Source organism: Triticum aestivum, chromosome 3A (genome assembly GCF_018294505.1).
Source record: "Triticum aestivum cultivar Chinese Spring chromosome 3A, IWGSC CS RefSeq v2.1, whole genome shotgun sequence".
NCBI classification, from domain to species: domain Eukaryota; kingdom Viridiplantae; phylum Streptophyta; class Magnoliopsida; order Poales; family Poaceae; genus Triticum; species Triticum aestivum.
This window is the reverse complement of record NC_057800.1, coordinates 196,520,091-196,592,179: the sequence shown is the minus strand read 5'-3', so window position 1 is coordinate 196,592,179 and position 72,089 is coordinate 196,520,091.

The following is a 72,089-nucleotide window of genomic DNA, read 5'->3' as shown; positions in this document are numbered from 1 at the left end:
TAAGGTGCCCAATAACACCGCCGATTTGCAACCAGAGGCGTGGGTTGAAAGTTACGAGATGGCAATCGAGATGCTGGATGTGGATGAAGCAGTATGTGCTAAATACTTCACCATGATGTTGGAGGGAACATCTCATACTTGGTTAAAGAGCTTACCAGTTAATTCTGTCAGATCATGGGCCGAATTGAAGCACCGGTTTATCCAGAACTTCAAGGATACTTGTAAGCAGCCCATGTCAATCGTACATCTGGCCGCTTGTGTCCAAGAGGAGGGGGAGTCCTCGACCCATTGGGTAAAGCGGGTCTCAGCAATTTTGCATTCATCGGATCGCATCAATGCAGATACCGCAGTGCTAACATTGGAGGGCAATTACCGTTTTTTGCCGCTCAAATAGAAGTTAGGAAGGCTCAAACGTCACTACAATGATATGTCAACGCTCATGGCCGCTTTGGTTAAGTATGCCGATTCAGATAATACCAAGGACCCGGACTCAGAGGAGGACAAACCGGGGAAAGGGAAGAAGAACGGCAATGCCAAGGGTCAGCAGCATAATCCGGCAGGCCACGGGAACAGTGGTAAGCGCAAGGCCGATAGTAGCTTGGACTTTGTCGCTAACACCAATGCTTAGGAGAATGGCTAGCGCCGCAAGGGCAAGCAGCCCCAGATGGGCGGAGGTTCAGGCCCCAATTTGGAGCGCCTGTTAAATCAGCCCTGTCCAAAGCATGGATCAAAGGAGAAGCCGGCGTCGCATCTTTGGAAGGACTCCAATATGTTCTAGTATGATAATGACCCGCCCGGTGGTTCAGGAGGTGGTTTCCATAGGCCAAGTTACGGAGGTGGTGGTTCCGGTTTAGGATTTCAAGGCAACCAAACCGGACACATCAATCAAGGGCACCAAGGCAACCAGGGAGGTTACAACCATCAGGGGAACCAGCAGCAGTCGGGTTACCAGAGCAATCCCATGCAGCTAAATAGCGGGCAATATCATGTCTTCACTGCTAGTTTGTGCAAGCGTGATCAGAAGCTTCACAAGAGGGCAGTAAACTCTGTTGAACCGGCAGTGCCTCAGTATTTGCGCTGGTCTGAGCAACCCATTTTGTGGAGTAGAGAGGATCACCCACCCCGGGTTGACAATCCGGGTTACTTAGCCCTGGTGGTGGCCCCTCAAGTTTGGGGATACAAGTTCACTAAAGTGCTCATGGACGGGGGAAGTAGTATCTATTGGGGAACATTGTAGAGAACAAAAAAAATTCCTATGTTTCACCAAGCTCAATCTATGGAGTCAACTAGCAACGAGAGGAGAGTGCATCTACATACCCTTGTAGATCTCAAGCGGAAGCATTCAAGAGAACGGGGATGATGGAGTCGTACTCGCCGTGATCCAAATCACCAATGACCAAGTGCCGAACGGACGACACCTCCGTGTTCAACACACGTACGGAGTGGATGACGTCTCCTCCTTCTTGATCCAGCAGGGGGGAAGGAGAGGTTGATGAAGATCCAGCAGCACGACGGTGTGGTGGTGGATGCAGCAGTGATCGCAGCAGGGCTTCACCGAGCTTCTGCGAGAGGGAGAGGTGTAGCAGGGGAGAGGGAGGCGCCAAGACTTGAGGTGCATCTGCCCCTCCCTCCCCCCTTTATATAGGCCCCCTGGGGGGCGCCGGCCCTGGAGATGGGATCTCCCAAGGGGGGCGGCTGCCAAGGGGGGTGGAGTGCCCCCCAAGGCAAGTGGAGGCGCCCCCCACCCTAGGGTTTCCACCCCTAGGCGCAGGGGGGCCCAAGGGGGGGGCGCACCAGCCCACTATGGGCTGGTTCCCCTCCCCACTTCAGCCCATGGGGCCCTACGGGATGGGTGGCCCCACTCGGTGGACCCCCGGGACCCATCCGGTGGTCCCGGTACAATACCGGTGACCCCGAATCTTTCCCGATGGCTGAAACTACACTTCCTATATATAATTCTTCACCTCCGGACCATTCCGAAACTCCTCGTGACGTCCGGGATCTCATCCGGGACTCCGAACAACTTTCGGATTACTGCATACTCATATCTCTACAACCCCAGTGTCACTGAACCTGAAGTGTGTAGACCCTACGGGTTCGGGAGATATGTAGACATGACCGAGACGGCTCTCCGGCCAATAACCAACAGCGGGATTTGGATACCCATGTTGGCTCCCACATGCTCCTCGATGATCTCATTGGATGAACCACGATGTCAAGGACTTAATCAATCCCGTATTCAATTCTCTTTGTCAATCGATACGTTACCTGCCCGAGACTCGATCGTCGGTATCCCAATACCTTGTTTAGTCTCGTTACCGGCAAGTCACTTTACTTGTATCGTAATGCATGATCCTGTGATCAACCATGTAACACTCCAGATGTAACTTTCCCAATTTATACTCCAACTCTCGCCGTTTTCGGCATTAAGTTATTTATTTTTCTCGGGTTCGGGTCTTTGTCTCCGTGTGTTATTATCTTTGTCATGCATACCATATCATGTCATCATGTGCATCGCATTTGCATACGTGTTCATCTCATGCATTCGAGCATTTTCCCCGTTGTCCGTTTTGCATTCCGACGCTTCGTTCTCCTCCGGTGGTCATTTCTAGCTTTCTTTCGTGTGTGGGGATTAAACATTTCTGGATTGGACCGTGACTTGCCAAGCGGCCTTGGTTTACTACCGGTAGACCGCCTGTCAAGTTTCGTATCATTTGGACTTCGTTTGATACTCCAACGGTTAACCGAGGGACCGAAAAGGCCTCGTGTGTGTTGCATCCCAACACCCCTCCAATTTGGCCCAAAACACACCTAAGTCTTCTCCATCATCTAGATCATTCAATCACGATCGCGTGGCCGAAAACCGCACCTCATTTGGACTCTCCTAGCTCCCTCTATGCCTATAAATAGGTCCCCTCCGATTTCAGATCTCCTTCTTCCCCCGAAACCCTAAAAAAATCCCCTCGCGCGCACCGGACATGTCCGCCGCACCGGACATATTGCCCGTCGCCGCCCCCGGCCACTAGCACGCTGCCACGTGGCGACTCCTGCCCGCGCCGCCGCCGAGGCCCGCCGGCCCCTCCCCGCTCCAACCGGGCCGCGACCGCGCCCGCTAGCGCCGCCTCCTCCCTCGGCGCCGGTGCCCGACGCCGCCACGTCCTTCCGCCGCTCCTCCGCGTGCCGCTCGTCTGCCGGCCGGCCGGAGCCGTGCCGCGCTGCCTCGCCGTCTTCCGCCGCGGGAGCCGAGCTTCGCCGCCGCCTCCCTGGACGCCGCGCCAAGGCCCGGCCGCCGCCGCCCTCGACTCTCCTCGTTGGCAAGCCGCCGCCCGGCCTCCTCTTCTCGGCGGCGACCTCGGCTCTGTCGCGGTGAACAGTAGATCGCGCGGGTGAACAGTAAACCCTAGATCTCGGGGTGATTTTTTCTCTAAGTCCCGAAATTGCAGATCCAAGTGCTCCTGTTTATAGCTCCGTAACTTTGCATCCGCAGCTCCGATTCATGCATATAGTATATCAAAATGTTCATCTCAGAGAGTACATCATTTAATTCCATTGCATCATTTTCTTTTGAGTTCATCTTGATATCCGAAATGCTGTTAGAAGAGGGCTACTTGAGTTAATTGTCAGATCTGCTACTCCATTTAGCTTTTTGTCATTTTTTCCATGATTAATGTGTGCATGTTATGCCCTGATGCTCTACATGTGTTTTGTTAAGATTTTTGTCATCTTTCCAGAGGTTCAACCCCTGTATTTTTGTGATTTGTGTGGTGACTAGTGCAAGCTTGCAAAGTGGTGCACTTAGTAATTCTGTTTTCAGGGACTTAGCAATTCCACTAAGTCCTTGAGCTGTTTATCTCATGTTGTCATATGTTCATGTTGTTTCCTAGTGATCCGTGCCTCTTTTGAGGATGATCAGTAAGGATGTTTTGTTAATATTGTAGTGCTCTATACATCCATGTCTTTGTTTGCAATTATGGAGCACCCTAGCTTGAGTCAATCGAGCTCTACTTTTGCTACTTTGTGAATCTGGGCAGATTGTCAACTTGTTTGCAATTTTGCCGATGATGTTGTAGTTGATCCGTGCATGCTATGCTATTGTTCTTGCCATGTCTACCTTCCATTTTGTGCCTTCTTGATGGGTGTATGCTTAGATTATCATGACTTGCACCGTAGTGAGTGCATCGAGCTTGTAAACATGCCTACTTGAGTTATGTTTCAGCATGTGCCAGTTTTCACGAAGTCTGAAAACTGATTATGTTTTTGCTATGTTCACATGCTTACAATTGTATTTTCTGATCCCTTTTGGCTCAAGGTCACTAAGGGACTTTTGTTAAGCTCTTTGTGTAGCTCCATGCCATGCTTTACTTTACCATGTTCAGGTCCTGTAGCATGTTGTTTTGTTGCTCCGAAGAGAGCTACCTGATCTGAAATTCCAGACAAGTGTTAATTTCACTAAGTCTGAGATCTGTTTGCCATATGCAGTTTTGCCATGCTTGTTTGAACCTGTTAATGGATGAATTGGCCGTAGCTCAGTGCTAGACTTTTGTTAAGCATCTTGAATACATCCCTTCAATGTATTTTTTTTGTCATGTTTGGGTGCTTTAGCATGTTAATATCATTCAATTAGATGGCTACTTGCTGTAAATCGCAGACCGGTGTCATATTTGAATCGCTTGCCATTTCCAAACCGTAACTCCGATTCCGGTGTTCTTTATATCATTTTCAAGCAATTTCATCTCATCTTTCCAGTGGCACACTTGGAATTCTAAGTTGAGGCCAGGTTCTTGCATTTCCTGTCATATCTTGCATATGCATCCCGCATAGCATATCATCTTTGCATCATCTTGTTTGATCCTTGCACGTGGTTGAGTGTGTCCTTGTTGCTTGTTTGTCTTGTTTGGGTAGAGCCAGGAGACGAGTTCGCTAACGAGGAGCCCGTTGAGTTTGCTTTCGAGGATCCAGTCAACTCTGACAACTGTGCAGGCAAGATGATCATACCCTCGAAATCACTACTATCTTTGCTATGCTAGCTTGCTCGCTCTTTTGCTATGCCAATGCTACGATGCCTACCACTTGCTTTCAAGCCTCCCAAATTGCCATGTCGAACCTCTAACCTACCATGTCCTAGCAAACCGTTGATTGGCCATGTTACCGCTTTGCACAGCCCCTCTTATAGCGTTGCTAGTTGCAGGTGAAGATCGGAGGCCGTTCCTTGTTGGAACATTTATTTACTTGTTGGGATATCATTATATTGCCATGTTATCTTAATGCATCTATATACTTGGTAAAGGGTGGAAGGCTCGGCCTCTCGCCTAGTGTTTTGTTCCACTCTTGCCGCCCTAGTTTCCGTCATATCAATGTTATGTTCCCGGATTTTGCGTTCCTTACGCGGTTGGGTTATAATGGGAACCCCTTGACAGTTCACCTTGATTAAAGCTTTTCCAGCAATGCCCAACCTTGGTTTTACCATTTGCCACCTAGCCTTTTCTTTCCCTTTGGTTCTGCAGACTCAAGGGTCATCTTATTTTAACCCCCCCCCGGGCCAGTGCTCCTCTGAGTGTTGGTCCAAACTGTCAGCCGCCGGTGGCTACCAGGGGCAACTCTGGGCTGGCCTACCGGAAGTTTGGACAATCTGAGTGTGCCCTGAGAAAGAGATATGTGCAGCTCCTATCGGGATTTGTCGGCACATTCGGGCGGTGTTGCTGGTCTTGTTTTAACCTGTCGAAGTGTCTTGAATAACCGAGGTACCGAGTCTGATCGGAACGTCTTGGGAGGAGGTCTATTCATTCGTTGACCGTGAGAGCTTGTCATGGGCTAAGTTGGGACTCCCCTACAGGGATTTGAACTTTCGAAAGCCGTGCCCGCGGTTATGGGCAGATGGGAATTTGTTAATGTCCGGTTGTAGATAACTTGAACCTTAATTTAATTAAAATGAATCAACTGAGTGTGTTACCGTGATGGCCTCTTCTCGGCGGAGTCCGGGAAGTGGACACGGTGTTGGAGTAATGTTTGCGCAGGTTGCTCTCTAGTTTCTCGATCGTGCTTTGCCTCCTCTTCTCGCTCTCTTTTGCGTATAGTTTAGCCACCATATTTGCTAGTCGCTTGCTGCAGTTCCACTCATATTTACCTTGCCATACCTATAAGCTTAAATAGTCTTGATCGCGAGGGTGCGAGATTGCTGAGTCCCTGTGGCTCACACATTACTATTACACCAGATGCAGGGCCTGATGATTCCACTCCAGGAGACGCGCTTGAGCTCAAGTGGGAGTTCGACGAAGACTCTCAATGTTACTATGTTTCCTTTCCCGATGATCAGTAGTGGTGCAATGTTGGGGGTGATTGGGACCGTGTCGCATGTTGGGTTATCTTTTATTTTGGCGCCGTAGTCGGGCCATGAGTGTTTGGATGATGTAATGTTATTTATGTACTTGATTGACGTGGCGAGTGTAAGCCAACTATGTTATCTCCCCTTTTATTATCATATTACATGGGATGTTGTGAAGATTGCCTAACTTGCGACATATGCCTTCAATGCAATTATGCCTCTAAGTCATGCCTCGACACGTGGGAGCTATAGTCGCATCGAGGGTATTACAAGTTGGTAATCAGAGCCTTCCCCGACCTTAGGAGCCCCAGTGTCTAGAAAAATGTTTTGAGTAATTTAGGAATTATATATCAGAGAGTTTAGGAATTCTTTTTACTTCCCAGTCTCCTCATTGCTCCTGACGTAGAGTTTTGACTCTTCTCTTCTCAAATTTCACTAAAAAAATCTAGGATCACGCGGGTATCTTGGAATCGTTCCGATGGTTTTATGATGAGAACATTGTCTTGGTGCCTCCTGTTAGGGGTTTAGTGGAAGTGTCCTGGGGAGTTGAGCTCTGAGGTGTTGTCATCATAATTTTATCGTTGCAGTTCTGGAATACCTGAGTTTAGTACGCCGACATCGAAAATCTCTTTTATGCAGTTCGTTGGTGAGATAACCTCGACGCCACCCAGTACTGGGGCGGGAGTTTGGGAGTATCGCCATAACTTGTATAACGGATGCTTTTCGAAGGTTGATGTAGATGGTTTCCGAAGGTTTCTTGGTTATGTGTTGAAGGATGGATACAGCTGGATGTAGGATTTGCTAGTTTGGGTGAGATATTATGCTTCCCCTGTATCCCCAACACCTCATTGCATAACCGGAAAGGTTCGGGAGATTGATAGGTGGGAATTCTAGTAGCTCTAGTTCTTCTTCCACGGATATTGGTTTGAGATTGGGATTTCTTACCGATTATTCGTTCTTGATCCGTACATTGTTGATTTATTTCTCTACCTTAATTCTACGTGGCTTCTCAATTTATGGATATGTGACCATTTCAAGAGGAATGCATTCGTTCATTTTGTTCGGATGTGAAGACTATATGTTGCAATTTTCATTCTGTTGGATTCAGCTGCAATATTTGTCTGCCAATGTGCTAATGGTGGTCAACCTCTTCAGGATGGCTCCTCCAACGCGCACGACTCCGAATCCTGATCCGCCACCACCTCCACCTCCTCCGGAGGCATGGCAAGCTGTGATGGCCGCAGCCAATGCAAACACTCAGTTGATCATGCAAATTCTCCTACAGCGCAATCAAGGCAACCAAGGGAATCAAGGCAACAATCAGAATCACTTTGCTACACTCAACCAGTTCCTTGCTAACGGGCCAAAGACTTTCAGCAATTATGTTGAGGCAACCGATGCTGACGATTGGCTTGTGGATCTGTGTAAGCATTTCGAGTGCAGTAGCGTCAGGCCTGAGGACTTTGTTAAGTTCGCTTCCTTCCAACTCAAAGATCAAGCCGCAGAATGGTTCCAGCAGTACAAGGACTCCAGAGGTGGACGTGTTATCACTTGGGATGATTTCCGTCGAGATTTCCGAGCTCATCATATTCCGCAGAGCGTGGTTGAAAGCAAGCGTGAGGAATTCCGCAACCTAAAGCAAGGCTCTTTGTCTGTCTATGACTACAACAAGTTGTTCCAGAAGCTCGCCCGCTTTGCCAAGCAGGACGTCCCTGATGAGAAGAGCATGATATACCAGTTCAGGGGTGGTCTCAGAGAAGAAATCCAGCTTGCTCTTGTTCTCTTTGAGCCCTTGAGGTACGATGAGTTCTACAACATGGCACTGAAGCAAGAGGCTGCTCAGTTGAGGTGTGATGCTTCCAAGAAGCGAGTCAGAGATGCTACTCCTTCTTCCTCTACTCAAGTGGCCAAGCAGCAGAAGTATTGGCTTCCTCCTCCTCCGTTCCGTCAGCCGTATCAGCAGAAGAGCAAAGGTGGAAGTGGTTCTTCCCACCCACCCAACCCTGGCTTTCAGAGCAAGACTTCATCTCAAGCTCCAAGATCAAGTGCTCCGTATCACCGTCCGCTTTCAGAGGTCACGTGCAACAAGTGCCAATAGAAGGGTCACTATGCCAACAAGTGTCTCAACCAGAGGCGTCTTCCTCCTTATCCTCCTGTCAGATCGGCAAGTATAGTTGTGGTCAAGCATAACCCCAAGCACGCCAAGGTCAATTTGATGAATGCGGCTCAGGCAGAGGACTCGTCAGATGTGATCATGGGTAACCTTCGTGTTAACGATGTTCCTGCAAAAGTTATTTTTGACATGGGTGCATCTCATTGTTTCATCTCGAAGCCTTTTGCATCTAGGCATGAGTTGACTTCCCAAGTTATGCATAAACCGTTAGCAGTTGCGTCTCCTGGTAAATGTTTGCTCGCTAACCACGAGATTCCGGATATTTCTATCATGATGGGTGATTTCAAGTTTCTGGCTTCTCCAATGGTTCTTGGTAACTCGGATATTGATCTTATTCTCGGGATGGATTGGCTTTCTAAGCACAAGGCTCAGCCCGATTGTGCAGCCAGGCAGATTCAATTGACTCATTCGTCTGAGGATGTAATTGTCTTTGCCGCTAGGGTACTTCAGGATATTCTTGACCGCTGTCCAGTGTTCCATGCCGGGATTACTTTGGTACCTTCCTACCAAACTCACGGCAAGGTTTACATCAGGTCTGGTACATAGCATAGAATACATGATAGACCCTATGGCCGAGGCATAGGGGACGACACTCATCTTTTCTCTATCTTCTGCCGTGGTCGGGCATTGAGCCATGCTCAATCTCGTACCTTGCAATACAGGCAAGAACCCCTTCTTTGACTGATCCATTTTGAACTTCTTCAATATCTTGTCAAGGTACGTACTCTGTGAAATACCAATGAGGCGTCTCGATTTATCTCTATAGATCTTGATGCCTAATATATAAGCAGCTTCTCCAAGGTCCTTCATTGAAAAACACTTGTTCAAATAGGCCTTTATGCTTTCCAAGAATTCTATATGATTTCCCATCAACAGTATGTCATCCACATACAATATGAGAATTGCTATAGAGCTCCCACTCACTTTCTTGTAAATGCAGGCTTCTCCATAAGTCTGCATAAACCCAAACGCTTTGATCATCTCATCAAAGCGAATGTTCCAACTCCGAGATGCTTGCACCAGCCCATAAATCGAGCGTTGGAGCTTGCACACCTTGTCAGCATTCTTAGGATCAACAAAACATTCCGGCTGCATCATATACAATTCTTCCTTAAGGAAACCATTAAGGAATGTCGCTTTGACGTCCATTTGCCATATCTCATAATCATAGAATGCGGCAATTGCTAACATGATTCGGACGGACTTCAGCTTCGCTACGGGTGAGAAAGTCTCATCGTAGTCAACCCCTTGAACTTGTCGATAACCCTTAGCGACAAGCCGAGCTTTATAGATGGTCACATTACCATCCGCGTCTGTCTTCTTCTTAAAGAACCATTTATTTTCTATGGCTCGCCGATCAACGGGCAAGTCAGTCAAAGTCCATACTTCATTTTCATACATGGATCCTATCTCGGATTTCATGGCTTCCAGCCATTTGTCGGAATCTGGGCCCGCCATCGCTTCTTCATTGTTCGAAGGTTCACCGTTGTCTAACAACATGATTTCCAAGACAGGGTTGCCGTACCACTCTGGTGCGGAACATGTCCTTGTGGACCTACGAAGTTCAGTAGCAACTTGATCTGAAGTTTCATGATCATCATCATCACCTTCCTCTCTAGTCGGTGCAGGCACCTCAGGAACATTTTCTTGAGCTGCGCCACTTACCGGTTCAAGAGGTAATACTTCATCAAGTTCTACCTTCCTCCCACTTATTTCTTTTGAGAGAAACTCTTTCTCTAGAAAGGACCCATTCTTGGCAGCAAAGATTTTGCCTTCGGATCTGAGGTAGAAGGTATACCCAACAGTTTCTTTAGGGTATCCTATGAAGACGCATTTTTCCGACTTGGGTTCGAGCTTTTCAGGTTGAAGTTTCTTGACATAAGCATCACATCCCCAAACTTTTAGAAACGACAGCTTAGGTTTCTTTCCAAACCATAATTCATACGGTGTCGTCTCAACGGATTTCGACGGAGCCCTATTTAAAGTGAATGCGGCAGTCTCTAAAGCATAGCCCCAAAATGATAGTGGTAAATCGGTAAGAGACATCATAGATCGCACCATATCTAATAGAGTGCGATTACGACGTTCGGACACACCATTACGCTGAGGTGTTCCAGGCGGCGTGAGTTGTGAAACTATTCCACATTTTCTTAAGTGTGTGCCAAATTCGTGACTCAAGTATTCTCCCCCACGATCTGATCGCAAGAACTTGATTTTCCTGTCACATTGATTCTCAACCTCACTCTGAAATTCCTTGAACTTTTCAAAGGTCTCAGACTTGTGTTTCATTAAGTAGACATACCCATATCTACTCAAGTCATCAGTGAGGGTGAGAACATAACGATAGCCACGGCGAGCCTCAACACTCATTGGACGACACACATAAGTATATATGATTTCCAATAAGTTGGTTGCTCGCTCCATTGTTCCTGAGAACGGAGTCTTGGTCATTTTACCCATGAGGCATGGTTCGCACGTGTCAAATGATTCGTAATCAAGAGACTCTAAAAGTCCATCTGCATGGAGCTTCTTCATGCATTTGACACCTATGTGACCAAGGTGGCAGTGCCACAAGTATGTGGGACTATCATTATCAACCTTACATCTTTTGGTATTCACACTATGAATATGTGTAGCATTATGCTCGAGATTCATTAAGAATAAACCATTCACCATCGGAGCATGACCATAAAACATATCTCTCATATAAATAGAACAACCATTATTCTCGGATTTAAATGAGTAGCCATCTCGAATTAAACGAGATCCTGATACAATGTTCATGCTCAAAGCTGGCACTAAATAACAATTATTGAGGTTTAAAACTAATCCCGTAGGTAAATGTAGAGGTAGCGTGCCGACGGCGATCACATCGAACTTGGAACCATTCCCGACGCGCATCGTCGCCTCGTCTTTCACCAGTCTCCGCTTATTCTGCAGCTCCTGCTTTGAGTTACAAATGTGAGCAACCGCACCGGTATCAAATACCCAGGAGCTACTACGAGTACTGGTAAGGTACACATCAATTGCATGTATATCACATATACCTTTCGTGATGCCGGCCTTCTTGTCTGCTAAGAATTTGGGGCAGTTCCGCTTCCAGTGACCACTTCCCTTGCAATAAAAGCACTCAGTCTCGGGCTTGGGTCCATTCTTTGGCTTCTTCCCGGCAGCTAGCTTACCGGTCGCGGCAACTCCCTTGCTGTCCTTCTTGAAGTTCTTCTTACCCTTGCGCCTTTCTTGAACTTAGTGGTTTTATTTACCATCAACACTTGATGTTCCTTTTTGACTTCTACCTCTGCTGATTTCAGCATTGAATATACCTCAAGAATGTTCTTTTCCATCCCCTGCATATTGAAGTTCATCACAAAGCTCTTGTAGCTCGGTGGAAGCGACTGAAGGATTCTGTCAATGACCGCGTCATCCGGGAGATTAACTCCTAGCTGAGTCAAGCGGTTATGCAACCCAGACATTCTGAGTATGTGCTCACTAACAGAACTATTTCCCTCCATCTTACAGCTGAAGAATTTGTCGGAGACTTCATATCTCTCGTTCCGGGCATGACCTTGGAAAACCATTTTCAGCTCTTTGAACATCTCATATGCTCCATGTCGCTCAAAACGCTTTTGGAGCCCCGGTTCTAAGCTGTAAAGCATGCCGCACTGAACGAGGGAGTAATCATCATCACGTGTCTGCCAAGCGTTCATAACGTCTTGGTTCTGTGGGACGGGTGCGTCACCTAGCGGTGCTTCTAGGACACAATCTTTCTTGGCAGCTATGAGGATGATCCTCAGGTTCCGGACCCAGTCCGTATAGTTGCTTCCATCATCTTTCAGCTTGGTTTTCTCTAGGAACGCGTTGAAGTTGAGGACAACGTTGGCCATTTGATCTACAAGACATATTGTAAAGATTTTAGACTAAGTTCATGATAATTAAGTTCATCTAATCAAATTATTCAATGAACTCCCACTTAGATAGACATCCCTCCAGTCATCTAAGTATAACATGATCCGAGTTGACTAGGCCGTGTCTAATAATCACGTGAGATGGACTAGTCAACATTGGTGAACATCTTCATGTTGATCGTATCTTCTATACGACTCATGCTCGACCTTTCGGTCTTCTGTGTTCCGAGGCCATGTCTGTACATGCTAGGCTCGTCAAGTCAACCTAAGTGTATTGCGTGTGTAAATTTGTCTTACACCCGTTGTATGTGAATGTTGGAATCTATCACACCCGATCATCACGTGGTGCTTCGAAACAACGGACTGTCGCAACGGCGCACAGTTAGGGGGAACACTTTCTTGAAATTATTACGAGGGATCATCTTATTTACTACCATCGTTCTAAGTAAACAAGATGCAAAACATGATAAACATCACATGCAATCAAATAATAGTGACATGATATGGCCAATATCATATAGCTCCTTTGATCTCCATCTTGGGGCTCCATGATCATCTTGTCATCGGCATGACACCATGATCTCCATCATCATGATCTCCATCATCGTGTCTCCATGAAGTTGCTCGCCAACTATTACTTCTACTACTATGGCTAACACGTTTAGCAATAAAGTAAAGTAATTTACATGGCGTTTCTCAATGACACGCAGGTCATACAAAAATAAAGACAACTCCTATGGCTCCTGCCGGTTGTCATACTCATCGACATGCAAGTCGTGATTCCTATTACAAGAACATGATCAATCTCATACATCACATATATCATTCATCATTCATCACAACCTTTGGCCATATCACATCACGAAACACTTGCTGCAAAAACAAGTTAGACGTCCTCTAATTGTTGTTGCAAGTTTTTACGTGCCTTCTATAAGTTTCTAGCAAGAACGTCTCTTACCTATGCCAAAACCACAACATGAATTGCCAATTTCTATTTACCCTTCATAAGGACCCTATTCATCGAATCCGATCCGACTAAAGTGGGAGAGACAGACACCCGCCAGCCACCTTATGGAACTAGTGCATGTCAGTCGGTGGAACCGGTCTCACGTAAGCGTACGTGTAAGGTTGGTCCGGGCCGCTTCATCCCACGATGCCGCCGAATCAAGATAATACTAGTAACGGCAAGATAATTGACAATATCGACGCCCACAACTACTTTGTGTTCTACTCGTGCATAGTAACTACGCATAGACCTAGCTCATGATGCCACTGTTAGGGAACGTTGCAGAAAACAAAAAAAATTCCTAGGTTTCACCAAGATCAATCTATGGAGTCAACTAGCAACGAGAGGAGAGTGCATCTACATACCCTTGTAGATCGCGAGCGGAAGCGTTCAAGAGAACGGGGATGATGGAGTCGTACTCGCAGTGATCCAAATCACTGATGACTAAGTGCCGAACGGAAGGCACCTCCGCGTTCAACACACGTATGGAGCGGATGACGTCTCCTCCTTGATCCAGCAAGGGGGAGGAGAGGTTGATGAAGATCTAGCAGCACGACGGCGTGGTGGTGGATGCAGCAGTGATCGCAGCAGGGCTTCGCCGAGCTTCTGCGAGAGGGAGAGGTGTAGCGGGGGAGAGGGAGGCGCCAAGACTTGAGGTGCGGCTGCCCCTCCCTCCCCCCCCCCCTTTATATAGGCCCCCTGGGGGGGCGCTGGCCCTGGAGATGGGATCTCCCAAGGGGGGGCGGCGGCCAAGGGGGTGGAGTGCCCCCCAAGGCAAGTGGAGGCGCCCCCCACCCTAGGGTTTCCAACCCTAGGCGCAGGGGGCCCAAGGGGTGGCGCACCAGCCCACTATGGGCTGGTTCCCCTCCCCACTTCAGCCCATGGGGCCCTCCGGGATGGGTGGCCCCACCCGGTGGACCCCCAGGACCCATCCGGTGGTCCCGGTACAATACCGGTGACCCCGAATCTTTCCCGCTGGCCAAAACTACACTTCCTATATATAATTCTTCACCTCCGGACTATTCCGGAACTCCTCGTGACGTCCAGGATCTCATCCGGGACTCCGAACAACTTCCGGATTACTGCATACTCATATCTCTACAACCCTAGCGTCACCGAACCTTAAGTGTGTAGACCCTACGGGTTCGGGAGACACGTAGACATGACCGAGACGGCTCTCCGGCCAATAACCAACAGCGGGATCTGGATACCCATGTTGGCTCCCACATGCTCCTTGATGATCTCATCGGATGAACCACAATGTCGAGGACTTAATCAATCCCGTATTCAATTCCCTTTGTCAATCGGTACGTTACTTGCCCGAGACTCGATCGTCGGTATCCCAATACCTTGTTCAGTCTCGTTATCGGCAAGTCACTTTACTCGTACCGTAATGCATGATCCCGTGATCAACCACTTGATCACATTGAGCTCATTATGATGATGCATTACTGAGTGGGCCCAGAGATACCTCTCCGTCATACGGAGTGACAAATCCCAGTCTCGATTCGTGCCAACCCAACAGACACTTTCGGAGACACCTGTAATGTACCTTTATAGTCACCAGTTACGTTGTGACGTTTGGCACACCCAAAGCACTCCTACGGTATCCGGGAGTTGCACAATCTCATGGTCTAAGGAAATGATACTTGACATTCAGAAAAGCTACAGCAAACGAACTACACGATCTTTGAGCTAAGCTTAGGTTTGGGTCTTGTCCATCTCCCGTTATCAATGACATCCCCATGTCCATAGCCAGGAAACCATGACTATCTGTTGATCAACGAGCTAGTCAACTAGAGGCTCACTAGGGACACATTGTGGTCTATGTATTCACACATGTATTACGATTTCCGGATAATACAATTATAGCATGAATAATAGACAATTATCATGAACAAGGAAATATAATAATCATTTTATTATTGCCTCTAGGGCATATTTCCAATAGTATCAACATTCTATATTATTGTACATTCCGCCATATGGGGTTGACAGATAAGAATCTTAAACCGTCAAATACTATTTTTCATGTTGTGGTACCTGGTAAGTCCGCATATCCAGTGGGCAAGATAGCCTTAGAGGTGGGTTTTGGAGATGATTATGATTCAAGGTAAGAAACATTGACTTTTCAGGTGGTGAAAATCAAAAGTCCGTACCACGCCCTGTTTGGGCGGCCGGCTTATGCTAAATTCATGGCAAGGCCGTGTTATGTTTATCTACAGCTTAAAATGCCAGGTCATAAGGGGACTATCACAGTACATGGAAGCAGAAAGATCGCTTTGGAGTGTGAGGAAGGTGATGCGGCTTATGCTGAGTCGGTTTGTGCCACAGAGGAGTTGAAATTCTATAAGGAGCAGGTTGATCCGGCAGATATGACCTCTTTGAAAAAGCCGACTACGGAGCACGATCCGGCGTTGAAGTTCAAATCGGCTACAGATACTAAGATGGTTGATTTTGTTCCTGGCGACTCATCCAAGCAATTCAGCATCAGTGCTAACGTGGATCCCAAATAGGAAAGCGCGCTCATCGAGTTCATCCGTGAGAACCAGGACATCTTTGCATGGAAACCTTCTGACATGCCAGGTGTACCGAGAGAACTCGCTGAGCACACACTCAACATTGATCCTAAGTTTAAACCGGTCCGGCAGTTTCTCCGCCGCTTCAATGAAGAAAGGCGTAAGGCTACCGGTGAAGAGGTAGCTCGGTTGTTGGCCGCAGGGTTTATCGTGGAGGTCTTTCATCCGGAGTGGTTGGCTAATCCGGTGCTGGTTCTTAAGAAAAACGACACTTGGCGTATGTGTGTGGATTACACAGATTTAAACAAGGCTTGACCTGCAGACCCCTTTGCCCTCCCTTGTATTGATCAGATAATTGATGCTACGACAGGTTGTGACCGTTTGTGTTTTCTGGATGCTTATTTTGGTTATCATTAGATCAAAATAGCGGTTAAGGACCAGGAGAAGAAAACTTTCATAACTCCCTTTGGAGCCTTCTGCTATGTCTCCATGCCCTTTGGGCTCAAGAGTGCCCAAGCAACTTATCAGCGTTGTGTTCAGAATTGCCTTCATAAGCAGATTGGGCGCAATATTCATGCATATGTGGATGACATTGTGATAAAGTCCAGAAAGGAGGAAACATTGATAGATTATTTGAGAGAAACCTTTGACAACCTCCGGGTTTACAAGATGATGCTCAATCCGGAGAAGTGTGTCTTTGGTGTCCCGACACGCAAGCCTTGGGTTTCCTGGTGTCAAACAGAAGCATTGAGGCTAATCCGGAAAAAATTGCAGCGATCACATCTTTGTCTAAACTGGCGTGTATCAATGACGTTCAACGTCTGGTCGGCCGGATTACAACTTTGAGCCGTTTTATCAATCGTCTCCAAGAAAAGGCCATCCCTTTATATTAGATGCTCAAGAAAACAGATAATTTTGTCTGGAGCGAGGCAGCTGATAAGGCGTTTGAGGATCTGAAGAGGCAATTAGCTAAACCACCTGTGCTTGCAGCACCAATCGATAAGGAGCCGTTATTGCTATATGTGGCTGCTAACGCCCGAGCTGTTAGCGTGGCTATCGTGGTAGAGCGCAAGGAAGTTGGCAAGGAATATCCGGTTCAACGGCCGGTTTATTATATCAGTGAGGTGCTCATTGAGTCAAAGCTGAGGTTTCCACATTGGCAGAAGCTGGTGTATGGAGTGTTTATGGCAAGCCGGAAGCTTAAACACTACTTTCAGGGCCATCCCATCACAGTGGTCAGTTCAACCCTTCTGGGAGATATCATTCAAAACAGAGAAGCAACTGGCCGGATTGCCAAGTGGGCTATTTAGCTTGGACCTCATGGGCTTAAATATATACCCCGCGCAGTGATAAAATCCCAGGCACTCGTGGACTTCAATAATGATTGGACGTAGTTACAGGTACCAGAAGAAAAACTGGATAATACATATTGGACTATTCATTTTGATGGGTCCAGATAGTTGGAAGGCTCGGGGGCTGGAGTCATACTAACTTCCCCACGAGGTGACAAGTTTTGTTATGTCCTCCATTTAATGTTCCCTTGTACTAATAATGCAGCTGAATATGAGGCTTTACTCCACAGTCTTCGGATGGCTAAGGAGATGAACTTAAGCCAGGTTAAGTGCTTCGGCGATTCAGATCTGGTGGCTCAACAGGTGTCTAGCACTTGGGATTCTAAAGACCCACTCATGGCTGCATATCGAGGAGAGGTGGATACAGTGGTGGTCACTTCAAGGGTTATCAGGTGGACCATGTAGACCAGCGAAAGAATGAAGCGGTAGACGCTTTAAGTCGTCTTGGTTCTCAGCGTAAACCGGTTCCACCTAATGTGTTTCTTGACGTATTGCATAATCCGTCAGTAAAGGTACCAACAGAAGTTGGCTATTCCTGACCCGGAGGCTCAATTGGTTGCAGCTTTGCACGTCATACCGGATTGGACAATCCCATATCAGGTTACATGAACCGGGGCGAGTTACCAGATGATGAAACGTTGGCTCGACAGATAATCCGGCGTTCCAAGTCCATGACCATACTCAACGGGGAGTTACATCGTTACAGTGTTTCAGGAGCAATTCAGCGTTGTGTTTCTCCTCAAGAGGGTTGTGAGATTTTGTGAGAAATCCATGAAGGGGACTGCGGTCACCACGCCGGTTCAAAGTCTTTGGTTGCTAAAGCTTTTTTCCATGGTTTTTACTAGTTAACAACACATGCTGATGCGGCAGATTTAGTCAAGAGACGCGATGGTTGTCGAAAATTTGCACGCCGTGCTCACATTCCGGCTCAGGAGTTGAGGATGATTCCAATAACTTGGCCGTTTGTGACTTGGGAGCTTGATATGGTTGGACCCTTCAAGCGATCCAAGGACAAAAAGACCCACTTATTAGTGGCAGTTGATAAATTCACCAAATGGGTGGAAGCAGAGCCAGTCAGCAAGTGTGATGCGGCCACCGCGGTTCAATTCATCAAAAAGGTGATATTACGGTTTGGTTTTCTACACAGCATTATAACTGATAATGGTACTAATCTGTCAAAGGGAGAGATGGAGGAATTTTGCCAATGTGAGCACATCCGGCTTGATATAGCATCAGTGGCTCACCCTCAATCTAATGGTCAAGTGGAAAGGGCAAATCAAGAAATTTTGAGAGGTATTAAACCCTGGCTTATGGTTCCTTTGAAGCGGACACCGGGTTGTTGGGTGGAGGAATTACCTTCTGTGTTATGGAGCATCAACACCACACCTAACATATCGACGGGTTACACACCTCCCTAGTGACATCCCTCATGATTCGCCCCGGGTGGCAGCTTATGTTGAAGCAGATAATGAGACAGCACGTCAGGATTCTCTGGACCTGTTAGATGAAGAGCGTGATCTTGCAGCAGCACGTTCGGCGATTTATCAACAGGATCTCAGACGATATCACAGCCGCCGGGTTAAGAACAGAACCTTTCAGGAGGGCGATTTGGTGCTCCGGCTCATTCAGGATCAAACTGATATGCACAAATTATCCCCACCTTGGGAAGGACCTTTTGTGGTCAACAAGAATCTGCACAACGGGTCATACTACCTCATTGATGTTCGAGAGCACCAAGACTCACGTAAGTCGGAGGAGGAGACCAAGCGGCTGTGGAACATAGTTCTTCTTCGGCCTTACTATACTTGAGCCATAAGCTCTTCATATGTACATATTTATGACAATGTATATATTATATAATAAACCGGAGCCTCCATTCAAGCGGGGTATCTGTTCTTTTTACATCATGTGTGTGCTTACAAGAGTTTATTGACCAAGCGGAGTGTTTTGTTAATCCAGTCTCTACAGCCACACGGATATAAAGAAAATCACTAGGGGGCTTGGTCATATCTGCACCATAGCCACACCTTTTGATCGGTTTGAAACCACGAAGGGATATCACTAGGGGGCTTGGTTGTTATCACACCATAGCTACACCTCTTGATAGGCGTTTAAGCCACAAAGCAAAATATGTGGGGCCAAAGAGAGTGTTGCACAAAGCACAAACTCAAACATGGGCACCCACTGAGCACAGCTCACAAAAGTTACTTGGGGGCTCTTTTTGAAAAGCACCAAAGAGTTTGAAAGGACCCTTGTAATTGGCTATCAAGCCACGGCTTGGAAGCCTGGTGTATTCACCTAAAAACCCGGGTTAACCTGCCTTCATCAAGTAAGCCACTCCTGTCCAGGTAATCCTGGTATGACCCGCCGAACGTTTGACAAGTCAATCTTTTATAGACCCTGAACTTGTCAAAGTTAAAACGACGATTGGTTAATTGGAGGCCCATCTTAAAAGGCTTTGTTAAATGGTTTAACTCAGAGGCCTGGCAGCCCATGAAAAGCCTCAATTTGGAGCCTGGCAGCTCGTAAAAAGCCTTGCATATTTCCTTTTTGACTCTTATTTGTTAAAGATTTTTTACTTTATAAAAGTTCATAAGTGTCTTCTGATAAACCGGCGTCCTTGACCCGGCTTGCTTTTCAACTACAAGTTGTCAGTACATGATTAGTTATAAACCGGTGTTCGTTGTCCCGGTCTTGTTTGACTAAATCGCCAGCACTATAAAGAAAACCCGGTGATTATTATATCCTGGTATGGTTTATTATCATAATCCGGCAATATAAGGATGGAGTTATTATTACTTCGGATTGGTGTTAACACCTTTACCAAACAATTGGTCAACTCACGAGGTATGTTGCACATATTACTTTTTATATACAACAACTTTGATCATTCATCTAAGTATGGTATATATGTTGAGCATCATAACCCGTCCAGTGGTAAACCACTAGGACACTTTGCAAGTTCCTGTACCCAGGAACACAATTCATCATGGGCTATGCATGAATATATCCCAAAAGGTGGAACAAGTTGTCATGAGTTATTACAAAATATGCTCGATGGCACGACAGCTAAAGGAGTTTTGGCTATCCTATTACAAGAAGTTTTCAAAACGGCCCCAATCGCATAATTGTTTTTAAAGTATCGGCACATAATAGCCAGTAAGCCGGCGAACGGTTTTAAGACGCTTCATCTGGACGACTTGATGGTTGAGGGTCAGTTGGTGTGGGCACTTTTTCATCCCTCCCCAGTCGCTGGAAATTAACCGTCGACCAATCGATTCCAGTTAAAGCTTGAAATACTGCCTCTTCATGGATAAGACTGGATGGGTTAATATCAGGAGCGTAAGTATGCTTACGAATCGGAGGCACAAGTTCTTCAACTTCTTGGATTTCAGCAGGCTGTCTTTTCCCTTCACCGTCATAAGCCGGTTGAAAATGAGACAAGTTTGTGTCTTCGGCCAGCTTGCTGGCTATTGGCCGCATCTCTTTGGTCAGTCTCCGGAGGTCGTCATTGTCGAAGTTTGAACCGTCCTCCTTTACGCCTGGGTATCCTTTAATGATATCCTCCGCTTCAAGGTCTGGAATCCAGGCCTTGGCTCGAATAAGGGTGGTTAAAGCTCCTGCTCTTGCAGTTGCCTTCTTCAATTCGACAATCCGGGCTGGTAACATGGCCAGCTTCTCAAGTGTTTCCTTTATGTGTTGATGGTTAACAAGACCACTAGTTTCAAGAAAAAGGGCAAAGGGAAGAAGAAGGGGAACTTCAAGAAGAACGGCAAGCAAGTTGCTGCTCAAGAGAAGAAACCCAAGTCTGGACCTAAGCCTGAAACTGAGTGCTTCTACTGCAAGCAGACTGGTCACTGGAAGCGGAACTGCCCCAAGTATTTGGCGGATAAGAAGGATGGCAAGGTGAACAAAGGTATATGTGATATACATGTTATTGATGTGTACCTTACTAGAGCTCGCAGTAGCACCTGGGTATTTGATACTGGTTTTGTTGCTAATATTTGCAACTCGAAACAGGGACTACGGATTAAGCAAACACTGGCGAAGGACGAGGTGATGATGCGCGTGGGAAACGGTTCCAAAGTCGATGTGATCGCGGTCGGCACGCTACCTCTACATCTACCTTCGGGATTAGTATTAGACCTAAATAATTGTTATTTGGTGCCAGCGTTGAGCATGAACATTATATCTGTATCTTGTTTAATGCGAGACGGTTATTCATTTAAATCAAAGAATAATGGTTGTTCCATTTATATGAGTAATATCTTTTATGGTCATGCACCCTTGAAGAGTGGTCTATTCTTATTGAATCTCGATAGTAGTAATACACATATTCATAATGTTGAAGCCAAAAGATGCAGAGTTGATAATGAAAGTGCAACTTATTTGTGGCACTGTCGTTTAGGTAATATCGATGTAAAGCGCATGAAGAAACTCCATACTGATGGACTTTTGGAACCACTTGATTATGAATCACTTGGTACTTGCGAACCGTGCCTCATGGGCAAGATGACTAAAACACCGGTCTCCGGTACTATGGAGAGAGCAACAGATTTGTTGGAAATCATACATACCGATGTATGTGGTCCGATGAATATTGAGGCTCGTGGCAGATATCGTTATTTTCTCACCTTCACAGATGATTTAAGCAGATATGGGTATATCTACTTAATGAAACATAAGTCTGAAACATTTGAAAAGTTCAAAGAATTTCAGAGTGAAGTTGAAAATCATCGTAACAAGAAAATAAAGTTTCTACGATCTGATCGTGGAGGAGAATATTTGAGTTACAAGTTTGGTGTACATTTGAAAAACTGTGGAATAGTTTCGCAACTCATGCCACCCGGAACACCACAGTGTAATGGTGTGTCCGAATGTCGTAATCATACTTTACTAGATATGGTGCGATCTATGATGTCTCTTACAGATTTACCGCTATCGTTTTGGGGTTATGCTTTAGAGACGGCCGCATTCACGTGAAATAGGGCACCATAAAAATCCGTTGAGGCGACACCTTATGAACTATGGCTTGGCAAGAAACCAAAGTTGTCGTTTCTTAAAGTTTGGGGCTGCGATGATTATGTGAAAAAGCTTCAACCTGATAAGCTCGAACCCAAATCAGAGAAATGTGTCTTCATAGGATACCCAAAGGAGACTGTTGGGTACACCTTCTATCACAGATCCGAAGGCAAGACATTCGTTGCTAAGAATGGATCCTTCCTAGAGAAGGAGTTTCTCTCGAAAGAAGTGAGTGGGAGGAAAGTTGAACTTGACGAGGTAACTGTACCTGCTCACTTACTGGAAAGTAGTACATCACAGAAAACTGTTTCAGTGACACCTACACCAGTTAGTGAGGAAGCTAATGATAATGATCATGAAACTTCAGATCAAGATACTACTGAATCTCGTAGATCAACCAGAGTAAGATCCGCGCCAGAGTGGTACGGTAATCCTGTTCTGGAAGTCATGCTACTAGATCATGATGAACCTACGAACTATGAAGAAGCGATGGTGAGCCCAGATTCTGCAAAATGGCTTGAAGCCATGAAATCTAAGATGGGTTCCATGTATGAGAACAAAGTATGGACTTTGGTTTACTTTCCCGATGATCGGCAAGCAATTGAGAATAAATGGATCTTCAAGAAGAAGACTGACGCTGATGGTAATGTTACTGTCTACAAAGCGCGACTTGTCGCAAAAGGTTTTCAATAAGTTCAAGGGGTTGACTACGATGAGACTTTCTCACCTGTAGCGATGCTTAAGTCTGTCCGAATCATGTTAGCGATTGCCGCATTTTATGATTATGAAATTTGGCAGATGGATGTCAAAACTGCATTCCTGAATGGATTTCTGGAAGAAGAGTTGTATATGATGCAACCGGAAGGTTTTGTCGATCCAAAGGGAGCTAACAAAGTGTGCAAGCTCCAGCGATCCATTTATGGACTGGTGCAAGCCTCTCGGAGTTGGAATAAACGCTTTGATAGTGTGATCAAAGCATTTGGTTTTATACAGACTTTTGGAGAAGCCTGTATTTACAAGAAAGTGAGTGGGAGCTCTGTAGCATTTCTGATATTATATGTGGATGACATATTACTAATTGGAAATGATATAGAATTTCTGGATAGCATAAAGGGATACTTGAATAAAAGTTTTTCAATGAAAGACCTTGGTGAAGCTGCTTACATATTAGGCATTAAGATCTATAGAGAAAGATCAATACGCTTAATTGGACTTTCACAAAGCACATACCTTGACAAAGTTTTGAAGAAGTTCAAAATGGATCAAGCAAAGAAAGGGTTCTTGCCTGTGTTACAAGGTGTGAAGTTGAGTAAGACTCAATGCCCGACCACTGCAGAAGATAGAGAGAAAATGAAAGATGTTCCCTATGCTTCAGCCATAGGCTCTATCATGTATGCAATGCTGTGTACCAGACCTGATGTGTGCCTTGCTATAAGTTTAGCAGGGAGGTACCAAAGTAATCCAGGAGTGGATCACTGGACAGCGGTCAAGAACATCCTGAAATACCTGAAAAGGACTAAGTATATGTTTCTCGTATATGGAGGTGACAAAGAGCTCAACGTAAAAGGTTACGTTGATGCAAGCTTTGACACTGATCTGGACGATTCTAAATCGCAAACCGGATACGTGTTTACATTAAACGGTGGAGCTGTCAGTTGGTGCAATTCTAAACAAAGCGTCGTAGCGGGATCTACATGTGAAGCGGAGTACATAGCTACTTCGGAAGCAGCGAACGAAGGAGTCTGGATGAAGGAGTTCATATCCGATCTAGGTGTCATACCTAGTGCATCGGGTCCAATGAAAATCTTTTGTGACAATACTGGTGCAATTGCCTTGGCAAAGGAATCCAGATTTCACAAAAGGACCAAGCACATCAAGAGACGCTTCAACTCCATCCGGGATCTAGTCCAGGTGGGAGACATAGAGATTTGCAAGATACATACGGATCTGAATGTTGCAGACCCGTTGACTAAGCCTCTTCCACGAGCAAAACATGATCAGCACCAAGGCTCCATGGGTGTTAGAATCATTACAGTGTAATCTAGATTATTGACTCTAGTGCAAGTGGGAGACTGAAGGAAATATGCCCTAGAGGCAATAATAAAGTTATTATTTATTTCCTTATATCATGATAAATGTTTATTATTCATGCTAGAATTGTATTAACCGGAAACATAATACATGTGTGAATACATAGACAAACTTAGTGTCACTAGTATGCCTCTACTTGACTAGCTCGTTAATCAAAGATGGTTATGTTTCCTAACCATGAACAAAGTGTTGTTATTTGATTAACGAGGTCACATCATTAGTTGAATGATCTGACTGACATGACCCATTCCATTAGCTTAGCACCCGATCGTTTAGTATGTTGCTATTGCTTTCTTCATGACTTATACATGTTCCTATGACTATGAGATTATGCAACTCCCGTTTGCCGGAGGAACACTTTGTGTGCTACCAAACGTCACAACTTAACTGGGTGATTATAAAGGAGCATTACAGGTGTCTCCAAAGGTACATGTTGGGTTGGCGTATTTCGAGATTAGGATTTGTCACTCCGATTGTCGGAGAGGTATCTCTGGGCCCTCTCGGTAATGCACATCACATAAGCCTTGCAAGCATTACAACTAATATGTTAGTTGTGAGATGATGTACTACGGAACAAGTAAAGAGACTTGCCGGTAACGAGATTGAACTAGGTATTGGATACCGACGATCGAATCTCGGGCAAGTAACATACCGATGACAAAGGGAACAACGTATGTTGTTATGCGGTCTGACCGATAAAGATCTTCGTAGAATATGTAGGAGCCAATATGGGCATCCAGGTCCCGCTATTGGTTATTGACCGGAGACGTGTCTCGGTCATGTCTACATTATTCTCGAACCGTAGGGTCCGCACGCTTAACGTTACGATGACAGTTATTATGAGTTTATGCATTTTGATGTACAGAAGGTTGTTCGAAGTCCCGAATGTGATCACGGCCATGACGAGGAGTCTCGAAATGGTCGAGACATAAATATTGATATATTGGAAGCCTATGTTTGGATATCGGAAGTGTTCCAGGTGAAATCGGGATTTTACCGGAGTACCGGGAGGTTACCGGAACCCCCCGGGAGCTATATGGGCCTTAGTGGGCTTTAGTGGAAAGGAGAAAGGGGCAGCCCAAGGTGGCTGTGCGCCTCCCCCCTTCCCCTAGTCCTATTAGGACTAGGAGAGGTGGCCGGCCCCCTCTCTCTCTTTCCCCCCTCAAGGAATCCTATTCCAACTAGGATTGGGGGGGGGGGGGAATCCTACTCCCAGAGGGAGTAGGACTCTCCTGGCGCGCCCTCCCTTGGCCGGCCAGCCTCCCCCCTCTAGTCCTTTATATACAGAGGCAGGGCACCCCAAAGAACACACAAGTTGATCCACGTGATCTATTCCTTAGCCGTGTGCGGCGCCCCCAGCCACCATAGTCCTCGATATTACTGTACCGGAGTTTAGGCGAAGCCCTGCTGCTGTAGTGCATCAAGATCGTCACCACGCCGTTGTGCTGACGGAACTCTTCCCCGACACTTTGCTGGATCGGAGTCCGGGGATCGTCATCGAGCTGTACGTGTGCTAAGAACTCGGAGGTGCCGGAGTAACGGTACTTGGATCGGTCGGATCGGGAAGACGTACGACTACTTCCTCTACATTGCGTGAACGCTTCCGCAGTCGGTCTGCGTGGGTACATAGACAACACTCTCCCCTCTCGTTGCTATGCATCACCATGATCTTGCGTGTGCGTAGGAAATTTTTTGAAATTACTGCGTTCCCCAACAGTGACTTCACATTCTCTTGCAAGTCAGTGTTTCGGGCATCTCTATTCCTCAGTTCAGCCTGCAACATTGAAGATATATCAAACAACAGGATATATATGTTCTAAGTACAAAGCGTATAACAAGTTATGCACTTCGTACTTGGGGGCTAATGCCTACTTGCTCTAAATTACTACATTTTATACAAGTCTCCAGAATAATGCAAGCATTATCCTTGACACTTGGGGACTAATGTACGTCTGTTCAAAAATGGATGCATGGATTAAAACCCGGATTAACATGCCAAATTAAACCAGCCTTTGGGGGCTACGATGCGGAAAGCTATCTAATTGTTAAAGGATGAGTCTTGGTTCTTATTAGAGACCTGACATTTTGAGGATCAATGACGAGAAACTTAAAGTGCTACAAAGACCCGGTTTATGATTAACATCATAAAACGGCCCTTGGGGGCTACTTGGGCTAGTATTTCAACTTTGAATCAACAAACAAAGGGAGATGAAAATACCTCATATCGCTCCTTCATCAAATTCACCAAACCGTCTTCATAGTCCCGGTTTGAGTGAAGACGGTTCAAGAAGCCAGAGTGAAGTTCTTCAGCGTTGAGATGAGCATAACTTGATAAATCGCTACTCCATTTGCCTTTTTCCCTAGCAGCCTGCTCTTCTTTGGCACTATGTTGAGCCAAGATTACGGGATGGCCAGGAGAGCTGTGGCCCATTCCAGTAATGATAACGTCGTCTACTTGGCCTTCAGTGTTTTTGGCTGGTGATAATGGAGTCTCACCATCTCTCACCGGACTAGCCCGGTTTGGCTCTGCCGGTTCAGTTCAGGCGCACCAGGCTCAGTGTCTGTTGGTTCATCAGTGTTTTGGCCTTGAAGGGGCGGGTCGTCAGAGGCGGCTTCAGGATGAGGGCCCTCCGGTTCACAAGTTTGGTTCGGTTCAGCTCTTGGTTCTTCTTCAAAAGTGGCTGGGTCTTCGGGCGGATTGTTGACCTGAGCTTTCTTGCTGGGTCTGGCTTTGGCTCTGCACACAAAATTAAAAAGAGAGTTAACATTTTATTCCAGATTTACAACACATTGAAATGAAAGGTTTTAAAGCTTACCCAGCCACAGTTTTCAGAGGGGGGAGTTGAGTTGCTGTCGATTCGCCAGAGGATGAGGGAGGTGTCACCTGATAATTTGAATCGGACGGATTAAGAGGTTGTCTGAAATAACCTGCCTTGGGGTAAGAATTGTCAGGAGTAGGAGAGACCTCAGACCGGCGCTTCCGAACCGGAGTGTCAGGTAAACGGTTGAAGTAACCTGTTGGCCACTGTGCCGGGTTGTCCGGCGAGCTTCATGCTGCTGAGGCTTCAAGATAAATGCTGGATCCAAATGAGCAAGAGGATGAGAAAAGCTTACTTTCCGGACTGCTTGACGGGTTTTTTGTGTTGGCTTAGAGTTTGAACCGGAGGAAAGGGTAATTACCTCTACATCATCATCTTGACTGCCTTCTGCGTCCTCCTGAGGAAGATCATTGTTAATGAGATGCATGAAAAGGGAGCCAAGTGAGTCAAGTTCTACCTCAACTTCCAGATCATCAGCATCATCATCAAGTTCCATGTTGATCCGGTCAGCCGTTTTCAAGTTTCATCGTCACCCTATACATACATACATACATACATACATACATACATAGAAGAAGGATTACAAGTTGAACAAATTAAAGATATCAAAGATGAAAAGGAAGAATAGTGCTTACAGCAGGCGGTTTGTTCTTGGTATAGAAGTGGTTCAAGCCGGTTTGACTACACACTAATTCTGATTCATTCAAAATTTTCTTTACACCTTCAGTAACTTCTTCATCGGTCACCTGAATGTTGCAATGGCGTTGAGGGTCTTCAACATCACTGGTGTACTCGCACATTAAAACGGGGCGCCGGCTTAGCGGCAAGATACTCCAAGATATCCAATAGCGCACAAAATCAATGCCTGTTAAACCGTTGGCCATAAAATCCTGGAGTTTGGCAAGTTGAGGGGCATATTTGGCCCTTTCTGTGGAACTTAAGCGCTGCGGCATTGGATGGGTGTTGGAAAGCCGGTGATCACGAAAGCCTGGGAGGGGATTTTTGTTGGAAATATTCCCTAGAGGCAATAATAAAATGATTATTATATTTCCTTGTTCATGATAATTGTCTATTATTCATGCTATAATTGTATTATCCGGAAATCGTAATACACGTGTGAATACATAGACCACAGTGTGTCCCTAGTGAGCCTCTAGTTGACTAGCTCGTTGATCAACATATAGTCATGGTTTCCTGGCTATGGACATGGGGATGTCATTGATAACGGGATCACATCATTAGGAGAATGATGTGATGGACAAGACCCAAACCTAAGCTTAGCTCAAAGATCATGTAGTTCGTTTGCTATAGCTTTTCTGAATGTCAAGTATCATTTCCTTAGACCATGAGATTGTGCAACTCCCGGATACCGTAGGAGTGCTTTGGGTGTGCCAAACGTCACAACGTAACTGGGTGACTATAAAGGTACATTACAGGTGTCTCCGAAAGTGTCTGTTAGGTTGGCACGAATCGAGACTGGGATTTGTCACTTCGTATGACGGAGAGGTATCGCTAGGCCCACTCGGTAATGCATCATCATAGTGAGCTCAATGTGATCAAGTGGTTGATCACGGGATCATGCATTACGGTACGAGTAAAGTGACTTGCCGGTAACAAGACTGAACAAGGTATTGGGATACCGACGATCGAGTCTCGGGCAAGTAACGTACCGATTAACAAAGGGAATTGAATACGGGATTGATTAAGTCCTCGACATCGTGGTTCATCCGATGAGATCATCGAGGAGCATGTGGGAGCCAACATGGGTATCCAGATCCCGCTGTTGGTTATTGGCCGGAGAGCCGTCTCGGTCATGTCTACGTGTCTCCCGAACCCGTAGGGTCTACACACTTAAGGTTCGGTGACCCTAGGGTTGTAGAGATATGAGTATGCAGTAATCCGAAAGTTGTTCGGAGTCCCGGATGAGATCCTGGATGTCACGAGGAGTTCCGGAATGGTCCGGAGGTGAAGAATTATATATAGGAAGTGTAGTTTCGGCCATCGGGAAAGATTCGGGGTCACCGGTATTGTACTGGGACCACCGGATGGGTCCCGTGGGTCCACCGGGTGGGGCCACCCATCCCGGAGGGCCCCATGGGCTGAAGTGGGGAGGGGAACCAGCCCATAGTGAGCTGGTGCGCCCCCCCTTGGGCCCCCTGCGCCTAGGGTTGGAAACCCTAGGGTGGGGGGCGCCTCCACTTGCCTTGGGGGGCACTCCACCCCCCTTGGCCGTCGCCCCCCTTGGGAGATCCCATCTCCAGGGCCGGCGCCCCCCAGGGGGCCTATATAAAGGGGGGGAGGGGCAGCCGCACCTCAAGTCTTGGCGCCTCCCTCTCCCATGCTACACCTCTCCCTCTCGCAGAAGCTCGGCGAAGCCCTGCTGCGATCACTACTGCATCCACCACCACGCCGTCGTGCTGCTGGATCTTCATCAACCTCTCCTTCCCCCTTGCTGGATCAAGAAGGAGGAGACATCATCCACTCCGTACGTGTGTTGAACACAGAGGTGACGTCCGTTTGGCACTTGGTCATCGGTGATTTGGATCACGGCAAGCACGACTCCATCATCCCCGTTCTCTTGAAAGCTTCCGCTCGCGATCTACAAGGGTATGTAGATGCACTCTCCTCTCGTTGCTAGTTGACTCCATAGATTGATCTTGGTGAAACGTAGGAATTTTTTTTGTTTTTGCAACTTTCCCCAACAGTGGTATCATGAGCTAGGTCTATGCGTAGTTACTATGCACGAGTAGAACACAAAGTAGTTGTGGGCGTCGATATTGTCAATTTACTTTCCATTACTAGTCTTATCTTGATTCGGCGGCATCGTGGGATGAAGCGGCATGGACCAACCTTACACGTACGCTTACGTGAGACCGGTTCCACCGACTGACATGCACTAGTTGCATAAGGTGGCTGGCGGGTGTTTGTCTCTCCCACTTTAGTCGGATGGATTCGATGAACAGGGTCCTTATGAAGGGTAAATAGAAATTGGCAATTCACGTTGTGGTTTTTGCGTAGGTAAGAAGCGTTCTTGCTAGAAACCTATAGCAGCCACGTAAAAACTTGCAACAACAATTAGAGGACGTCTAACTTGTTTTTGCAGCAAGTGTTTTGTGATGTGATATGGCCAAAGGTTGTGATGAATGATGAATGATATATGTGATGTATGAGATTGATCATGTTCTTGTAATAGGAATCACGACTTGCATGTCGATGAGTATGACAACCGGCAGGAGCCATAGGAGTTGTCTTTATTTTTTGTATGACTTGCGTGTCATTGAGAAACGCCATGTAAATTACTTTACTTTATTGCTAAACGTGTTAGCCATAGTAGTAGAAGTAATAGTTGGCGAACAACTTCATGGATACACGATGATGGAGATCGTGATGATGGAGATCATGCTGTCATGCCGGTGACAAGATGATCATGGAGCCCCAAGATAGAGATCAAAGGAGCTATATGATTTTGGCCATATCATGTCACTATTATTTGATTGCATGTGATGTTTATCTTGTTTTTGCATCTTGTTTACTTAGAACAACGGTAGTAAATAAGATGATCCATCATAATAATTTCAAGAAAGTATTCCCCTTAACTGTGCGCCGTTGCGACAGTTCGTTGTTTCGAAGCACCACGTGATGATCGGGTGTGATAGATTCCAACGTTCACATACAACGGGTGTAAGACAGATTTACACATGCAATACACTTAGGTTGACTTGATGAGCCTAGCATGTACAGACATGGCCTTGGAACACAGAAGACCAAAAGGTTGAGCATGAGTCGTATAGAAGATACGATCAACATGAAGATGTTCACCGATGTTGACTAGTCCGTCTCACGTGATGATCGGACACGGCCTAGTCAACTCGGATCATGTTATACTTAGATGACTGGAGGGATGTCTATCTAAGTGGGAGTTCATTGAATAATTTGATTAGATGAAATTAATTATCATGAACTTAGTCTAAAATCTTCACAATATGTCTTGTAGATCAAATGGCCCACGTTGTGCTCAACTTCAACGCGTTCCTAGAGAAAACCAAGCTGAAAGACGATGGCAGCAACTATACGGACTGGGTCCGGAACCTGAGGATCATCCTCATAGCTGCCAAGAAAGATTATGTCCTAGAAGCACCGCTAGGTGATGCACCCATCCCACTGAACCAAGACGTTATGAACACTTGGCAGACACGTGCTGATGATTACTCCCTCATTCAGTGCGGCATGCTTTACAGCTTAGAACCGGGGCTCCAAAAGAGTTTTGAGCGACACGGAGCATATGAGATGTTCGAAGAGCTTAAAATGGTTTTCCAAGCTCATGCCCGGGTCGAGAGATATGAAGTCTCCGACAAGTTCTTCAGCTATAAGATGGAGGAAAATAGTTCTGTCAGTGAGCACATACTCAAAATGTCTGGGTTGCATAACCGCTTGACTCAGCTGGGAGTTAATCTCCCAGATGACGCGGTCATTGACAGAATCCTTCAGTCGCTTCCACCGAGCTACAAGAGCTTTGTGATGAACTTCAATATGCAGGGGATGGAAAAGACCATTCCTGAAGTATTTGCAATGCTGAAATTAGCAGAGGTAGAAGTCAAAAAGGAACATCAAGTGTTGATGGTGAATAAAACCACTAAGTTCAAGAAAGGCAAGGGCAAGAAGAACTTCAAGAAGGACGGCAAGGGAGTTGCCGCGCCCGGTAAGCAAGCTGCCGGGAAGAAGCCAAAGAATGGACCCAAGCCCGAGACTGAGTGTTTTTATTGCAAGGGGAGTGATCACTGGAAACGGAACTGCCCCAAATACTTAGCGGACAAGAAGGCCGGCATCACAAAAGGTATATGTGATATACATGTAATTGATGTGTACCTTATGTTGGGGAACGTAGCATAAATTCAAAATTTTCCTACGTGTCACCAAGATCTATCTATGGAGTCATCTAGCAATGAGGGAAGAGTGGATCTACATACCCTTGTAGATCGCGCGCGGAAGCGTTCAAGAGAACGGGGTTGATGGAGTCGTACTCGTCATGATCCAAATCACCGATGATCGTTGCGCCGAACGAACGGCACCTCCGCGTTCAACACACGTACGGAGCAGCGACGTCTCCTCCTTCTTGATCCAGCAAGGGGGGAGGAGAGGATGATAGATATCCAACAACACGATGGCGTGGTGGTGGAAGTAGCGGGATTCCAACAGGGCTTCGCTAAGCGCTGCGGGAGGAGGGAGATGTGTCACAGGAGGGAGAGGGAGGCGCCAGGCCTTAGATTGGATTGCCCTCCCTTTCCCCCACTATATATAGGGCCAAGGGAGAGGGGGAGGGCGCAGCCTTGCCCCTTCCTCCAAGGAAGGGCGCGGCCAAGGGGGGGGGAGGAGTCCATCCTCCCCAAGGCACCTCGGAGGTGCCTTCCCCCTTTAGGACTCTTCCTTTCCCCTCTTCTCTTGGCGCATGGGCCTCTTGGGGCTGGTGCCCTTGGCCCATATGGGCCAAGGCGCACCCCCTACAGCCCATGTGCCCCCCCGGGGCAGGTGGCCCCACCCGGTGGACCCCCGGCACCCTTCCGGTGGTCCCGGTACAATACCGGTGACCCCGAAACTTGTCCCGATGGCCGAAATAGCACTTCCTATATATAATTCTTTACCTCCGGACCATTCCGGAACTCCTCGTGACGTCCGGGATCTCATCCGGGACTCCGAACAACTTTCGGGTTACCGCATACTAATATCTCTATAACCCTAGCGTCACCGAACCTTAAGTGTGTAGACCCTACGGGTTCGGGAGACATGCAGACATGACCGAGATGACTCTCCGGTCAATAACCAACAGCGGGATCTGGATACCCATGTTGGCTCCCACATGTTCCACGATGATCTCATCGGATGAACCACGATGTCAAGGACTTAATCAATCCCGTATACAATTCCCTTTGTCTAGCGGTACGATACTTGCCCGAGATTCGATCGTCGGTATCCCGATACCTTGTTCAATCTCGTTACCGGCAAGTCTCTTTACTCGTTCCGTAACACATCATCCCGTGATCAACTCCTTGATCACATTGTGCACATTATGATGATGTCCTACCGAGTGGGCCCAGAGATACCTCTCCGTTTACACGGAGTGACAAATCCCAGTCTCGATTCGTGCCAACCCAACAGACACTTTCGGAGATACCTGTAGTGTACCTTTATAGCCACCCAGTTACGTTGTGACGTTTGGCACACCCAAAGCACTCCTACGGTATCCGGGAGTTGCACAATCTCATGGTCTAAGGAAATGATACTTGACATTAGAAAAGCTTTAGCATACGAACTACACGATCTAGTGCTATGCTTAGGATTGGGTCTTGTCCATCACATCATTCTCCTAATGATGTGATCCCGTTATCAACGACATCCAATGTCCATGGTCAGGAAACCGTAACCATCTATTGATCAACGAGCTAGTCAACTAGAGGCTTACTAGGGACATGGTGTTGTCTATGTATCCACACATGTATCTGAGTTTCCTATCAATACAATTATAGCATGGATAATAAACGATTATCATGAACAAGGAAATATAATAATAACTAATTTATTATTGCCTCTAGGGCATATTTCCAACAGTCTCCCACTTGCACTAGAGTCAATAATCTAGTTCACATCGCCATGTGATTAACACTCACAGGTCACATCGCCATGTAACCAACATCCAAAGAGTTTACTAGAGTCAATAATCTAGTTCACATCACTATGTGATTAACACTCAATGAGTTCTGGGTTTGATCATGTTGCTTGTGAGAGAGGTTTTAGTCAACGGGTCTGAACCTTTCAGATCTGTGTGTGCTTTACAAATCTTTATGTCATCTCCTAGATGCAGCTACCATGCTCTATTTGGAGCCATTTCAAATAAATGTTCTACTTGGAGTTATTCTAAATTGTTGCTCCATTATACGTATCCGGTATCTCTACTCAGAGCTATCCGGATAGGTGTTAAGCTTGCATCGTTGTAACTCTTTACGTCGAACTCTTCATCACCTCCATAACCGAGAAAATTCCTTAGTCCACTAGTTACTAAGGATAACTTTGACCGCTGTACTGTGATCCATTCTTGGATCACTCTTGTACCCCTTGACTGACTCATGGCAAGGCACACTTCAGGTGTGGTACACAGCATAGCATACTGTAGAGCCTATGTCTTAAGCATAGGGGACGACCTTCGTCCTTTCTCTCTATTCTGCCGTGGTCGAGCTTTAAGTCTTAACTTCATACCTTACAAATCAGGCAAGAACTCCTTCTTTGACTGATCCATCTTGAACACCTTCAAGATCATGTCAAGGTATGTGCTCATTTGAAAGTACCATTAAGCGTTTTGATCTATCCTTATAGATCTTGATGCTCAATGTTCAAGTAGCTTAATCCAGGCTTTCCATTGAAAAACACTTTCCAAATAACCCTATATGCTTTCCAGAAATTCTATGTCATTTCTGATCCATAATATGTCAACAACATATACTCATCAGAAATTCTATAGTGCTCCCACTCACTTCTTTGGAAATACAAGTTTCTCATAAACTTTGTATACACCCAAAATCTTTGATCATCTCATCAAAGCATACATTCCAACTCCGAGATGCTTACTCCAGTCCTTAGAAGGATTGCTGGAGCTTTGCATACTTATTAGCATCTTCAGGATTGACAAAACCTTCCGGTTGTATCACATACAACCTTTCCTCAAGAAAATCGTCGAGGAAACAATGTTTTGACATCCTATCTGCAAGATTTCATAAATAATGCAGTAATCGCTAATATAATTCCAACAGACTCTTAGCATCGCTACGAGTGAGAAAGTCTCATCGTAGTCAACTCCTTGAACTTGTCGGAAAACATCTTAACGACAAGTCGAGCTTTCTTAATGGTGATACTTACCATCATTGTCCGTCTTCCTTTTAAAATCCATCTGCACTCAACAGCCTTACGACCATCGAGCTGTTCTGCCAAAGTCTACACTTTGTTTTCATATATGGATCCTCTCTCGGATTATATGGCCTCGAGCCATTTTGGAATCCAGGCCCACCATCGCTTCTCCATAGCTCGTAGGTTCATTGTTGTCTAGCAACATGACTTCCAAGACAGGATTACGTACCACTCTGAAGTAGTACGCATCCTTGTCATCCCACGAGGTTTGGTAGTGACTTGATCTGAAGTTTCATGATCACTATCATAAGCTTCCACTTCAATTGGTGTAGGTGCCACAGGAACAACTTCCTGTGCCCTGCCACACACTAGTTGAAGAGACGGTTCAATAACCTCATCAAGTCTCCACCATCCTCCCACTCAATTCTTTCGAGAGAAACTTTTCCTCGAGAAAGGACCCGATTCTAGAAACAATCCCTTATTGCTTTCGAATCTGAGACAGGAGGTATACCCAACTGTTTTGGGTGTCCTATGAAGATGCATTTATCCGCTTTGGGTTCGAGCTTATCAGCCTGAAACCTTTTCACATAAGCGTCGCAGCCCCAAACTTTTAAGAAATGACAGCTTAGGTTTCTCTAAACCATAGTTCATAGGTGTCATCTCATCGGAATTACGTGGTGCCCTATTTAAAGTGAATGTGGTTGTCTCTAATGCCTAACCCATAAACTATCGTGGTAATTCGATAAGAGACATCATGGTATGCATCATATCCAATAGGGTGCAGTTATGATGTTCGGACACACCATCACACTATGGTGTTCCAGGCTGTATTAGTTGTGAAACAATTTCCACAATGTCTTAATTCTGTGCCAAACTCGTAATTCAGATATTCATCTCTATGATCATATCATAGATATTTTATCCTCTTGTCACGACGATCTTTCAACTTCACCCTGAAATTACTTGAACCTTTCAATAATTCAGACTCGTGATTCATCAAGTAAATATACTCAACATCTACTCAAATCATCTGTGAAGTAAGAACATAACGATATCCACTACACGCCTCAGCACTCATTGGACTGCACACATCAAAATGTATTACTTCCAACAAGTTGATTTCTAGTTCCATTTTACTGAAAACGAGGCTTTCAGTCATCTTGCCCATGTGGTATGATTTGCATGTCTCAAGTGATTCAAAATCAAGTGAGTCCAAACGATCCATCTGTATGGAGTTTCTTCATGCATATACTACCAACAGACATGGTTCGCATGTCTCAAACTTTTCAAAAATGAGTGAGTCCAAAGATCCATCAACATGGAGCTTCTTCATGCGTTTTATACCGATATGACTTATGTGGCAGTGCCACAAGTAGGTGGTACTATCATTACTATCTTATATCTTTTGGCATGAACATGTGTATCACTACGATCGAGATTCAATAAACCATTCATTTTAGGTGCAAGCCCATTGAAGGTATTATTCAAATAAACAGAGTAACCATTATTCTCCTTAAATGAATAACCGTATTGCGATAGACATAATCCAATCATGTCTATGCTCAATGCAAACACCAATCTCGATGGTAGAGGGAGCGTGCGATGCTTGATCATATCAACATTGGAAACACTTCCAACACTTACCGTCAGCTCACCTTTAGCTAGTCTCCGTTTATTCCGTAGCCTTTTGTTTCGAGTTACTAACACTTAGCAACTGAACTGGTATCTAATACCCTGGTGCTACTAGGAGTACTAGTAAAGTACACATCAACACAATGTATATCCAATATACTTCTATCGACCTTGCCAGCCTTCTCATCTACCAAGTATCTAGGGTAATTCTGCTCCAGTGGCTGTTCCCCTTATTACAGAAGCACTTAGTCTCGGGTTTGGGTTCAACCTTGGGTTTCTTCACTAGAGCAGCAGCTGAATTGCCGTTTCATGAAGTATCCCTTTGTTCCCTTGCCCTTCTTGAAACTAGTGGTTTCACCAACCATCAACAATTGATGCTCCTTCTTGATTTCTACTTTTGTGGTGTCAAACATCGCGAATATCTCAAGGATCATCATATATGTCCCTGATATATTATAGTTCATCACGAAGCTCTAGCAGCTTGGTGGTAATGACTTCGGAGAAACATCACTATCTCATCTGGAAGATCAACTCCCACTCGATTCAAATGATTGTTGTACTCAGACAATCTGAGCACAAGCTCAACAATTGAGCTTTTCTCCCTTAGTTTGCAGGCTAAGAAAATCGTCGGAGGTCTTATACCTCTTGACGTGGGCACGAGCCTGAAATCCCAATTTCAGCCCTCGAAACATCTCATATGTTCCGCGATGTTTCAAAAACGTCTTTGGTGCCTCAATTCTAAACCATTTAGCATTACGCACTGAACTATCATGTAGTTATCAAAATGTGTATGTCAGATGTTCGCAACATCCACAGACAACGTTCGAGGTTCAGCACACTGAGCGGTGCATTAAGGACATAAGCCTTCTATGAAGCAATGAGGACAATCCTCAGTTTACGGACCTAGTCCGCATAATTGCTACTATCAACTTTCAACTAAATTTTCTCTAGGAACATATCTAAACAGTAGAACTGAAGCGCGAGCTACGACATAATTTGCGAAGACCTTTTGACTATGTTCAGGATAATTAAGTTCATCTTATGAACTCCCACTCAGATAGACATCCCTCTAGTCATCTAAGTGATTACATGATCCGAGTCAACTAGGCCGTGTCCGATCATCACGTGAGACGGACTAGTCATCATCGGTGAACATCTTCATGTTGATCGTATCTACCATACGACTCATGCTCGACCTTTCGGTCTCTTGTGTTCCGAGGCCATGTCTGTACATGCTAGGCTCGTCAAGTTAACCCTAAGTGTTTTGCATGTGTAAAACTGTCTTACACCCGTTGTATGTGAACGTAAGGATCTATCACACCCGATCATCACGTGGTGCTTCGAAACGACGAACTTTAGCAACGGTGCACAGTTAGGGGAGAACTCATTCTTGAAATTGTAATGAGGGATCATCTTATTTACTACCGTCGTTCTAAGTAAACAAGATGCAAAAACATGATAAACATCACATGCAATCAAATAGTAGTGACATGATATGGCCAATATCATATAGCTCCTTTGATCTCCATCTTGGGGCTCCATGATCATCTTGTCACCGGCATGACACCATGATCTCCATCATCATGATCTCCATCATCGTGTCTTCTTGAAGTTGTCTCGTCATCTATTACTTCTACTACTATGGCTACGCTTTAGCAATAAAGTAAAGTAATTACATGACGTTTAAGTTGACACACAGGTCATAAATAAATTAAGACAACTCCTATGGCTCCTGCCGGTTGTCATACTCATCGACATGCAAGTCGTGATTCCTATTACAAGAACATGATCATCTCATACATCACATATATCATTCATCACATCCTTTGGCCATATCACATCACATAGCATACCCTGCAAAAACAAGTTAGACGTCCTCTAATTGTTGTTTGCATGTTTTACGTGGCTGCTATGGGTTTCTAGCAAGAACGTTTCTTACCTACGCAAAACCACAACGTGATATGCCAATTGCTATTTACCCTTCATAAGGACCCTTTTCATCGAATCCGATCCGACTAAAGTAGGAGAGACAGACACCCTCTAGCCACCTTATGCATCTAGTGCATGTCAGTCGGTGGAGCTGTCTCACGTAAGAGTACGTGTAAGGTCGGTCCGGGCCGCTTCATCCCACGATGCCGCCGAATCAAGATAAGACTAGTAATGGCAAGCATATTGAACAAAATCAACGCCCACAACTACTATGTGTTCTACTCGTGCATAGAAACTACGCATAGACCTAGCTCATGATGCCACTGTTGGGGAACGTAGCATAAATTCAAAATTTTCCTACGTGTCATCAAGATCTATCTATGGAGTCATCTAGCAATGAGGGAAGAGTGGATCTACATACCCTTGTAGATCGCACGCGGAAGCGTTCAAGAGAACGGGGTTGATGGAGTCGTACTCGTCGTGATCCAAATCACCGATGATCCTTGTGCCGAACGGACGGCACCTCCGCGTTCAACACACGTACGGAGCAGCGACGTCTCCTCCTTCTTGATCCAGCAAGGGGGGAGGAGAGGTTGATAGAGATCCAACAACACGACGGCGTGGTGGTGGAAGTAGTGGGATTCCAACAGGGCTTCGCTAAGCACTGCGGGAGGAGGGAGAGGGAGGCGCCAGGCCTTAGATTGGATTGCCCTCCCTTTCCCCCACTATATATAGGGCCAAGGGAGAGGGGGAGGGCGCAGCCTTGCCCCTTCCTCCAAGGAAGGGTGCGGCCAAGGGGGGGGAGGAGTCCATCCTCCCCAAGGCACCTCGGAGGTGCCTTCCCCCTTTAGGACTCTTCCTTTCCCCTCTTCTCTTGGCGCATGGGCCTCTTGGGGCTGGTGCCCTTGGCCCATATGGGCCAAGGCGCACCCCCTACAGCCCATGTGCCCCCCCGGGGCAGGTGGCCCCACCCGGTGGACCCCCGGCACCCTTCCGGTGGTCCCGGTATAATACTGGTGACCCCGAAACTTGTCCCGATGGCCGAAATAGCACTTCCTATATGTAATTCTTTACCTCCGGACCATTCCGGAACTCCTCGTGACGTCCGGGATCTCATCTGGGACTCCGAACAACTTTCGGGTTACCGCATACTAATATCTCTATAACCCTAGCGTCACCGAACCTTAAGTGTGTAGACCCTATGGGTTCAGGAGACATGCAGACATGACCGAGATGACTCTCCGGTCAATAACCAATAGCGGGATCTGGATACCCATGTTGGCTCCCACATGTTCCACGATGATCTCATCGGATGAACCACGATGTCATGGACTTAATCAATCCCGTATACAATTCCCTTTGTCTAGCGGTACGATACTTGCCCGAGATTCGATCGTCGGTATCCCGATACCTTGTTCAACCTCGTTACCGGCAAGTCTCTTTACTCGTTTCGTAACACATCATCCCGTGATCAACTCCTTGATCACGTTGTGCACATTATGATGATGTCCTACCGAGTGGGCCCAGAGATACCTCTCCGTTTACACGGAGTGACAAATCCCAGTCTCGATTCGTGCCAACCCAACAGACACTTTCGGAGATACCTGTAGTGTACATTTATAGCCACCCAGTTACGTTGTGACGTTTGGCACACCCAAAGCATTCCTACGGTATCCGAGAGTTGCACAATCTCATGGTCTAAGGAAATGATACTTGACATTAGAAAAGCTTCAGCATACGACCTACACGATCTAGTGCTATGCTTAGGATTGGGTCTTGTCCATCACATCATTCTCCTAATGATGTGATCCCGTTATCAACGACATCCAATGTCCATGGTCAGGAAACCGTAACCATCTATTGATCAACGAGCTAGTCAACTAGAGGCTTACTAGGGACATGGTGTTGTCTATGTATCCACACATGTATCTGAGTTTCCTATCAATACAATTATAGCATGGATAATAAACGATTATCATGAACAAGGAAATATAATAATAACTAATTTATTATTGCCTCTAGGGCATATTTCCAACAGTCTCCCACTTGCACTAGAGTCAATAATCTAGTTCACATCGCCGTGTGATTAACACTCACAGGTCACATCGCCATGTAACCAACATCCAAAGAGTTTACTAGAGTCAATAATCTAGTTCACATCACTATGTGATTAACACTCAATGAGTTCTGGGTTTGATCATGTTGCTTGTGAGAGAGGTTTTAGTTAACGGGTCTGAACCTTTCAGATCCGTGTGTGCTTTACAAATCTTTATGTCATCTCCTAGATGCAGCTACCACGCTCTATTTGGAGCCATTTCAAATAACTGTTCTACTTGGAGTTATTCTAAATTGTTGCTCCATTATACGTATCCGGTATCTCTACTCAGAGCTATCCGGATTGGTGTTAAGCTTGCATCGTCGTAACTCTTTACGTCGAACTCTTCATCACCTCCATAACCGAGAACATTCCTTAGTCCACTAGTTACTAAGGATAACTTTGACCGCTGTACTGTGATCCATTCTTGGATCACTCTTGTGCCCCTTGACTGGCTCATAGCAAGGCACACTTCAGGTGCGGTACACAGCAAAGCATACTGTAGAGCCTATGTCTTAAGCATAGGGGACGACCTTCGTCCTTTCTCTCTATTCTGCCGTGGTCGAGCTTTAAGTCTTAACTTCATACCTTACAACTCAGGCAAGAACTCCTTCTTTGACTGATCCATCTTGAACACCTTCAAGATCATGTCAAGGTATGTGCTCATTTGAAAGTACCATTAAGCGTTTTGATCTATCCTTATAGATCTTGATGCTCAATGTTCAAGTAGCTTAATCCAGGCTTTCCATTGAAAAACACTTTCCAAATAACCCTATATGCTTTCCAGAAATTCTACGTCATTTCTAATCCATAATATGTCAACAACATATACTCATCAGAAATTCTATAGTGCTCCCACTCACTTCTTTGGAAATACAAGTTTCTCATAAACTTTGTATACACCCAAAATCTTTGATCATCTCATCAAAGCATACATTCCAACTCCGTGATGCCTACTCCAGTCCTTAGAAGGATTGCTGGAGCTTTGCATACTTATTAGCATCTCTCAGGATTGACAAAACCTTCCGGTTGTATCACATACAACCTTTCCTCAAGAAAATCGTCGAGGAAACAATGTTTTGACATCCTATCTGCAAGATTTCATAAATAATGTAGTAATCGCTAATATAATTCCAACAGACTCTTAGCATCGCTACGAGTGAGAAAGTCTCATCGTAGTCAACTCCTTGAACTTGTCGGAAAACATCTTAACGACAAGTTGAGCTTTCTTAATGGTAATACTTACCATCATTGTCCGTCTTCCTTTTAAAATCCATCTGCACTCAACAGCCTTACGACCATCGAGCTGTTCTGCCAAAGTCTACACTTTTTTTCATATATGGATCCTCTCTCGGATTATATGGCCTCGAGCCATTTTGGAATCCAGGCTCACCATCGCTTCTCCATAGCTCGTAGGTTCATTGTTGTCTAGCAACATGACTTCCAAGACAGGATTACGTACCACTCTGAAGTAGTACGCATCCTTGTCATTCTACGAGGTTTGGTAGTGACTTGATATGAAGTTTCATGATCACTATCACAAGCTTCCACTTCAATTGGTGTAGGTGCCACAGGAACAACTTCCTGTGCCCTGCCACACACTAGTTGAAGAGACGGTTTAATAACCTCATCAAGTCTCCACCATCCTCCCACTCAATTCTTTCGAGAGAAACTTTTCCTCGAGAAAGGACCCGATTCTAGAAACAATCCCTTATTGCTTTCGAATCTGAGACAGGAGGTATACCCAACTGTTTTGGGTGTCCTATGAAGATGCATTTTTCCGCTTTGGGTTTGAGCTTATCAGCCTGAAACCTTTTCACATAAGCGTCGCAGCCCCAAACTTTTAAGAAATGACAGCTTAGGTTTCTCTAAACCATAGTTCATATAGTGTCATCTCATCGGAATTACATGGTGCCCTATTTAAAGTGAATGTGGTTGTCTCTAATGCCTAACCCATAATCTATCGTGGTAATTCGATAAGAGACATCATGGTATGCATCATATCCAATAGGGTGCAGTTATGATGTTCGGACACACCATCACACTATGGTGTTCCAGGCTGTATTAGTTGTGAAACAATTTCCACAATGTCTTAATTTTGTGCCAAACTCGTAATTCAGATATTCATCTCTATGATCATATCATAGATATTTTATCCTCTTGTCACGACGATCTTTCAACTTCACCCTGAAATTACTTGAACCTTTCAATAATTCAGACTCGTGATTCATCAAGTAAATATACTCAACATCTACTCAAATCATCTGTGAAGTAAGAACATAACGATATCCACTACACGCCTCAGCACTCATTGGACTGCACACATCAAAATGTATTAGTTCCAACAAGTTGCTTTCTATTTCCATTTTACTGAAAACGAGGCTTTCAGTCATCTTGCCCATGTGGTATGATTTGCATGTCTCAAGTGATTCAAAATCAAGTGAGTCCAAACGATCCATCTGTATAGAGTTTCTTCATGCATATCTACCAACAAACATGGTTCGCATGTCTCAAACTTTTCAAAAATGAGTGAGTCCAAAGATCCATCAACATGGAGCTTCTTCATGCATTTTATACCGATATGACTTATGTGGCAGTGCCACAAGTAGGTGGTACTATCATTACTATCTTATATCTTTTGGCATGAACATGCGTATCACTACGATCGAGATTCAATAAACCATTCATTTTAGGTGCAAGACCATTGAAGGTATTATTCAAATAAACAGAGTAACCATTATTCTCCTTAAATGAATAACTGTATTGCGATACACATAATCCAATCATGTCTATGCTCAACACAAACACCAATCTTGATGGTAGAGGGAGCGTGCGATGCTTGATCATATCAACATTGGAAACACTTCCAACACTTATCGTCAGCTCACCTTTAGCTAGTCTCCGTTTATTCAGTAGCCTTTTGTTTCGAGTTACTAACACTTAGCAACCGAACCGGTATCTAATACCCTGGTGCTACTAGGAGTACTAGTAAAGTACACATCAACACAATGTATATCCAATATACTTCTATCGACCTTGCCAGCCTTCTCATCTACCAAGTATCTAGGGTAATTCTGCTCCAGTGGCTGTTCCCCTTATTACAGAAGCACTCAGTCTCGGGTTTGGGTTCAACCTTGGGTTTCTTCACTAGAGCAGCAGCTGAATTGCCGTTTCATGAAGTATCCCTTTGTTCCCTTGCCCTTCTTGAAACTAGTGGTTTCACCAACCATCAATGATTGATGCTCCTTCTTGATTTCTACTTTTGTGGTGTCAAACATCGCGAATATCTCAAGGATCATCATATATGTCCCTGATATATTATAGTTCATCACGAAGCTCTAGCAGCTTGGTGGAAATGACTTCGGAGAAACATCACTATCTTATCTGGGAGATCAACTCCCACTCGATTCAAATGATTGTTGTACTCAGACAATCTGAGCACAAGCTCAACAATTGAGCTTTTCTCCCTTAGTTTGCAGGCTAAGAAAATCGTCGGAGGTCTTATACCTCTTGACGTGGGCACGAGCCTGAAATCCCAATTTCAGCTCTCGAAACATCTCATATGTTCTGCGACGTTTCAAAAAACATCTTTGGTGCCTCAATTCTAAACCATTTAGCATTACGCACTGAACTATCATGTAGTTATCAAAATGTGTATGTCAGATGTTCGCAACATCCATAGACAACGTTCGAGGTTCAGCACACTGAGCGGTGCATTAAGGACATAAGCCTTCTATGACGCAATGAGGACAATCCTCAGTTTACGGCCTAGTCCGCATAATTGATACTATCAACTTTCAACTAAATTTTCTCTAGGAACATATCTAAACAGTAGAACTGAAGCGTGAGCTATGACATAATTTGTGAAGACCTTTTGACTATGTTCAGGATAATTAAGTTCATCTTATGAACTCCCACTCAGATAGACATCCCTCTAGTCATCTAAGTGATTACATGATCCGAGTCAACTAGGCCGTGTCCGATCATCACGTGAGACGGACTAGTCATCATCGGTGAACATCTTCATGTTGATCGTATCTACCATACGACTCATGCTCGACCTTTCGGTCTCTTGTGTTCTGAGGCCATGTCTGTACATGCTAGGCTCGTCAAGTTAACCCTAAGTGTTTTGCATGTGTAAAACTGTCTTACACCCGTTGTATGTGAACGTAAGGATCTATCACACCCGATCATCACGTGGTGCTTCGAAACGACGAACTTTAGCAACGGTACACAGTTAGGGGAGAACACATTCTTGAAATTGTACTGAGGGATCATCTTATTTACTACCATCGTTCTAAGTAAACAAGATGCAGAAACATGATAAACATCACATGCAATCAAATAGTAGTGACATGATATGGCCAATATCATATAGCTCCTTTGATCTCCATCTTGGGGCTCCATGATCATCTTGTCACCGGCATGACACCATGATCTCCATCATCATGATTTCCATCATCGTGTCTTCTTGAAGTTGCCTCGTCATTTATTACTTCTACTACTGTGGCTAACGCTTTAGCAATAAAGTAAAGTAATTACATGATATTTAAGTTGACACGCAGGTCATAAATAAATTAAGACAACTCCTATGGCTCCTGCCGGTTGTCATACTCATCGACATGCAAGTCGTGATTCCTATTACAAGAACATGATCATCTCATACATCACATATATCATTCATCACATCCTTTGGCCATATCACATCACATAGCATACCCTGCAAAAACAAGTTAGACGTCCTCTAATTGTTGTTTGCATGTTTTACGTGGCTGCTATGGGTTTCTAGCAAGAACGTTTCTTACCTACGCAAAAACCACAACGTGATATGCCAATTGCTATTTACCCTTCATAAGGACCCTTTTCATCGAATCCGATCCGACTAAAGTACGAGAGACAGACACCCGCTAGCCACCTTATGCATCTAGTGCATGTCAGTCGGTGGAACCAGTCTCACGTAAGAGTACGTGTAAGGTCGGTCCGGGCCGCTTCATCCCACGATGCCGCCGAATCAAGATAAGACTAGTAACGGCAAGCATATTGAACAAAATCAACACCCACAACTACTATGTGTTCTACTCGTGCATAGAAACTACGCATAGACCTAGCTCATGATGCCACTGTTGGGGAACGTAGCATAAATTCAAAAAATTTCTACGTGTCACCAAGATCTATCTATGGAGTCATCTAGCAATGAGGGAAGAGTGGATCTACATACCCTTGTAGATCGCACGCGGAAGCGTTCAATAGAACGGGGTTGATGGAGTCGTACTCGTCGTGATCCAAATCACCGATGATCCTTGCATCGAACGGACGACACCTCCGCGTTCAACACACATACGGAGCAGCGACGTCTCCTCCTTCTTGATCCAGCAAGGGGGGAAGAGAGGTTGATAGAGATCCAACAACACGACGGCGTGGTGGTGGAAGTAGCGGGATTCCAACAGGGCTTCGCTAAGCGCTGCGGGAGGAGGGAGAGGGAGGCGCCAGGCCTTAGATTGGATTGCCCTCCCTTTCCCCCACTATATATAGGGCCAAGGGAGAGGGGGAGGGCGCAGCCTTGCCCGTTCCTCCAAGGAAGGGTGCGGCCAAGGGGGGGAGGAGTCCATCCTCCCCAAGGCACCTCGAAGGTGCCTTCCCCCTTTAGGACTCTTCCTTTCCCCTCTTCTCTTGGCGCATGGGCCTCTTGGGGCTGGTGCCCTTGGCCCATATGGGCCAAGGCGCACCCCCTACAGCCCATGTGGCCCCCCGGGGCAGGTGGCCCCACCCGGTGGACCCCCGGGACCCTTCCGATAGTCCCGGTACAATACTGGTGACCCCGAAACTTGTCCCGATGGCCGAAATAGCACTTACTATATATAATTCTTTACCTCCGGACCATTCCGGAACTCCTCGTGACGTCCGGGATCTCATCCAGGACTCCGAACAACTTTCGGGTTACCGCATACTAATATCTCTATAACCCTAGCATCACCGAACCTTAAGTGTGTAGACCCTACGGGTTCGGGAGACATGCAGACATGACCGAGATGACTCTCCGGTCAATAACCAACAGCGGGATCTGGATACCCATGTTGGCTCCCACATATTCCACGATGATCTCATCGGATGAACCACGATGTCAAGGACTTAATCAATCCCGTATACAATTCCCTTTGTCTAGCGGTACGATACTTGCCCGAGATTCGATCGTCGGTATCCCGATACCTTGTTCAACCTCGTTACCGGCAAGTCTCTTTACTCGTTCCGTAACACATCATCCCGTGATCAACTCCTTGATCACATTGTGCACATTATGATGATGTCCTACCGAGTGGGCCCAGAGATACCTCTCCGTTTACACGGAGTGACAAATCCCAGTCTCGATTCGTGCCAACCCAATAGACACTTTCGGAGATACCTGTAGTGTACCTTTATAGCCACCCAGTTACGTTGTGACGTTTGGCACACCCAAAGCATTCCTACGGTATCCGAGAGTTGCACAATCTCATGGTCTAAGGAAATGATACTTGACATTAGAAAAGCTTCAGCATACGACCTAAACGATCTAGTGCTATGCTTAGGATTGGGTCTTGTCCATCACATCATTCTCCTAATGATGTGATCCCGTTATCAACGACATCCAATGTCCATGGTCAGGAAACCGTAACCATCTATTGATCAACGAGCTAGTCAACTAGAGGCTTACTAGGGACATGGTGTTGTCTATGTATCCACACATGTATCTGAGTTTCCTATCAATACAATTATAGCATGGATAATAAACGATTATCATGAACAAGGAAATATAATAATAACTAATTTATTATTGCCTCTAGGGCATATTTCCAACACCTTACCAGTACTCGTAGTAGCTCCTGGGTATTTGATACCGGTGTGGTTGCTCACATTTGTAACTCAAAGCAGGAGCTGCGGAATAAGCGGAGACTGGCTAAGGACGAGGTGACAATGCGCGTCGGGAATGGTTCCAAGGTCGATGTGATCGCCGTCGGCACGCTACCTCTACATTTACCTATGGGATTAGTTTTAAACCTCAATAATTGTTATTTAGTGCCAGCTTTGAGCATGAACATTGTATCAGGATCTCGTTTAATTCAAGATGGCTACTCATTTAAATCCGAGAATAATGGTTGTTCTATTTATATGAGAGATATGTTTTATGGTCATGCTCCGATGGTGAATGGTTTATTCTTAATGAATCTCGAGCGTAATGCTACACATATTCATAGTGTGAATACCAAAAGATGTAAGGTTGATAATGATAGTCCCACATACTTGTGGCACTGCCGCCTTGGTCACATAGGTGTCAAACGCATGAAGAAGCTCCATGCATATGGACTTTTAGAGTCTCTTGATTACGAATCATTTGACACGTGCGAACCATGCCTCATGGGTAAAATGACCAAGACTCCGTTCTTAGGAACAATGGAGCGAGCAACCAACTTATTGGAAATCATACATACTGATGTGTGCGGTCTAATGAGTGTCGAGGCTCGCGGTGACTATCGTTATGTTCTCACCCTCACTGATGACTTGAGTAGATATGGGTATGTCTACTTAATGAAACACAAGTCTGAGACCTTTGAAAAGTTCAAGGAATTTCAAAGTGAGGTTGAGAATCAACGTGACAGGAAAATCAAGTTCTTGCAATCAGATCGTGGGGGAGAATACTTGAGTCACGAATTTGGCACACACTTAAGAAAATGTGGAATAGTTTCACAACTCACGCCGCCTGGAACACCTCAGCGTAATGGTGTGTCCGAACGTCGTAATCACACTCTATTAGATATGGTGCGATCTATGATGTCTCTTACCGATTTACCGCTATCATTTTGGGGCTATGCTTTAGAGACTGCCGCATTCACTTTAAATAGGGCTCTGTCAAAATCCGTTGAGACGACACCGTATGAATTATGGTTTGGGAAGAAACCTAAGCTATCGTTTCTAAAAGTTTGGGGATGCGATGCTTATGTCAACAAACTTCAACCTGAAAAGCTCGAACCCAAGTCGGAAAAATGCGTCTTCACAGGATACCCTAAGGAAACCATTGGGTATACCTTCTACCTCAGATCCGAAGGCAAGATCTTTGTTGCCAAGAATGGATCCTTTCTAGAGAAGGAGTTTCTCTCGAAATAAGTAAGTGGGAGGAAAGTAGAACTTGATGAAGTATTACCTCTTGAACCGGTAAGTGGCGCAGCTCAAGAAAATGTTCCTGAGGTGCCTGCACCAACTAGAGAGGAAGTTGATGATGATGATCATGAAACTTCAGATCAAGTTGCTACTGAACTTCGTAGGTCCATAAGGACACGTTCCGCACTAGAGTGGTACGGCAACCCTATCTTGGAAATCATGTTGTTAGACAACGGTGAACCTTCGAACTATGAAGAAGCGATGGCAGGCCTGGATTCTGACAAATGGCTGGAAGCCATGAAATCCGAGATAGGATCCATGTATGAAAACGAAGTATGGACTTTGACTGACTTGCCCGTTGATCGGCGAGCCATAGAAAATAAATGGATCTTTAAGAAGAAGACAGACGCGGATGGTAATGTGACCATCTATAAAGCTCGGCTTGTCGCTAAGGGTTATCGACAAGTTCAAGGGGTTGACTACGATGAGACTTTCTCACCCGTAGCGAAGCTGAAGTCCGTCTGAATCATGTTAGCAATTGTCGCATTCTATGATTATGAGATATGGCAAATGGACGTCAAAACAGCATTCCTTAATGGTTTCCTTAAGGAAGAATTGTATATGATGCAGCCGGAAGGTTTTGTCGATACTAAGAATGTTGACAAGGTGTGCAAGCTCCAATGCTCGATTTATGGGCTGGTGCAAGCATCTCGGAGTTGGAACATTCGCTTTGGTGAGATGATCAAAGCGTTTGGGTTTATGCAGACTTATGGAGAAGCCTGCATTTACAAGAAAGTGAGTGGGAGCTCTGTAGCATTTCTCATATTGTATGTGGATGACATACTATTGATGGGAAAGGATATAGAATTCTTGGAAAGCATAAAGGCCTATTTGAACAAGTGTTTTTCAATGAAGGACCTTGGAGAAGCTGCTTATATATTAGGCATCAAGATCTATAGAGACAGATCGAGACGCCTCATTGGTCTTTCATAGAGTACGTACCTTGACAAGATATTGAAGAAGTTCAAAATGGATCAGTCAAAGAAGGGGTTCTTGCCTGTATTGCAAGGTATGAGATTGAGCATGGCTCAATGCCCGACCACGGCAGAAGATAGAGAAAAGATGAGTGTCGTCCCCTATGCCTCGGCCATAGGGTCTATCATGTATGCTATGCTGTGTACCAGACCTGATGTAAACCTTGCCGTAAGTTTGGTAGGAAGGTACCAAACTAATCTCGGCATGGAACACTGGACAGCAGTCAAGAATATCCTGAAGTACCTGAAAAGGACTAAGGAAATGTTTCTCGTTTATGGAGGTGAAGAAGAGCTCGTCGTAAAGGGTTACGTCGATGCTAGCTTCGACTCTAAGTCACAAACCGGATACGTGTATATTTTGAATGGTGGGGCAGTAAGCTGGTGCAGTTGCAAGCAAAGCGTTGTGGCGGGATCTACATGTGAAGCGCAATACATGGCAGCCTCGGAGGCAGCACACGAAGCAGTCTGGGTGAAGGAGTTCATTACCGACCTAGGAGTCATACCCAATGCGTCGGGGCCGATGACTCTCTTCTGTGACAACACTGGAGCTATTGCCCTTGCCAAGGAGCCCAGGTTTCACAGGAAGACCAGGCATATCAAGCGTGGCTTCAACTCCATTCATGAAAGTGTTCAAAATGGAGACATAGAAATTTGTAAAGTACATACGGACCTGAATGTAGTAGATCCGTTGACTAAACCTCTCCCTAGAGAAAAACATGATCAACACCAGAATTCCATGGGTGTTCGATTCATCACAATTTAACTAGATGATTGACTCTATTGCAAGTGGGAGACTGTTGGAAATATGCCCTAGAGGCAATAATAAAATGATTATTATATTTCCTTGTTGATGATAATTGTCTATTATTCATGCTATAATTGTATTATCCGGAAATCGTAATACATGTGTGAATACATAGACCACAATGTGTCCCTAGTGAGCCTCTAGTTGACTAGCTCGTTGATCAACAGATAGTCATGGTTTCCTAGCTATGGACATGGGGATGTCATTGATAACGAGATCACATCATTAGGAGAATGATGTGATGGACAAGACCCAAACCTAAGCTTAGCTCAAAGATCGTGTAGTTCGTTTGCTGTAGCTCTTCTGAATGTCAAGTATCATTTCCTTAGACCATGAGATTGTGCAACTCCCGGATACCGTAGGAGTGCTTTGGGTGTGCCAAACGTCACAATGTAACTGGGTGACTATAAAGGTACATTACAGGTGTCGCCGAAAGTGTCTGTTGGGTTGGCACGAATCGAGACTGGGATTTGTCACTCCGTATTACGGAGAGGTATCTCTGGGCCCACTCGGTAATGCATCATCATAATGAGCTCAATGTGATCAAGTTCTTGATCACAGGATCATGCATTACGGTACGAGTAAAGTGACTTGCCGGTAACGAGACTGAACAAGGTATTGGGATACCGACGATCGAGTCTCGGGCAAGTAACGTACCGATTGACAAAGGGAATTGAATACGGGATTGATTAAGTCCTCGACATCGTGGTTCATCTGATGAGATCATCGAGGAGCATGTGGGAGCCAACATGGGTATCCAGATTCCGCTGTTGGTTATTGGCCGGAGAGCCGTCTCGGTCATGTCTACGTGTCTCCCGAACCCGTAGGGTCTACACACTTAAGGTTCGGTTGCGCTAGGGTTGTAGAGATATGAGTATGCAGTAATCCGAAAGTTGTTCGGAGTCCCGGATGAGATCCTGGACGTCATGAGGAGTTCCGGAATGGTCCGGAGGTGAAGAATTATATATAGGAAGTGTAGTTTCGGCCATCGGGAAAGATTCAGGGTCACCGGTATTGTACCGTGACCACCGGATCGGTCCTGGGGGTCCACCGGGTGGGGACTCATGGGCTGAAGTCGGGAGGGGAACCAGCCCATAGTGGGCTAGTGCGCCCCCCCCCCTTGGGCCCCCCCTGCGCCTAGGGTTCAAAACCCTAGGGTGGGGGCGTCTCCACTTGCCTTGGGGGGCACTCCACCCCTCTTGGCTGCCGCCCCCCCTTGGGAGATTCCATCTCCAGGGCCAGCCCCCCCAGGGGGCCTATATAAAGGGGGGGAGGGGCAGGCGCACCTCAAGTCTTGGCGCCTCCCTCTCCCCTGCTACACCTCTCTCTGTCGCAAAAGCTCGGCGAAGCCCTGCTGCGATCACTGCTGCATCCACCACCACGTCGTCGTGCTACTGGATCTTCATCAACCTCTCCTTCCCCCTTGCTGGATCAAGAAGGAGGAGACGTCATCCGCTCCGTACGTGTGTTGAACACGGAGGTGCCGTCCGTTCGGCACTTGGTCATCGGTGATTTGGATCACGGCGAGCACGACTCCATCATCCCCGTTCTCTTGAATGCTTCCGCTCGTGATCTACAAGGGTATGTAGATGCACTCTCCTCTCGTTGCTAGTTGACTCCATAGATTGATCTTGGTGAAACGTAGGAATTTTTTTTGTTTTCTGCAACGTTCTCCAACAATTTTCATCTTCAGGAGAAGTGTCTCTGTAGTAAAACCAAGTATGGTTCCATTCCTTAGGGTGGCTATGCAGTTTGGCATGAGGAAATTCAACTTCCTTCCTCTTCTGAATGGAGACACCACCAAGTTCAGTGTTGGGGCCATTTAAAAATTCTGTGTGCCGGTTCAAAAGAAATCCTGGAACAGCTCCGCAGTTGGTTCTTCCTGTAAGTACACTTCACAGAAGACCTGGAAGTTGCATAGATTAGATACTGAGTTGGGCCTGATGTCTTGAGGATGGAGTTGGAAACTGGCTAGCACATCTCGGTAAAACTTTGACCCTGGCGGTTTGAAGCCATGGCCTATGTGGAAAAAAAAGACCACCACCTCACCCTGCCTCGGGGTCAGAGGATTTTCTGCTCCTGGAACTCACCATTTAATTTCAGTCTTCTTAGGCAAAGTACCAATGCTAACCATATCATTCAATTGTTCCTCAGTGACCCTGGAATGAGCCCAGTTGCAAGTGGTAAATTGCTTGGCCATTGTAGAGCAAAAAGCTTGTGGAAGAAACGCAGGTTTACAAATCACTCAGGATGACATACAAGATGTCACATCCCTAATTCTGGTATGACCTAGGCTAGCTAGTCATGTGTGCATCATGTTTAAATTTCATTTAACTTTGAAATGGGGATTGTGAAACCCTCAGAAATCATTTCTGGAAATGACCCAGATAAAAATTTCTCCAAAAAGGTCCAAGAAAATGTTCATGTTGCTCTCTGAAAATATTGGACACAGATAAAAATCAAACCAATATCTTTCGAGCTTCATAAGTATTTATTTGGCATTTGGGATTATCAGTAATTATTTTCGTTGGGTAAATATTTTATTTATATATAATATTGTCCTATTCTAAATTTTGGTGAGGGGCTTTGGAAATAATCCCTTGGCCCTGCAAAAATTGTCAGAATTAATAAAAATGATTTGGTATTTTTATCAAATCAAAACAAATGTCAGATAAATAGAAAAAAATAGAAATGGTAAAAACCAACCTGTGCTTACCTGCGGCCCAGCTCCTGTGCTGGCCCAGCACTATGCAGCCCAGCAGTAGCCCAGCCCACCTATCCCCCTCCCCCTGTCGTCTTCCTCCTGCCAGGAGGACAGCGCGTGTGGCCGCCGCGCGCGAGCACGCGCCCGACCACCTCCTACTTCCCCGCTCGCTGCTGGACGCCCCCGACGACGCCACGCACTCCCCTCGGCCTCTCTCACTCCCTCTCCCTCTCTCTAGTGGCCGCCCCTCCTCTCTCTCGCCCTTCCCCGCGAACGCCCGAGCGCTGTCGTTGCCGCCGCTCACCATAGCCGTGCCCACTGTGCTCCCCTCGCATCGCTGCTGTGTCATAGAGCTCCGCCCTATCGCCTTCTTCATCTTCGTCAATCCACGCAGCTGGGGACGCCCTACCTCGACCTCGTTGCCGCTGTTTTCCACCGCGGGCGCCCGAGATCGCCGGCACCCGTATGTCGCCGTCTGGCCTTCCCCAAGCCCGCTTCGACGCCCTCTGCGACCGCTGTGAGCTCCATCGTCGTTTGCCCCTCTTCCCCTTGCCTCTCGATCACCGCAGCCGCTGTTTCGACCGAAGCCGTAGCACCTCGTCGCCGGCCATGGCGCCATCGTGGCCAGGGGCCGAGCCAGCCGCACCCGCGCACGTCACCATGCTCCTGGTGATGCCAGGAGGCCGTAGAGCCTCTCCGCTCGCCTTCCCATGCACCACAGCCCTCGCCGGCACTTGGCCATCCTCTGGCCACCGCCGCGAGCCTCGCTCCGGCGAGCTCCGGCCACCCCTCCTCCTCGTATCTGTCCCACTAGATGCGGGAGAGCACGAGCTACGCCCCGATGCTCTCCGCCGTCCTTTTGGTCACCGGAATGGTGATCCCGAGCCCTCAGCCGCGTTCGGCCTCGCCGGCGGCTAAACGCCGGTGGGGTTGACCGGTCTAACCCCCCCAGTTGACCTGGGGTTTGACTACCTAGGGACAATGACAGGTGGGGCCCGGCCTGCTAATGTTTCTATTAGGATTAGTTTAATATCTAATTAACACTATTAACTAACAATGAGCCAATGACATGTGGGACCCGGTCGTCAGGTTTGACCTGGTCAGCTCCGTTGACCTGCTGACGCAGGCATGACGCAATGCTGACGCAGTTATTCTTTTTCTGGAATTATTTTTAAACAGGAAATTCCAGAAAATGTTCAAAACTTAAAAAATTCATAGAAATTCAACCGTAGCTCAGATTGAAATAATTTATATATGAAAAATTATCAGAAAAATTCAATCTATCCATCTGTACCATTTTCATGCATGACAAACCATCTATACATGCTGTATATATGAAAACACACTTATGGCATATTTAAGAACTTAATTTGGAGTTGTATTTTAACCCTTGGTTCAAATGGACTTCAACCAAATAAATGCTAGATGCATTAACTCAAACAACATCACATACTCATGCCATGTTCATGCATCATAATGTTGCATATGCTTGTGTTTGATTTCCGACACCGTCCCTTCTCGATAGGTCCTGCTCCGGAAAGTGTTCGAGAGTACCTATCAGTGGAGCAGTGCCCCCTATTGATCTACCAGGCAAGCAACCCCCCCCCCCTTGTTCATTCCGATAAAATCCTACTCTCTTGCTCCTGCTCTCATTTATTGCATTAGGACAACAACGATTCAACTGCTACTTTATGCTACGGTAGTTGAACCCATTCCTCTGCATGACCTATCATTGCCACAGTAAATAGTTAAAACCCACTAGCACGTGTAGGAGTTGTTTGAGCCATGTTGTGTTCCTACCATGCCATGCCTGCTATTGCTTAGAGTTGTGTCAGGTCTCATTCATCGGGAATGAATTGGAGTGTTATGATATGTTCTGGTGCTGAGAGTTAAGCGTGTGAACACGATTTGGTAAAGGTAGCGGTGAGAGGCCATGTAGGAGTACATGGTGGGTTGTCTCATTGGGACCGTCCTTAAGAACTGAGTTCTGTGTAAGTTGTCCAATGACTAGCTACTACCACACATTGGGCTCCGGGCGCTCCAAGCTCTCTCGACTTATTAACCGCCTTGATCTATGTCCAGGAGTTGCAAATAGTTTCTGGTGTTTGTAGGTAGTGCTATTTTTCTACCGAGTGGCACCCGGCAGGGTGGGCTCAGGACAGACTAGGCACAGGTGGCATGGTGTACCAAGTGGCACCCGGATGGTGGGCTTGGGAACCCTGCTCACATCGTTTGGGGCCGTGAGCAACACCCCGGCCGGATCTCCTTGCGGATGGAACCCAATAGGCGATAAACCTGGACTAGAGTCTTGCGTGGTTAGTCAGGTCGTGGCCGACACCCTCGCCAGGCTTCCGCTTGAAGGTTGCCGAGATACATGACGTGTATATGGTGATAAGTGGTGAGAGCGTGTGTGAAGAAGTATACCCCTGCAGGGTTATCATGATCTATTCGAATAGCCATGTCCTCGGTTATGGACTTCTTGGATGCTTACGTGGTACATAGACAACTTAAAGTGGATACTCTAAAATGCTCAAGACAAGTGTGAGTGCTATGGATGGCCTTCTCGTAGGAGAGACGGGGATGAATCCATAGTAGTGTATTGATGTGGTGATTAGTGGACTCGTGTGCGCTGCCTCACCTCAAAGAAGTTTCTCATTGTCGTAGAACAGGATAGCCACTGAGTCAAAGCTGGCTTGCTGCAACTAAACCCCACATTACCTTCTTGATACAAATGCATGTATGATAGGATCTGATGTAAGTCTTGCTGAGTACCTTTGTACTCACGTTTGCTTTATTTATGTTTTGCAGGTGAGACATCTGTCTCACTAGTAGTACCGCTTGGACTTCGACGAGTAGCTTGTTACCTCAGCTACGATCTTGTACCTTGGAGGGACTTGTAGATAGTCAGGCTTCTCGGCCTTTTTCTTTTGTAGTTGTCTGTACTCAGACATGTAATGCTTCCGTTGCTTGTATGCTCTGAATGATGGGTCATGTGACCCCTGTTTGTATTTATGCTATGTGGCTCTTCTGAGCCTTTATCTATATGAGTTGCGTTATGTTGTGATGCCATGTTGTACATCACATACTTGCATGTTATGCGTACGTGTGACGTGTATTGCTATGTGTGGGATCCGACAATCTAGTTGTTTGTCCTTGGCAGCCTCTCTTATGGGGAAATGTAGTCTAGTGCTTCCTTGAGCCATAGTAGTCCGCTACAGCCCGGTTCACCGGAGTCCTGCTAGCCCAGCACTACTGCTCAGAACACTTGACTGGCCGGCATGTGTTCCACTTCGTTCCTATGTCTGTCCCTTCGGGGAAATGTCACGCGGTGACTTCCAGAGTCCTGTTAGCCCAGTGCTACAGCCTGGATTCATACGCTGTTGACCGACATGCTCGATGTGATTCATGTATGCCTGTCTCCATAGGTCTGTGCCGCTTTGGGTTCACGACTAGCCATGTCGGCCCGGGTTCTCTGTCATATGGATGCTAGCGACACTATCATATACGTGAGCCAAAAGGCGCAAACGGTCCCGGGCCATGGTAAGGCGACACCTGTGGGGATACCGTGCGTGAGGCCGCAAAGTGATATGAGGTGTTACATGCTAGATCGGTGTGACTTAGAATCGGGGTCCCGACAGCTTTGGTATCAGAGCCTGACTACCTGTAGGATTTCCAAGCCAACCTGGTCGAAGTTGAGTCTAGAAATTCTTTAGCTATATAGGGGAATTGATTGTGGAAGGGAACGTAAGGCTCTTTTTACTCCTTATGCCTCATGCCTTCTGATCTGAGTCATCCTATCTTTCCTACGGGGTTAAGGAACTAGGCTTTCTCTTCCGTCTATCAGGATCACGTGTTACTACTCCGTAGTCTCTTAGGATTGGTTGATCAGAGTCATATCCCAGTTTGAGTACCTCCGGTGTAGCCTGTTTAGTAATATCTCAGAACTTTGAGTGATGATGTTGAGTATGGTGCTACCCCGTCTTTTGCAGAATGTCTCATTTCGAGCATTTTACTGCCGTTATGCTGCCGGAATTGTCCTAGGAGTTCAAGAGATAGTATTTTTCTCGTACTATATTCTACATCCTTATGATGATGCTGAATCCATCCTTGTTTCCTTGGTTGGTTCTTCAGGATGTTGTCAGTTAACCGAAGTTCTGTTGCTCGTAGCCGGAACCACGGAGATGGTAGGGATGAGGATCCTCCCGACCAGTCTTCGTTGGCAGAGTTCATGTTAGAGATGGAGAAGAACAAGCGAGAGTCTAACCGCTTGTTAGCACGTATTGAGGAGAACACCTCCCATCAGCACAAAGAGTCAGCGTCCATCTATGATTTCATTGGTCTGAAACCACCTACCTTCCATCATTCCATTGAACCACTCGATGCAGATGACTGGCTCCGTAGTATCACACACAAGCTGCGTTCTGCGAACGTAGCTGAAAGTGACAAGGTCACCTACGCTGCATATCACCTGGAAGGTCCTGCTAGTATTTGGTGGCAGAACTATGAGGCTATGCTTCCAGCTGGCCAGATAACCTACCTGGAGAGATTTCACTGAGGCTTTTCGCGAGCATCACATTCCTCAGGCTCTCATTGACCGCAAGAGAGAAGAGTTCTGTAGTTTCACCCAGAGTAAGATGGCTGTTGATGCTTACAGTAGAGAATTTGAGAACCTTGCCCGCTATGCTACAGAAGAAGTGTCCACAGACGCCAAGAAGCAGGCTAGGTTCCGGAAGGGTCTCAACCCCAAGTTGCGTCGTGATCTCCACTTGCATCATTGCAATACATTCCAGGCTCTTGTGAACAAGGCCATTAATGCAGAAACAGCTCAACTCACTTACGAGGAGTCTCGTAAGCACAACCGTGATTTGGTTTCTTCCTCCGGTTCTACTTCGCAGAAGCGTCGGATTTGGATTCCGAACTCTGCTCTTCCACCCGGTTATACACCGAGGCCCTCTTCTGTGGCGCCTCACCCAGTTCAGTCATATGCTCCACCCAGACCTATTGGTAGACCGCTTGTCAATGTGGGCCCACGTCCTACTTCAGGGACTTGCTTCACATGCGGAGAGCCAGGACATTATGCACGTGACTGCTCTCAAACCAACTATGCTCCACCCGAGCCTGAGAAGTCTGTTGGTCGTGGTAAGCCATCACGCAAGATGATTAGTGTCAAGTCAGCTCCCACTGAACGTGGATGTGTGCATCACGTCTCAGCTAAAGACACTCATGATGATCCGGATGTCGTTCTTGGTACCCTCCTTGTCAATTGCCATCCAGCTTCGGTTCTGTTCCATACCAGAGCATCTCACTCCTTCATTTCTGAAGGCTATGCTCGTTTGCACGACATGTCATTTTGTGATATGCCAACTCCACTTGAAATCCAAACTCCAGGGTCTAGATGGCAAACTACCAGAATAAGCCATGGTAATGAAATCCTTGTTGACAGACTTGTATTCCTTGCATCACTTATAGCCCTCAAGTCTACAGATATTAACATCATCTTGGGTATGGACTGGATGAAAGCTCATCATGCCAAGATTGATTGTTACACAAGGTCTGTTCAGCTTACACACCCATCTGGCAAGATAGTCACCGTCTCCACTAGAGTTGCAAAGCGTCAACTCTATTCTCTTAATGCCAACCCTCTTCCTGACCTTGAAGATATCCCGGTAGTCCGTGACTTTCCGGATGTCTTTCCAGAGGAACTGCCAGGTATTCCACCTGACAGAGATGTAGAATTTGTCATAGATCTTATCCCAGGAACCGCTCCAATCTCTAGGAGACCTTACAAGATGGCACCCTTAGAACTAGCTGAGCTTAAGAAACAACTCGATGAATCCTTGCAAAAGGGTTTCATCCGTCCTAGTTCTTCTCCCTGGGCTTGCCCCGTCCTCTTCGTCAAGAAGAAGGATGGTACGGACCGGATGGTTGTAGATTATCGTCCCGTTAATTTGGTCACGATAAAGAACAAGTATCCGCTCCCCAGGATCAACGACCTGTATGATCAGCTCGCTGGATCCTCAGTCTTTTCCAAGATGGATTTGAGGTTAGGCTACCACCAAATCAAGATCAGAAATGGGGACATTCCTAAGACGGCTTTTGTCACTCGTTATGGTCAGTACGAGTACACCGTCATGTCCTTTGGTCTAACCAACGCTCCAGCTACTTTCTCCCGCTTGATGAACTCGATCTTCATGGAGTACTTAGATAAGTTCGTCGTGGTTTACCTCGATGATATCCTTATTTACTCGAAGAACGAGGAAGAGCATGCCGAACATCTTAGACTTGTGCTAGAAAAACTCAGAGAGCACCGCCTTTATGCCAAGTTCTCCAAGTGCAAATTTTGGTTGCCAGAAGTGACCTATCTCGGCCACGTAATCTCTGGTAAGGGCATTGCTGTCAATCCCGAAAGAGTTCAGGCCGTTCTTGATTGGACTCCGCCTGAAACAGTTAAGCAAGTTAGGAGTTTCCTTGGTCTAGCCAGTTATTGTCGCCGATTCGTTGAGAACTTCTCCAAAGTGGCCAAACCTCTCACGGAACTTCTCAAGAAAGATAAAAAGTTTGAGTGGTCCCCACAGTGTGAGCACAGTTTTCAGGAACTGAAAAGACGCCTGACTTCTGCTCCCATACTTGTGCCACCGGATTTCACTAAGGACTTTGTTATCTATTGTGATGCCTCACGACAGGGACTAGGTTGCATTCTTATGCAAGATCGCCATGTGATTGCCTATGCATCTCGACAGTTGCATCCACATGAGGAGAATTATCCTACACATGATCTAGAGCTTGCAGCCGTAGTCTATGCACTTAAGACATGGCGACATTACCTTCTCAGTAAACGTTGCGAGATTTACACCAATCACCAGAGTCTCAAGTATATCTTCACCCAACCAGACTTGAACCTTAGGCAAAGACGTTGGTTGGAGTTGATCTCAGATTACGACTTAGGGATTACCTACACCCCAGGCAAGGGGAATGTCATGGCTGATGCGCTAAGTCGTAAGTCCTATTGCAACAATCTCATGTTGCAGCAGGGCCAACCACTTCTCCATGAGGAATTATGTAAGCTTAACCTTCACCTTGCTCCTCACGGATTCCTTTCTACCTTGGTGGCGAAACCTACTCTTGTGGATCAAATCACCTCTGCTCAGAAGCAGTATACGGGAATTTCCCGGATAAAGAGAAACATTAACAAAGGAGTTGGTGGTAGTTTCTCTATAGATGATCGTGGTGTTGTTTTCTTTGAGAGTCGCTTGGTGGTTCCCAAGAATCAACATCTTCGACAATTAATCCTTAAGGAGGCGCATGAATCTCCTCTCACGATTCATCCCGGTAGTACTAAGATGTATCAGGACCTACGCCAGAGGTTCTGGTGGACTAGGATGAAGAGAGAAATTGCTCAATTTATTGCTAACTGTGACGTTTGTCGTCGCGTGAAGGCAGAGCATCAGAGACCTGCTGGCACCCTTCAACCTTTAGCTATTCCTGAGTGGAAATGGGATAAAGTTGGTATGGACTTCATCACCGGCTTTCCCAGGACCAAGAAAGGGAATAATGCTATCTTCGTAGTCATTGATCGTCTTTCCAAAGTGGCTCACTTCCTACCTGTTCGAGAGAGTATCACTGCTAGTCAGCTCGCTGACTTATATATTTCTCGAATAGTGTCACTTCATGGTGTTCCACTAGAGATCAATTCAGACCGTGGTAGTCTTTTCACTTCTCATTTCTGGGAGAGTTTCCAAACTGCCATGGGCACCCATCTTTCCTTCAGTACCGCTTTCCACCCTCAATCAAGTGGTCAGGTGGAAAGGGTCAACCAGATTCTTGAAGACATGCTTAGAGCTTGTGTTATCTCATTCGGTATGGATTGGGAGAAGTGTCTTCCCTTCGCCGAGTTTGCTTATAACAACAGCTACCAATCCAGCCTCAAGAAAGCTCCTTTTGAGGTTCTGTATGGACGAAGATGTCGAACACCTTTGAACTGGTCAGAAACCGGTGAAAGACAATTCTTTGGACCGGATATGATCCAGGAGGCAGAAGAGCAAGTTCGCATCATTCGTGAGAATTTGAAAACAGCCCAATCTCGTCAAAAGAGCCAGTATGACCGTAGTCATAAGGAAGTGGCTTATGAAATTGGCGACAAAGCTTACCTTCGGGTTACCCCTTTGAAGGGTACCCATCGATTCGGTATCAAGGGCAAGTTGGCTCCTCGTTACATTGGTCCCTTTCTCATTCTCGCTAAACGAGGAGAGGTTGCCTACCAGTTGGAACTACCACCACATCTTTCTCGAGTTCATGATGTCTTCCACGTCTCTCAACTCAGGCGTTGCTTCTCGGATCCCATCCGCGGAGTGGACCACGAAACGCTTGATCTCCAAGATAACCTCACTTATCGAGAGTACCCTGTCTGCATCCTTGATCAAGCAGAGCGTGTCACCGACGTCATAACATCAAGTTTCTCAAGGTTCAGTGGTCTCATCATTCCGAGAGAGAAGCTACTTGGGAGCGTGAAGATCGTCTTCGACTTGAGTACCCCACTTTCTTTCCGCCGACTCCTGAATCTCGGGACGAGATTCTTCGAGTGGGGGCGAGTTGTCACATCCCTAGTTCTGGTATGACCTAGGCTAGCCTAGTCATGTGTGCATCATGTTTAAATTCCATTTAAATTTGAAATGGGGATTTGTGAAACCCTCAGAATCATTTCTGGAAATAATCCCAGATAAAAATTTCTCCAAAAAGGTCCAAGAAAATGTTCATGTTGCTCTCTGAAAATATTGGTCAGAGGTAAAAATCAAACCAATATTTTAGGAGCTCATAAATATTTATTTTGGCATTTGGAATTAATCCAGTAATTATTTGCGTTGGATAAATATTTTATTATATATATAATATTGTCCAATAATTCTTAATTTTGGTGAGGGCTTTGGAATAATCCCTTAGGCCCCTGCAAAAATTGTAAGAATTAAATAAAATGATTTGGTATTTTTATCAAATCAAAACAAATGTCAGATAAATAGAAAAGAAACAGAAATGGTAAAAACCCACCTGTGCTTACTTGCGGCCCAGCTCCTGTGTTGGCCCAGCACTGTGCAGCCCAGCAGCAGCCCAGCCCACCTGTCCCCCTCCCCCTGTTCTCTTCCTCGTGCCAGGAGGACAGCGCGTGTGGCCGCCGCGCGCGAGCACGCGCTGGCCACCTCCTGCTTCCCCGCTCGCTGCTGGAGGCCCCCGACGACGCCACGCACTCCCCTCGGCCTCTCTCACTCCCTCTCCCTCTCTCCAGTGGCCTCCCCTCCTCTCTCTCGCCCTTCCCCGCGAACGCCCGAGAGCTGTTGTTGTCGCCGCTCGCCATAGCCGTGCCCACTGTGCTCCCCTCGCATCGCTGCTGTGTCCTAGAGCTCCGCCCTGTCGCCTTCTTCGTCTTCGTCAAGCCACGCAGCTGGGGACGCCCTACCTCAACCTCGTTGCCGCCGTTTTCCATCGTGAGCGCCCGAGATCGCTGGCGCCCGTACGTCGTCGTCTGGCCTTCCCCGAGCCCACTTCGACGCCCTCTGTGACCGCTGTGAGCTCCATCGTCGTTTGCCCCTCTTCCCCTTGCCTCTCGATCACCGCAGCCGCCGTTTCGACTGAAGCCGTAGCACCTCGCCGCCGGCCGTGGCGCCACCGTGGCCAAGGGCCAAGCCAGCCGCACCCGCACGCGTCACCGTGCTCCTGGTGACGCCAGGAGGCCGTAGAGCCTCTGCGCTCGCCTTCCCATGCACCGCAGCCCTCGCCCGCACTTGGCCGTGCTCCGCCGCGAGCCTCGCTCCGGCGAGCTCCGGCCACCCCTCCTCCTCCTATCTATCCCACTAGATGCGGGAGAGCACGGGCTACGCCCCGGTGCTCTCCTCCGTCCTTTTGGTCACCAGAATGGTGATCCCGAGCCCTCCACCGCGTTCGGCCTCGCCGGCGGCTAAACGCCGGTGGGGTTGACCGGTCTAACCCCCCCAGTTGACCCGGGGTTTGACTACCCAGGGACAATGACAAGTGGGGCCCGGCCTGCTAATGTTTCTATTAGGATTAGTTTAATATCTAATTAACACTATTAACTAACAATGAGCCAATGACATGTGGGACCCGGTCGTCAGGTTTGACCTGGTCAGCTCCGTTGACCTACTGACATAGGCATGACGCAATGCTGACGCAGTTATTCTTTTTCTGGAATTATTTTTAAACAGGAAATTCTAGAAAATGTTCAAAACTTCAAAAAATCATAGAAATTCAACCGTAGCTCAGATTGAAATAATTTATATATGAAAAATTATCAGAAAAATTCAATCTATCCATCTATACCATTTTCATGCATGACAAACCATATATACATGCTATATATATGAAAACACACTTATGGCATATTTAAGAACTTAATTTGGAGTTGTATTTGAACCCTTGGTTCAAATGGACTTCAACCAAATAAATGCTAGATGCATTAACTCAAACAACGTCACATACTCATTCCATGTTCATGCATCATAATGTTGCATATGCTTGTGTTTGATTTCCGACACCGTCCCTTCTCGATAGGTCCTGCTCCGGAAAGTGTTCGAGAGTACCTATCAGTGGAGCAGTGCCCCCCTATTGATCTACCAGGCAAGCAACCCCCCCTTGTTCATTCCGATAAAATCCTACTCTCTCGCTCCTGCTCTCATTTATTGCATTAGGACAACAACGATTCAACTGCTACTTTATGCTATGGTAGTTGAACCCATTCCTCTGCATGACCTGTCATTGCCACAGTAAATAGTTAAAACCCACTAGCACGTGTAGGAGTTGTTTGAGCCATGTTGTGTTCCTACCATGCCATGCCTGCTATTGCTTAGAGTTGTGTCAGGTCTGATTCATCGGGAATGAATTGGAGTGTTATGATATGTTCTGGTGCTGAGAGTTAAGCGTGTGAACATGATTTGGTAAAGGTAGCGGTGACAGGCCATGTAGGAGTACATGGTGGGTTGTCTCATTGGGACCGTCCTTAAGAACTGAGTTCTGTGTAAGTTGTCCAATGACTAGCTACTACCACACATTGGGCTCCGGGCGCTCCAAGCTCTCTCGACTTATTAACCGCCTTGATCTCTGTCCAGGAGTTGCAAATAGTTTCTGGTGTTTGTAGGTAGTGCTATTTTTCTACCGAGTGGCACCCGGCAGGGTGGGCTCGGGACAGACTAGGCACAGGTGGCACGGTGTACCAAGTGGCACCCGGATGGTGGGCTTGGGAACCCTGCTCACATCGTTTGGGGCCGTGAGCGACACCCCGGCCGGATCTCCTTGCGGATGGAACCCAAATAGGCGATAAACCTGGACTAGAGTCTTGCGTGGTTAGTCAGGTCGTGGCCGACACCCTCGCCAGGCTTCCGCTTGAAGGTTGCCGAGATACATGACGTGTACATGGTGATAAGTGGTGAGAGCGTGTGTGAAGAAGTACACCCCTGCAGGGTTATCATGATCTATTCGAATAGCCGTGTCCTCGGTTATGGACTTCTTGGATGCTTACGTGGTACATAGACAACTTAAAGTGGATACTCTAAAATGCTCAAGACAAGTGTGAGTGCTATGGATGGCCTTCTCGTAGGAGAGACGGGGATGAATCCATAGTAGTGTATTGATGTGGTGATTAGTGGACTCGTGTGCGCTGCCTCACCTCAAAGAAGTTTCTCATTGTCGTAGAACAGGATAGCCACTGAGTCAAAGCTGGCTTGCTGCAACTAAACCCCACATTACCTTCTTGATACAAATGCATGTATGATAGGATCTGATGTAAGTCTTGCTGAGTACCTTTGTACTCACGTTTGCTTTATTTATGTTTTGCAGGTGAGACATCTGTCTCACTAGTAGTACCGCTTGGACTTCGACGAGTAGCTTGTTACCTCAGCTACGATCTTGTACCTTGGAGGGACTTGTAGATAGTCAGGCTTCTCGGCCTTTTTCTTTTGTAGTTGTCTGTACTCAGACATGTAATGCTTCCGTTGCTTGTATGCTCTGAATGATGGGTCATGTGACCCCTGTTTGTATTTATGCTATGTGGCTCTTCTGAGCCTTTATCTATATGAGTTGCGTTATGTTGTGATGCCATGTTGTACATCACATACTTGCATGTTATGCGTACGTGTGACGTGTATTGCTATGTGTGGGATCCGACAATCTAGTTGTTTGTCCTTGGCAGCCTCTCTTATGGGGAAATGTAGTCTAGTGCTTCCTTGAGCCATAGTAGTCCGCTACAGCCCGGTTCACCGGAGTCCTGCTAGCCCAGCACTACTGCTCAGAACACTTGACTGGCCGGCATGTGTTCCACTTCGTTCCTATGTCTGTCCCTTCGGGGAAATGTCACGCGGTGACTTCCAGAGTCCTATTAGCCCAGTGCTACAGCTCGGATTCATACGCTGTTGACCGACATGCTCGATGTGATTCATGTATGCCTGTCTCCATAGGTCTGTGCCGCTTTGGGTTCACGACCAGCCATGTCGGCCCGGGTTCTCTGTCATATGGATGCTAGCGACACTATCATATACGTGAGCCAAAAGGCGCAAACGGTCCCGGGCCATGGTAAGGTGACACCTGTGGGGATACCGTGCGTGAGGCCGCAAAGTGATATGAGGTGTTACATGCTAGATCAGTGTGACTTAGAATCGGGGTCCTGACACAAGATGTAATGATATCAACATATACTGGTACATAAGATTGCGTAAACCAGAGATTGATATAATAGTGATGGACAAGGTCATATCAAGGATATAAGCATATTGCTAAACCAGAGTTGGCAATTCTATACCAGAATTTATTAAATAAAGGCTATAAGAGGAAGTACATTGGCAGTTCAACAAGGGGACTAATGGTGTATACCGGATTATCATTCTTGCAAATTTAAACCGCCTATATTGGTGTGAGGAGTACAGATCTAAGAATACTTAACTAAGGGGAAACAGATTTCACAGAGTTATATGAAAATTTCAGATATAAAGTATGACAGAAATTGGAATATATTCAGGTTCAAGCTTCAGGTATTTAAACAGCTCAGTAGATTCAGATAAGTTGTTCTTGATATAAAGAGGGAGTCTAATGAGGAGAATACGATTATGGCTACGGTCGTGCAAGGATAACAGGTCCAACCTAGCCTGGGATGCTACAGAGCAGAAAAGAGAAGAACAGCACTGAGTTTTTGATGAACTCCGATGAGCAGTGAAACCCTAAAAAACAAGATCTAGTGTAACGCCCTCGATGCGGCTATATCTCCCACGTGTCGAAGCATGACTTAGAGGCATAACCGCATTGAAAGCAATGTCGCAAGTGAGGTAATCTTCACACAACCCATGTAATACATAAGGGAGAAAGATACATAGTTGGCTTACAATCGCCACTTCACACAATTACATGAATAAAGCATTACATCATCTAGATACAATCAAGGTCCGACTACGGAACCAAAATAAAAGAAGACTACCCCAAATGCTACACAGATCCCCGATCATCCCAACTGGGCTCCACTACTGATCAACTGGAACGAAACAACACAAAGGACAAGGTCTTCATCAAGCTCCTTCTTGAGCTTGGTTGCGTCACTTGCTCAGTAACATCGGCACCTGCAAACTGGTTTTGGAAGTATCTGTGAGTCACGGGGACTCAGCAATCTCACACCCTCGCGATCAAGATTATTTAAGCTTATAGGAAGGGTAAAAGGTATGATGTGGAGCTGCAGCAAGCGACTAGCATATGTGGTGGCTAACATACGAAATGAGAGCGAGAAGAGAAGGCAAAAGCACGGTCAAACAACTATGATCAAGAAGTGATCCTAGAACAACCTACGTCAAGCATTACTCCAACACTGTGTTCACTTCCCGGACTCCACCGAGAAGAGACCATCACGGTTACACACGCGGTTGATGTGTTTTACTTAAGATCAACTTTAGGTTTTCTACAACCGGACATTAACAAATTCCCATCTGCCCATAACCGTGGGCACGGCTTTCGAAAGTTGAAATCCCTGCAGGGGAGTCCCAACTTAGCCCATCACAAGCTCTCACGGTCAACGAAGGATATTCCTTCTCCTAAGACATTCCGATCAGACTCGGCATCCAGGTTACAAGACATCCTCGACAATGGTAAAACAAGTCCAGCAACACCGCCCGAATGTGTCAACAAATCCCGATAGGAGCTGCACATATCTCGTTCTCAGGGCATACTCAGATGAGCGCTCCATACAACTAAAACCAAACCTCGAGTTTCCCCGAGGGGGCGCTGCACAGGGCTCTAGTTTGGACCAACACTCAGAGGAACACTGGCCCGAGGGGGGGTTAAAATAAAGATGACCCTTGAGTCTGCAGAACCCAAGGGAAAGAAAAGGCTAGGTGGCAAATGGTAAAACCAAGGTTGAGCATTGCTGGAGGAGTTTTATTCAAGGCGAACTATCAAGGTGTTCCCATTATAACCCAACCGCGTAAGGAACGCAAAATCCGGGAACATAACACTGATATGACGGAAACTAGGGCGGCAAGAGTGGAACAAAACACCAGGCATAAGGTCGAGCCTTCCACCCTTTACCAAGTATATAGATGCATTAATTAAATAAGAGATATTGTGATATCCCAACAAAATATCCATGTTCCAACAAGGAACAAACTCCAATCTTCACCTGCAACTAACAACGTTATAAGAGGGGCTGAGCAAAGCGGTAACATAGCCAAACAACGGTTTGCTAGGACAAGGTGGGTTAGAGGCTTGGCTTAACAATATGGGAGGCATGAGAAGCAAGTGGTAGGTATCGCAGCATAGGCATAACAATAGAGCGAGCAACTAGCAAGCAAAGATAGAAGTGATTTCGAGGGTATGGTCATCTTGCCTGAAATCCCGCAAGGAAGAAGAACGAGTCCATGAAGAAGACAAACGGACGTAGCTGAAGGGGTCCTCACAAACACAACGTTAATGGAACCAACCCGAAGAAGCAACACCAGAAAGAAGCACACAACATAGTAAACAACCAACACATGAACATGGCATGATATGCAGGATGCGGTATGCGATGCATATGCATGATTTGAAAAGGAAAGGTTGAACCTGGCCTCAACTTGGAAATCCAAGAGTGCCATTGTAAAGGGGAGTTGGTTTCGGTTGAAATCGATATAAAGATCACCGGAATCGGATGCACAGTTTGGAAATGGCAAGCAAAACAAAAATGGCACCGGTCTGCGATAATCAGCAAGTGACCATCTAAATGCATCAAGATAAATATGCTACAGCACTAAAACATGGCAACAAAATACATGGCATGGATCCACTCAAGATGCTTGACAAAATATGAACACTGAGCTATGGCTAATTCATCCATTAACAGGTTCAGACAAGCATGGCAAAAGAGCAAATGATAACAGGTTTCAGACTTAGTGAAATTAACACAAGTCTGGAATTTATCATCGGGAAGCATACTTTAGAGCATGATAACTACATGCTACAGGAACATATCATGGCAAAGCAAGGCATGTCATGAAGCTACTCAAAGCATATAACAAAAGTCCCTTAGTGACCTTGAGCCAAAAGGGATCATCAAATACAATTGCAAGCATGTGAACATAGCAAAAACATAAACAGATTCAGACTTAGTAAAAAACTGGAGCATGCAAACAGATTAACAAGTAGGCATGTTTACGAGCTCAATGCACTCACTATAGAGCATTGCATGACAAACTAAGAATACATCCATCAAGAAGACATGGCATAGGAGCTAGACATGGCAAGAACAATAGCATAGCATGCACGGATCAATAACAACATCCTCGGCAAAATCGCTAAACATGTCAACAATCTGCGAGGAACATTTTATAGCAAAAGTAGAGCTTGATTGACTCAAGCTAGGTTTCTCCATAATTGCAAACAAAGACATGGATGGATAGGGCACAACAATATTAACAAAACATCCTCACTGATCATCCTCAAAAGAGGCACGGATCACTAGGAAACAACATGAACATATGGCATAAAGACAAAAACAGGACAAGGACTTGGTGAAATTCTAAGTCCCTGAAATCAGCATCATTGAGTAAGCTACTTTGCATGCTTATGCTCGTCACCAAAAAGATCAAAAAAAATACATGGCATACACCCCTGTAAAGATGGCATGACATTCTACAAAACACATGTAGAGCTCAGGATCATAGCATGCACACATTAATCATGACAAAAATGCGAAAAGGCCATTTGCTGAAACAGATCTGACATAATCATCACATAGCCCTCTTCCAATAGAATTTCAGGCATCAAGATGAGCTCAAATGAAAATGATGCAATGAGATGAAATGATGTACTCGTCGAGACGAACATTTTGATATGCTACATGCACAAATCGGAGCTACGATGACAGAGTTATGACATGATGAAATATGCATAAAAAATACTGAGATCTAGGGACTTGGAGATATTTCGATCTCAGAGAGGGTGGACATGTACGGTCCAGGGCGGACACGTCCGATGTGGCTGGGTCGTCTTCCACCTCCACGAGGTCAATGGCGGGATCGGCGAAGAAGGAGTCGTCATTCCTGCATCGTTGGGGTGCGGGAGGAGCCGGAGGAGGCCGAGGACGGGCAGATCCGGCCGCGGGGCATCCATTCCTAGCCGGATCTGGCCGGAGTTGGCGGGGATCGGTGATGGTAGGGGCGGCGGCGAGCTTCAAGCCATGGCGTCGCGGCGGCGGGGTAGACCGAGCGAAGCTCCGACGATGGCGACGTCTCCTGCGGAGCTCGCCGGCAGGGGCGGCGCACTGGCTCGGGACGAGGCACGAAGGCGGCGCCGGCGGGAGTGGAAGAGGCGGCGCAGCTTTCGGTGATGATGGCGGCGGTGGCAGGCGTCTCTCCGGCGAGACTCCGGCGGGCGGCGAGCAGGGCGGACGCGAGCGCCGGCGAGGAGGCGAGGCGCGGGACGGCGGGGCACTTGCGGGCCGAGCGGCGACGCGGTTGGGCTCGCGCGGGCCCGATTTGGGCTCTGCGGGCCAGCGGCGGGGATGGAGGAGAGAGAGGCCAGAGTTGCTGACGTGTCGCGCTGTGGTTGGCTGCGGCGGGCGGCGCGGACATGTCCGACGTGGTACGGACATTGTCCGGCGGCGGCAGGGTAGAGTTTTAGGGTTTCGGGGAAGGAGACCCGAGATTGAAAAGAAGGGGTCTATTTATAGAGGTAGAGGGAGCTAGGAAACTCCAAATGGAATGCGGTTTTCAGCCACACGATCGTGATCGAACGCTCTAGACGATGGGAGAGGTTTTGTTTGGTTTTGGGCTAGAAAGAAAAGGTGTTGGGCTGCAACACTCACGAGGCCTTCTCGGTCCCTCGGTTAACCGTTGGAGTATCAAACGAAGTCCAAATGGAACGAAACTTGACAGGCGGTCTACTGATAGTAAACCAAGGCCGCATGACAAGTCTCGGTCCAATCCAAACACGTTTAACACCCACACATGAAAAGAGGTGGAAAGGACCACCGGAGGACATATGAGCGCCGGAATGCAAAACAGACAACGGGGAAAATGCTCGGATGCATGAGACGAACACGTATGCAAATGCAATGCACATGATGACATGATATGAGATGCATGACACGCAAGCAATGACAAGGCAACAACAGCGAATAACTGGAGGACACCTGGCACATCGGTCTCGGGGCGTTACATCTAGGGTGGAAGTAAAAAGGGTTACCAATGTCACAGGAACGATGGAGAGATGCCGTAGTATTCTGGTGCGTTCAGGGTGATGCAGCGGCCAGGGTTGGAGGAGAGGCGACGGTCGACGGTGGCGGCAGAGCTTTGGAGGTTGAGCAGCGCCAAGGAAGACGACGCGAAGAGGCACGAGGGGGAAGATTGAAAATGACCCCTCGGTCTTATTTATAAAGGCAAGGGATAGGTGTCAGGCGCGAAAATCGAGGAGCCAAAACTTGGAATTGAGGCAGAGCTGTCGCCTCGATTGTCGGAGGCCCATTAATGAAGATGTGTCATACGCAGTTTTACAGATGACGTCACGACGGTTTACCACGATCCGATAAGATGATGTCACGGCGGTTTACCAAAGTATGACAAGATGTGGAAGACGAAGTTTTTACTAAGGATTGACATGAAACCTGTTCAAATCAATCTGGGGCCTAATGTTGGGGATATTATTATTGGGCGTAAACTGGCGAGGAAAGGCCGGGTTAACTTCATCCATAGTGGATTATGCTTGAAGCCCATGTAAACATAAGAGGAAAGGCCTAGGGCCCAGAAACCGGTTTAAATCCTATAGCCGTGAACCGGAATTAGTATGTAACTTGCGTTGTAAGATAGAAAGAGTGGAGACCAAACCGGACACGTTTATGAGCCGGTTGCGGGACTCTGTAGACCGACGGGCGCCACGCATGTATATAAGGGGACGACCCGGCAGTGGGTTCAGGGGACAGACAACAACTCGAGAGCCAGACAAAGCGGATTCGCTCCCTGGCCTTCGAAACCCAAGCAATACCAATCACAACTAGAAGTAGGCTTTACCTTCATCGAAGGGGCCGAACTAGTATAAACTCTCCGTGTCCCCTTGTCCGGTTTAACCCCTTTAAGCTAACCCGTTGCGATGGCTCCACGACTAAGTCCTTTCATGAGGACATCTGCCGTGACAAACCCACGACAGAGGTCAT